The following is a 72,089-nucleotide window of genomic DNA, read 5'->3' on the forward strand; positions in this document are numbered from 1 at the left end:
ATTTGGGATAAAAATGATATACATGAATAAAATATTTGACATATATTCAGTATAATATTATGATGTATTTATACATAAAAAATTTAAACATGTATGATGATTGAATAGAACCGTACAAAACACAATTGCACGAAGTCTGGTAGGGTGTCTAATTGCTATTAAATTTATGAATATTTTTCTTTGATTTGGCCAAATATTATAATAATTGATGGACTCTACTTATATTTAGTAACTAATACTAATTTCAGGAATATGGCATGAAAAAGGGTTAAAAATAGGATTAATGAAGATTCTTAACCCGTTCCATGTGGCCGCACCTAAAACTAGCCTGCGAGTCCGGAGAAGTCTAGATTTATGCACATGATAGTTTTTCGGTTCAAGTTGAAGACCTAAGAAGCATGTATTCAAATTGTATTGGAAAACGACTTAGAGTATCTTTTGTTAATTTAGGAATATTTCTTTCGTAGGAAATTAGAAGTATTAGCAGTAGTAGTCCTAATAGATTAGGAAAGGAGTAACGTGAGGAGTAGGGATTTTTCCTTTCGTAACTTTTAAGAGTCTGCCTATGTTTGGAAAAGAATCAATCTACTAGTCTCAACACCAGACGAGAATCACAGAGCTTTTCCCTTCGTCTTTTCTTTTTCTTTTGTTTGTTCGTTGTCAAACGCTAATGCGACGTTCGTTAATGAAATTGTCTAAGTTATTCTCAACGACGAACAATTAATTTTCCCTTTTTAGTTAAGGGGTAATAAGGGATTTGGTTCAATTACAACTGTGAGATCTAATTATTTTTATCCATTTCTTTTATTCGTTAATATTCATATGTTTTCTGATTTAATTTCTCATTGTTATTTTATTGTTTGAATATCATGAGCATCCGATATTTAATCCAAGTTAACAATCTATTGTCAATTACAATAGTTAAATCCGTAATTATTAAATTATATTAAAATAGTGGTAACTAGCATGATTGGTTTCATGTTAGGGAAACATATGATCCAATTTAAATAAATCTTGGTAACGTGTTTATTGATTAGATTGGGATTTTTCTAGTTTCTAATACAATCAAGAAATTAGAATAGGGTTTTTCTAATTTCTAATTTAATTTCTCATTGCTGTTTTGTTACTTGAATATCATGGGCACCCAATATTTAATCCAACTTAACAATCTATTGCCAATTAAGACAGATAAATCCGTAATTGTTAAATTATCTTAAATTTGTGGTAACCAACGTGATTGGTTTCATGTTAGAGAAACATATGATCTAATTTAAATAAACCTTGATAATGTGTTTATTGATTAAAACAGAATTTTTCTAGTTTCTAATACGATCAAGGAATTAAATTCTACGAGTGTATCTGAAGTTATTTTTTGGTTAGAGAAATAGTTAACAGGTGTACCTTAACTATCAAGACTGACAGGTTGGCAACCTGTGCAATAATAAAACCTGCTCAAATTAAAAGTAATTTCTGTAGATAGCGGTGAGTAGGGTCGAATCCACAGGGACTGGGAGTAATTGTTTCTTTTCAAATTCACAATGACAAGGGGGGTGTTTTTATATCAGGGGTGACAATTTAAGCAATTCAACTAAAAGTAAAATAATAAAAATAAAACAGCCAACTAGAAATTAAATAACAATTTACTAAAATCAAATGAATGATAATTAAGGATCTAGCCAAGAAATAACTTCAGCAATGGTTCACCCAATTGATCATCGATGCACAAGCAATTCCAATTATTTATTAATAAATAGGTTATAACTGCCAAACAAGCGATGACAGTCAACCCCTCCTTACTGTGTCGATGATTAAGGTACGCCCGTTAACCACTACTCTAATTGAGAAATAACCTTAGGTACGCCCGTAAAATTTAATTCCCCAATTGCCTTACATATTAGAGGAGCCCTATTCTAACCAAATAACGCACTACCAGGGTTATTTCATATTAGCCCGCGTATCCCCCTGACACGAATCTAATCGTGCCAGTTGTCACTATTTCAAGGCAATTAAACAATTACGGATTTAATGCCTTAATTGACAATAGATTATCAAGTTAACTAATTATCCGGATCCAAGACAATCAATAAATTAAATAATCATGAACACTGCAATCAAGGGATATGCGAATACCAATAAATAAAAGAAAAAGATAAAATTAAATCAATCTCACAAGTTTAGGCGAACCAAAGCCTCCGTTGCTCCTTGACTAGAGTGGAGAAATTAGTTCATGTTTAATGAGAACAAAACATACGAAACTAAAGCAAAAGCTGCGGCCATCTTCTGTGTTTGGGGGAAAAGCCACGGGAAAATCATTCAATTATACCTAATTGCTCCTGACATCCCAGGAGACAAAAACTACTAAGAAGCCTCCAAGGAAAACATTAAAAACTAAGCTTCAGTAGTGCCCAAAAGAAAAGTCAAAGCTGAAACTACTAAGCAGTCCTGCCATGCGTGAGAAAGAAAAACCAAAGGAACACTAAGCTAATGGAGATAATGATCCCCCGCTACTCAATCCAATTCCTATCTAATGGTCTTCCTTTGTGCGGCGGCTCCCAGGGAAAAGAAGACTTCGGCCAAATGACCAAAAAGGGCTTGCGTCTCTTTGTTCCAAAAATGCCCTTGCAAGCCTTCTATTTGAATTCTTTCCCGATGACTGTCAAATTGGCATTGATTGTGGTGTTTTCGATCTACTCCCTGAAATAACTGCAAATTATGAAAAGTGAGTAGAATCCAATAATAAATCCACATCAGGTCAAGTAATAGGGAAAATTAATAATAAAATAAATGATAAAATCGCACCCTATCAATTTCCCCCACACCTAAATCATACTTGCCCTCAAGTATAGGAAAAGTAAACAGACACCAAAATTTGATGATGATGGCTATTGCTCTATCTACTATATTGCCAAGATACCAAGAAAAATCATATATCAAGCATCAGTGATCAAAATCCGAGAAATATCACCCCGGTTAGTTTCTAAATCACAAACTCCTTGAATTCTAAGTTAACTAATCTAAGAATAAGGAATGGCGCACAACATTTATCAGCAAATGGTCCAACTATTAACCAAAATCTCAACATTAAATTTATAAACCGGCAAGCTGACTTTTATTATACACTAACACAACTTTCAACTTTTTTCACGTTTTTCTATTTTTCTTTTTTTTTCTTTTTTTTTTCAATAGTAACACAAAACTTAGTCTCTGGCCATTGGAGCCTTTTGACGCGAACTCTGACATTTGTCAGATGAAAGAGCCCGGTTACTCAGTTTCTATTGCCACGTGACCACGTACTCATAGCAATTACTACATTTTGACGCGAGAATCGACACTTTTGATGAAAATTTCCGGTTACTCGGTAGTAAAGACTAGCGGAGTACAGTCAACTCTTATTCATAGCTAATAACACAAAAACTCAATATAACACCTCAAAAACAAACAAAGACAGCAGCTACTAGCCTCATTTCTTCAAATATGGAGAACTAAAGTTAATATTGGACCAATTCACATGAAAATATCAACAACCATTCCCTAAGCCTAGAAAGTTAACCTGATAGGTTGTAATTTTATCAGTTATTTTATTATTAATTTCCCCTATTACCTGACCTGATGTGGATTAATTGTTAGATTCTACTCACTTTTGATATTTTACATTTATTTCAGGGAGTAGAACGAAAATATGATTACAAGTGCCAATTTAATAGAAAAGGAGTCCAAGTAACAGAGCTTATCCCAGGGGCATTGTTGACAAAGGAAAAATTTTGGCCCATTTTGGTAATTGCTGAAGATGAGAGGACGGCTGAATTTTTCTTTTCCCTAGGGGGCCGCCACACAGGAGGAGGCATAAGAGTAGTTAGTATTAGATAGGAATTAGCAATAGAGACAACGGAGACCACTTTTTGTTTTTCCTCTTTGACTTTTCTTTTCGGTATTTTTTGTCCTTTAGTAGCTTTGCTCCCTGCGCATGTCAGGGAGAATTGGGAATTAGCTATCACTTCTGGTAGTTTGCTTTTCTTATCGATTGGGACGAATTGAATTTTCTCAACTCTCGGAGACAATGGCCACAACTGTTGTTTCAATGGTGCGTGGGTTTTTGGCATCAAAGATAAGCTAATTCCTTCATTCTAGTTAAGGAACAACGGAGGATTTGATTCGCCTAAAATTATGAGATCGATTTAATTTTTTTTTTTATTTATTTATTGGTATTCGCATATTTCCTGGTTACAGTGCTTATGATTGTTTAGTTAATTGATTATCTAGGATCCGGATAATTAGTTAATTTGATAATCTATTGTCAATTGGGACGTTAAATCCGTAATTGTTTAATTATCTCAAAATAGTGATAACTGGCATGATTGAATTTGTGTCAGGGGAATACGTGGGCTAACCTAAAATAACGCTGGTAGTGTGTTATTTGGTTAGAATAGGGCTCCTCTAATACGTAAAGCAATTGGAGAATTAAATCTTACGGGCATATCTAAGATTATTTCTCAATTAGAGCAGGGATTAACGGGCGTACCTTAATCACCGACATAGTAAGGAAGGGTTGACTGTCATCGCTTGTTTGGCAGTTATAACCTATTTATTAGTAAATAATTGGAATTGTCTTTGTTTCGATAATAATTAGGTGAACAATTGCTGAAGTTATTTCTTGGCTAGATCCTTAATTATCACTCATTCAATTTTTAGTAATTTGTTATTTAATTTTTAGTAGTTTTTTAGATTTTATTTGAATTTCTTTGATTGTCGCCCCTGAGATAAAAACACCCCCCTTGTCACTTGAAAAGAAACAATTACTCCCAATTCCTGTGGATTCGACCCTACTCACCGCTATCTACAGAAATTACTTTTAATTTGAGCAGGTTTTATTATTGCACAGGTTTCGACAACCTGTCAATTTTTGGCGCCGTTACCGGGGACTGGTGCCAGATTAATTTGTTTCTTTTTGAGTTCATCTTGTTTTTATTTTTTTTTTTTTATTTATTTTTCTCTTATTTTTTTTATATAGTTTATGATTTCTAACACTCCGTATTTTGGTGATAGACTGGATTTTGTTTTCAGGGAAGGCAATAAGGCTTTATTTTTTTCTAAGTTTGCATATTCAGAGGCACTAAACTCTTTTAGAGAAAGAATGGCTGCTGCAACCTATGAAATTTGTTATGCCAGGGATCATTCAACCGGTATGTACCCCGAATATCAAGACTACCTGAGTAACTATCTCAAAAAAAAATTTGGAGATTCTTCACCTCGATCTCAAACGTGGTATGACCCTTATTTAAACCGGTATGATCAAGGATGGTCGGATAACTTCAATGTTAATTATGAAAAGGAGCCAATGAGTTTTCAACAGCAAGAGTCAACAATCGTCATTCATGTCAGAATTGCCCTCACAGACCATCAATGACTCTAAGGAAGGTGAGAGTGCAATTATCCTGACAAGTGATATGGAACTACAAGAGTCTCAAGAAGGAGGATCCAAAGATGCAGTTGAAAAGAAAGTTGAAGTGGAAGACATGAGACTCCAACATCAAATTACCCTAGTAAACGAATCCAGTGAGCAATTACTAAATGCGATGACACCCACTCCATCCCTTAACCCATATTCCCCTGACTCTTACTCTATAACTTCTGTTAATGAGATTGATTTTGTTATATCGGAAGTGTTTGAGTCTCATTGCAGAAATGAGTTAAGAGTAGCTATGGTCAAATATCTTGAACTGTTGAATGCTCTTGATGGAGGAGTGGATGAAGAATGGAGATCACTGCTTGATTATTTGGCGCCATCAACTAGTCCATGGAAGACTGTAACTCGTGTGCTCAAGGATCACTCTATTTACGAGGGTTATCAGGACTATATAAAGGATGAATCATTGAAACAAGCCACAAGATTATATCCTCCCTGAGCAAATATGACATGTCTAGCCGAAAACATTAAAGAAAGGCGCTCATTGGGAGGCAACCCAATTATTTCTTTTAATTGTTTGTCTGATGTTGTGTGATATTTTAAATATGTTTTCCTTGAATTTGACTGATTACGGGTTTCAATTTTCATTTTGATGATTTGTAGGTGTCCCTCTATCATGACGCTCCCGCGTCATGATGTATAGAGAGCTCATGATCAGAATCGTCAGAAGGGGTTCCTGCCCTCATGACGTACCCGCGTCATGACGTATAGAGAGCTCACGATCAGAATCCTTAGAAAGGGTTGCGATTCTCAGGACGTGCCCACGCCACGTTCGCAGAAAAGACAAGCGTTCAAAAGAAAAACTCAAGACCGGTTAGTGATCCCTTGTTAGTCTCTAATTTTGAATTTCAAAGTTGAGTTTTGTTACAAAGAAAAAAAAAATCTTTGTTTTTCTTTTTCTTTTTCCTTCTTTTCTTTTCTTTGTTTTTTTTTCTTTCTTTCTTCTTTTTTCTTTCTCTTTTCTTCTTTCTTCTGCTCTGTTTTCCTCTGCGTCGCCCGTCGTCGCACCTTTCTCTCTCTCCCTCGCATTGTTCGCTGCCCATCGCCATTTCGATCGCACACCGTCCACAGCTCACCGCGAGCTACCGCCGCCCGCTGCTGCGCGCCGCCGCTCTGCGCAAGCTCTCATCTTCTTCCCCGTCCGTCGCTTCCTCCACCTCGCCACGGACACCGCTCGCATCTTACTCGCACACCGCCGCAGCTGCTGAAGAACCCACTATCTGCCGCCACCAGCCGCGACGTGCGCCGCGCGCCTCGCTCTTCTCCCCTTCCACCGCCGCCAACCCATTGGTCAGTTTCATGCCGTCGCCTCTGTGTATGCCATCGCCGCTCGCATACCTCCACCACTCCACTGCCACCACCGCTTCCATCTCTCTCACTCCCCTCGCCGCACCTCTCTCCCTCACAACTCTAGCAGCCTCTACCTCGCGTCACGCCACCCCTGCCAACTCACGAAGCCCAGGCTCCGTGCACAATCGTCAGCAACCGTACGTCACTGTCCATGGCCGCCTGCTGCTCGAACGTCGTCCCTAGTTCTCCACACGCGCCATCCACCATCCACGATCCGCCGCCACCACAGGCAGCGGCCATTCCTCTCTCTCGTGTCGCGCCTCTGTTCCCCTTTGTTAGCTACCACCAGCTCCACCTTCTTCAACTATCGATCTGTGGAGGTATTTGTAACTTGTTTCCCAAATCCTCTAAAGTATTTGGTGGTGTTTGGGGTCTTCATTTATTTGGGTAAGACGTTGAGTTGTTTTTCTTTTCCCGAGGAGTCCACCAGTGGTACTGGTTAGAGTAATTGGACCTGGATTTGTTACTTATATTTGGTTGGTTGCCTGCCTGATAGCTACGAGTTTGTAATTGAGATACTGATGTCAAATTTGTGCGCTAATTTGCTGGATTATGCTGGTTTCGGAGGTCATATGCTTATTACTGTGAGCGGTTATGCTTTATGGGAATGTTCGCATCTAGTGGTTTGGTGGATTTTCCTTGAATTGCTTGATTGCAATTGGTAGAGTACATTTGAATTGGTGGGTTGTGGTTTCAATTGCTACTTTGGCTGGGCGCTTGCTGAGATTCATTTGTTTGCTATATTCGTTGCACTATTGATCCTCTGTTTGCTCTCTGTGACGCATTGGAATTTTTCTGGTTGATTGGGTTGACTATTTTAATTGTTTCCTACTTGTGCGTCCACCAGTGGCACTGGTTGTGGTAGCTGGCCTGTTTTGTTCTTGTCAAAATTTGGATCTACTATTGCTAGAATTGTTGATTTTGAGTTGAGATACTCACTGTCCAATTGGAGACTTTGTTAAAATTTTTGGTGGACAGAGTTTTGCATTTGCTGGTTGAATTGAGTTATGATGTCTCAGAACTTGGGCGCGTACTTCCACCATATTGGTTTCCCTCCATCATCCCCACCTACCCCGTAGCCACTTGAGAGGGAAGTTTCGTTGTCCTCTTCACTTTAATTGCTTTAATTCCTCCATTGAGAACAATGTAGGATCTAGGTGTGGGGGGGGACAGCTGTGCTAATTCTCCTACTTTTTAGTTTTTAGATTTTTTTTCTTTATTTTTAGTTTGTTATTTGCCCACCTCTCGTTCATTTTCTTTCTTTCTTTTCAGTGATTAGCTCACATGTGCAGGCCAAGGTTTGATATTGGATTGTTGCCTCTATTTTTACTTTTGCCAAATTTGAGTAATAAAAGTGTATCGAATTAATGTAATTGAGTCTAAGAACACCTCTTTGGTGAATATCAGATTATGTAGCTCTTCTAATTTTTGGTTAACTTTTCTAGGCATTGAAAATGATTGTTGACATTTTCATGTGAATTGGTCCGGTTATTAACTTTAGTTCTCCATGCTTGAAAATGAAACTAGCTGATGCAAATTTTCTTTTGATTTTTGTGTTATTTTGAATTTTTTGTGTTATTTAGTGGTGAATAAGAGTTGACTGTACTCCGCTAGTCTTTACTACCGAGTAACCGGGGATCTTCACCAAAAGTGTCGATTCTCGCGTCAAAAAGTAGTACTTTCTATAAGTACATGGTCGTATAGCGACAAGAGCTGAGTAACCGGACTCTTTCATCTAAAAATGTTGGAGTTCACGTCAAAAGACTCCAATGGCTAGCGACTAAGTCTTTTGTTACTATTGAGAAAAGCAAAAAAAAAAAAGAGAAGAAAAAAAAAAGAGAAAAGTAGGAATATGTAATAAAAAAAAAGTGAAAGTTGTGTTAGTGTATAGTAAAAGTCAGCTTGCCGATTTATGAATTTAATGTTGAGATTTTGGTTAAAAGTTGGACAATTTGCTGATAAATGCTGTGCGTCATTCCTTTTTCTTAGATTAGTTAACCTGAAATTGGAGGAGTTTGTGATTTAGAAGCTAACCGAAGTGATGTTTCTTGGATCTTGATCTCCCATGCTTGATATATATTTTTCTTGGTATCTTGGCAATAAAGTAGATAGAGCAATGCCCATTATCAAATTTTGGTATCCATTTACTGTTCTTATGCTTGAGAACAAGTATGATTTAGGTGTGGGGGAAATTGATAGGTTGTAATTTTATCAGTTATTTAATTATTAATTTTTCTTATTATCTGACCTGATGTGGATTAATTGTTAGATTTTACTCACTTTTGATATTTTACATTTATTTCAGGGAGTAGAACGAAAATATGATTACAAGTGCCAATTTAATAGAAAAGGAGTCCAAGTAACAGAGCTTATCCCAAGGGCATTGTTGGCAAACAAAAATTTTGGCCCATTTTGATAATTGCTGAAGATGAGAGGACGGCTGAATTTTTCTTTTCCCTAGGGAGCCGCCGCACAGGAGGAGGCATGAGAGTAGTTAGTATTAGATAGGAATTAGCAATAGAGACAACGGAGACCACTTTTTGTTTTTTCTCTTTGACTTTTCTTTTCGGTATTTTTTGTCCTTTAGTAGCTTTGCTCCCTGCGCATGTCAGGGAGAATTGGGAATTAGCTATCACTTCTGGTAGTTTGCTTTTCTTATCGATTGGGACGAATTGAATTTTCTCAACTCTCAGAGACAATGGCCACAACTGTTGTTTCAATGGTGCGTGGGTTTTTGGCATCAAAGATAAGCTAATTCCTTCATTCTAGTCAAGGAACAACGGAGGCTTTGATTCGCCTAAAATTGTGAGATCGATTTAATTTTATCTTTTTCTTTTATTTATTGGTATTCGCATATTTTCTGGTTACAGTGCTTATGATTGTTTAGTTAATTGATTGTCTTGGATCCGAATAATTAGTTAATTTGATAATCTATTGTCAATTGGGACGTTAAATCCGTAATTGTTTAATTGTCTCAAAATAGTGATAATTGGCATGATTGGATTTGTGTCAGGGGAATACGCAGGCTAACCTAAAATAACCCTGGTAGTGTGTTATTTGGTTAGAATAGGGCTCCTCTAATACGTAAGGCAATTGGGGAATTAAATCTTACGAGCGTACCTAAGATTATTTCTCAATTAGAGCAGTGATTAACGGGCGTACCTTAATCACCGACACAGTAAGGAGGGGTTGACTGTCATCGCTTGTTTGGCAGTTATAACCTATTTATTAGTGAATAATTGGAATCGCCTTTGTTTCGATGATCAATTAGGTGAACCATTGTTGAAATTATTCCTTGGCTAGATCCTTAATTATCACTCATTCGATTTTTAGTAATTTATTATTTAATTTTTAGTAGTTTTTTAGATTTTATTTGAATTTCTTTGATTGTCACCCCTGAGATAAAAATACCCCCCTTGTCACTTTGAATTTGAAAAGAAACAATTACTCCCAATTCCTGTGGATTCGACCCTGCTCACCGCTATCTACAGAAATTACTTTTAGTTTGAGCAGGTTTTATTATTGCACAGGTTTCGACAACCTGTTATAACAAAAAATCAAAAGAGTCAAGCAATCACGGATATTCACCAAAGAGATATTCTTGGACTCAATCACATTATCTTGATACACTTTTATTATTAAAACTCGGCAATAGTAAAATTTGAGACAACAATCCAACATCAAACATTGACAGTCACATTAGAGTTGATCACTAAAAAGAAAGAAAATAAACGAAATATAGACAAGTAACATACTAAAAATAAAGGAAAAACATCTAAAAACTAAAACTAGAAAAACTAGCACCCCAATTGATCCCCCCCACACCTAAACGATACATTGCCCTCAATGTAGCAAATAAACATCAAAAGTAGGAGAAAAGGCAAAAAAACTCCCCTGAAATCGGGTCAAAGTGGTGGGCGAGGCGGACATGGATGAGCAAGACCCGCATGGTGCATAAACGCTGCCAAATTCTTCACTGGTCTCCGAGGGAAGAAGTGGGAATGGTGGCAGCGTCGGTTGGGTTTTGTCGCGCGAGGTAGTGGTGGTCGTGCGGTTGGTGCTGGCGGCGAGCGCGAGAGAAGAGGGGTGAGGAAAAGGCGGCGTCGACCGCGGGAGAAGTGGGCGGCCATGTGATGGAGCGCCGAGCGCGATGGCAAGGAGTGGAGGAGATGGCGGCGGGCAAAGGGTTTTCGGTCGACAGAGAAGAAAAAACAGGGGAAAGAAAGAAAGAAAAAGAAAAGACAAAAACAAAGACAAAAAAGTTTTTTTTTCTTTTTTTTTCATCATTTTTTTCATTTTTTAGATTTTTTTTGTAAATTCTAATTTTGGAAATCAAAAGTTATAGCTAAATGGAAAGACTTCTTTTTTTTCTTTTATTTAATAAAAAAAATTTTTTTAAAAAATTCATTTTTTTTTTTAAAAAAAATTTCCTTTTTATTGAATTTTATTATTATGAACAAAATTTATTTTCAAAATTTAAAATTAGAGAGTAACAGGAAATGGAAAACTGTTTTCGAGTTTTGAATACTTACCTTTCCCGCGAAGGTGACGTGGCGCGTCAAAAGGGCAAGAACCCTTCTGACCATGAGATCTCCACATAACATGACGCAGGCGCGTCATGAGGGTGGAAACCTTTCTGACCGTGAGCTCTCTGTACGACATGATGCGGGCACGTTAAATCACAGAGACACCTACAAATCATCAAAAATGAGAATTGAAACCAGAAATCAGTCAAACTCAAGGAAAACACCTTTAAACTATCAAACAAAACTGAACAAACAATTAAAAGAAATTGGGTTGCCTCCCAATGAGCGCCTTTCTTTAATGTCTTTGGCTAGACATTGAACACCACTCTTCAATTTGGGTGTAACTCAATTTTCCTTGTAATCGGTGGCCCTCCTCCGAGATCCACATAGCCATTGAGTGCAATCTTCTTCCTTAATTTTTGACATATTTTCACCTTAGAAATTGCTTTCATCCCGTTATACTCGTTCGCAACAACTCTGAATTTATCCCTACAAGCAAACTCAGAAAATTCTTGCACAAATGGATTAATAGCATGAATAGCAAACACAGAGGGAGAGTTAATAGGATATTCCATCGTATCAAAAATATTAAAATGGACCATTTCTCCATCAAATTCCATGGACAAGGTGCCCTTATGAATATCAATTTTTGCCTGGGTTGTGCTTAAAAAGGGTCTACCTAATAGCAAAGGTGAAGGTCGGGAGAATGGTCATCATCCATGTCAAGTACATAAAAGTCAGGCGAGAATACCAATTCATTAACTTTAACCAGCACATCCTCAACCAACCCATCAGGGTATGCATTTGTTCGATCAGCTAATTGGATTATTATTTCAGTTTCTTTTAATGGACCAAGGTTCAGAGAAGCATACATAGATTTAGGCATTACGTTGATCGATGCTCCTAAGTCCAGTAGGGTATTGCTAATTAAAGTGTTACCTATCCTACATGGGACAGTAAACCTACCTGGATCCCCACATTTCGGTGAAAGTTTTCTTTGGAGAACTGCTGACACATTCTCCCCAACAATGATCCTTTCGTTTCCCCTCAACTGCCTTCGGTTGACATATAGGTCCCTCAGAAATTTTGCATACTTCGGCACTTGCTTGGGGATATTGATCTCTACCTTGCAAAGCACCTCCAAGATCTCTTTTTTCTTGTCCTGCTTCTTCAGTTTCTCCAACCTGCAAGGAAATGGAGGGGGATTAGTTTTAACGTCTATGATCGGTCAGAAAGTACCACTTAATTTTTGGTGCTTCTATTCTCTGCCTGAAGTTCTTTCTCAATCTTCTCTTCGTCCTTATCCTTTGGAGTCACGAGTTCGGGCCCCTGAATTTCCTTTCCGCTCATTAAAGTCATTGCACTTACGTTCTTCAGGTTCAGTTCAGGTTGGGATGACAATCTTCCATTTACTTGAGACTTCAGACGGTTGATTGATATTGCCATCTGACTTATCTGATTCTTCATCGCTTGTATCTGACCCATCTGACTTCTTATATTCCGTAGTTCGGAGTCCGTCTTTTGCTGGTGTTGTGCAGTACTAGCCATCAATTATTTCATCATATCTTCCAAAGATGGACTGGCGCTCGGTGGAGGTGGTGGTGATCGAAATTGATACTGCTGCTGGTACTCTTGTTGTCTATTTGACATAAAATTGGACTGCCTATTTCCTCCATAACTGAAGTTGGGATGGTCCCTCCAACCAGGATTGTAGGTGTTCGAATATGGGTCATATTCATTTCTTGGCGCGAGCACGTGACCAGCCATGTTCACTTACTCCACACTTTCTTCTTAGATCATTGGGCACATGTCTGTTGAATGACCTATACCAGTGCAAATCCCACACACCTTGGCCTGAGATGCGTTCCCTACAGCCAGTTGCCTAACAAATGAGGTTAACTCCGTCAACTGCTGTTGAATAGAGGATGTCTCTACCTCATTCACTTTGCGAATCGGAACATCCTCCCTCGTACCAAATTGCTGCGAATTCTCCGCCATTCCTTCAATTAGCTCCCACGCTGCTCGAGGGGTCTTGTTCACCAGTGCCCCTCCACTCGCAACATCATAAAGCGACGGAGTCTTTATTTAAAGCGAAGAGGGGTCTTTATTTCCCTATACTCATAAAGCGACTCCCCTGGATGCTGCTTGATACGGCAAATTTCTTTCCTTAAACTCGCAACTCTGGACGTAGGGAAATATTTATTTAAAAATTTTTTCTTCAACTGGTCCTATGTGGTGATACTACCGGGTGGTAGGTAGTACAACTAGTCTTTTGCTGAATACTTCAGGGAGAAGGGGAATGCCCTCATTTTTATCTGCTCTTCTGTGATTTCTGAGGGTTTCATACTATTGCACACGACATCAAACTCCTGCAAATGCTTATACGGCTCCTCACCTGGTAAACCATGAAAAGAAGGTAAAAAATGAATTAGACCATATTTTAATTCAAATGGAGTGTTATCACTCAAACTCGGGAAAGTGATGCATAAAAGCTGCTGAGTTAAATCAGGAGCAGCCAACTCCCTTAATGTCTGTGCATTAGCCATAGGGATTCTTTCTTGTTCCGAATCACTCGAGTGTCACCAAACGAATCTGTTGGCTCAACTTCTGGCTCAGGTCTCAGAGATGCAGCATTCGAGTGCTCCTCTCTGAGTTGTCTGGTCTCTTTTCTTGTTCTACGCGCAGTCTTCTCTACCTCGGGATCAAAAATTAATTCACCTGTACAAGAAGAACGAGGTATACACTCGAAAAGTACCAGAAAATTAGAACAAAAATGAATTTAAAAAGAGACAAATAACTGACACCAGTCCCCGGCAACGGCGCCAAAAATTGACAGGTTGTCAGCCTGTGCAATAATAAAACATGTTCAAACTAAAAGTAATTTCTGTAGATAGCGGTGAACAGAGTCGAATCCACAGGGATTGGGAGTAATTATTTCTTTTCAAATTCACAGTGACAAGGGGGTGTTTTTATATCAGGGGTGACAATTTAAGCAATTCAACTAAAAGTAAAATAATAAAAATAAAACAACCAACTAGAAATTAAATAACAATTTACTAAAATCAAATGAGTAATAATTAAGGATCTAGCCAAGAAATAACTTCAACAATGGTTCACCCAATTGATCATCGATGCACAAGCAATTCCAATTATTTATTAATAAATATGTTATAACTGCCAAACAAGTGATGACAGTCAACCCCTCCTTACTGTGTCGGTGATTAAGGTACGCCCGTTAACCACTACTCTAATTGAAAAATAACTTTAGGTACGCCCGTAAGATTTAATTCTCCAATTGCCTTACATATTAGAAGAGCCCTATTCTAACCAAATAACGCACTACCAGGGTTATTTCATATTAGCCCGCGTATCCCCCTGACACGAATCTAATCGTGCCAGTTGTCACTATTTCAAGGCAATTAAACAATTACGGATTTAATGCCTTAATTGACAATAGATTATCAAGTTAACTAATTATCCGGATTCAAGACAATCAATTAATTAAATAATCATGAACACTGCAATCAAGGGATATGCGAATACCAATAAATAAAAGAAAAAGATAAAATTAAATCAATCTCACAAATTTAGGCGAACCAAAACCTCCGTTGCTCCTTGACTAGAGTTGAGAAATTAGTTCATGTTTAATGAGAACAAAACATACGAAGCTGAAGCAAAAGCTGCAGCCATCTTCTGTGTTTGGGAGAAAAGCCACGGGAAAATCATTCAATTGTACCTAATCGCTCCTGACATCCCAGGAGACAAAAACTACTAAGAAGCCTCCAAGGAAAACAATAAAAACTAAGCTTCAGTAGTGCCCAAAAGAAAAGTTAAAGCTGAAACTACTAAGCAGTCCTGCCATGCGTGAGAAAGAAAAACCAAAGGAACACTAAGCTAATGGAGATAATGATCCCTCGCTACTCAATCCAATTCCTATCTAATGGTCTTCCTTTGTGCGGCGGCTCCCAGGGAAAAGAAGACTTCGGCCAAATGACCAAAAAGGGCTTGCGTCTCTTTGTTCCAAAAATGCCCCTGCAAGCTTTCTATTTGAATTCTTTCTCGATGTCTGTCAAATTGACATTGATTGTGGTGTTTTCGATCTACTCCCTGAAATAACTGCAAATTATGAAAAGTGAGTAGAATCCAATAATAAATCCACATCAGGTCAAGTAATAGGGAAAATTAATAATAAAATAAATAATAAAATCGCACCCTATCAAAGACGATAAAGAAAAATTAGTTGTCATCGCGTGTTTGTCAACTATAACCTATATATTAACGAATATATGAAATAATTATTGCAATCAATGAGCAACTGTATGAACCACTTTCGAAATTATGTCCTTGACTAGAGCTTGTTTGTTATTAATTTGAAATTAATTTGTTTCAGTTTAATTATTTTTATTTACGGTCATTATTTATTTTAATTACAATTTCTGAAACCCCCCATTTAATTCTTGTTTGGAAGAACATAAATCATCCCGTCTATGAGGAGACAAACCTACTCACCACTACACTCAAATTTAAGTTTTTAGAGTAGAAATTTTAATTTTGGTGGGTTGATACCCATCAAAGTCCGTGTCCAAAATATTGAGAGGAAAAATGAATAATGACTTTTCATCATAAAATGGCAGTGAATACAAAATATTGAAGTGACATTACAATTTCTCCAAAGTGTAGAGCGTCGTTTCTGATTAGGACGAAAATCCATCCACCTCAAAAGTGGAAACATCTTTCAGCTGATCATGATCATGGGGTTGCGGGAGCTTCAAATCGGATGTAGTCGTACATGAATCCTCTAAACTGGTCGGAGTTTCTTGCTTGCGTTAGAAATATTGTGTTTTTCCCTTTGACAAGCAAATTGCTAGGTACACCAATGCTAAAGAGCCAATACAGGCCATGAGTCCCATGTCTGGCCACGGCATTATCCCTCCCAATTAGACCTGCTGTAAAGAGAGGAGCTGCATTTCTGTCGTTGAATCGGACCTAATTATCAACAGCAATCACGCAAAAGAATCAGCACCAATTTTAATTGCCAAACACAATAGAACTCATTTAAGCTTTTGCGGTGTCAAATTAAATTTTGGTAAATGTACAAGCAATACCCTAAAATAGTTTTCAAGGAAACTAAAGAATTATATCAATAAATTAAGTGCACCATAGATTACCAAATTGTATTTAGAAAATCTCATCTAACCCATTATAATTTTTCTTTTTTCGTGTCAATATTTAATCAACCTAACGAAATCTTGATAATTCTCTAATTTGACGATTCTATGAATTTTCATTAACACTACGAGATGTATACGACTTAAATAGGGACAATTTTATCATGTCACCAAAACCATCCTCCTCTATCTCTTTTTCTCCCTCTAAACAGAAACAAATACTGAGAGAGGGAGAGAGCATTGTAGGAGCCTAGAGCTAATAGAAATTTAGTGGGCTAATTGAAACGAGAAAAATTTTAATAGCATGAGTTAGAATTTGAAAAAAAAAATTCCGTGACCCGGGAAAATGAAATTCGGGTGAAAGGCTAATATAATTATTTGATCATGCTCGATTTCAATTGATGCTCAAATTGTGCTTGAAAATTTTGAAGCTTAGGGTTGTTTTCTCCATTTCCATTTTTCCCTTTAAGCTCACACAAAAGCAATTTATTTTCGTTATAGTTTGAGCTTATTGGAAAACTAATCATGCACTGGGAAATGGTAAGGGAAAAGAATGAAGGATAAAAGTCCATACTTGAAGCTCGGCAAAACTTGCGGATGCCAGTGCTAATTGGAGAGTGTAATTTCCAGAGGCAGTCAATTCTTGGAGGTTAAATACAATTTGCCAGGTGGTTCCGATGCAAGTCTGTTTGTCCTTGCACCTAAAATTAATAATTACAGATTAAGTACGATTCTGGGTAATTAGTGGGATGAAATTAGTAAGCAGGCATGATAATTAAGTGGGAGTATACCTTTGAACTTGAGCATAGAACCAATCTTTTGTATGGTTGCTGACTCCGACGGTGTACACCAAATCACTTGTAGGGTACAAGTCATTGTAACGCTTCCACAATCCGTACTGTCTAAATTTGTCATCGTATGTTCCGCTGTTGTGGTGGAGTGGTGGGGGGGGGGCACCAATAGACGAAATATTTACATGCCAAGTTGAAATTTAAAAAAAAATATAAACCTTGTTTAGTAAATATTGCAAATTAATTATAGTAATTATATCTAACCTTTCACCATCGCCGGTCGTAAATACGTGGACCTTTAAAGTTGGTTCCGGCTCGGGAACAAAGAATTCACCGGTTGTGCGGTCTGGCACACCTATCTCCCATAGTGTAGGTCCATTTCTCGGAGGCTTGTAGACCAAATTACCCAAATTAACGTTGGATCCTGTATTAACCATTCACTAACTAATAAGTAATAATTATCATAGGTCAGTATAACGAGTACCAATCTTCACCATTGTACAAGTGTTAAATTTTAAAAAAAATAAGCACATAATAAATGTGAAAGAGGATAATAATTATTATTACGTACATTTACATGATAGGTTAAGTGTGATTTCAGTTGCAGGGGAAGCAAGGATTGTCAAGGGGGCGAAGACTAAAATCTTTGAGTATCCATTATATTAACGAGTATCCATTAAATCTCTAATTGTCATGTGGGGGTACATTAGTTGTTAATTATGTTGGTATTAGAAACTAGGAAGAAATTTACCTGGGGTTATGGTGACATCTTGGCTATGTTTGAAATCCCCAATAAATCCTGGTACCGATGCATACAAGCTATATTTCCCTGGTATGATTCCCTTGATTACGAAGTTCCCTTTAGCATCAGTTTTGGTCCAAAACTGATAGCCCTGAAAATATAACAAGATGAAAAGGTGTGGCTTATGATCAAGAAGAAACATGAAAGGGAGACATGACCTTATACCAATTTTGCCCTCTGATGCTTTAACTAATTTCCGGTTTCTTAATTACTTGCAACCTTTTTTAATTTGGACTATTTATGTCCTAAAATATATCTACAACACACGTCTGCTGTGGCAAGATATGAAATCTAAAAGAAAAATGGAGGTTAGTGAAATTATATATATAATATATATTAGTTATGGTATATAGAAGGTAATTGTTGTGTATATAACCTTGCTTTCTCTTTGCCATGATCCTGCGGCTCCTGGTGCTGCTAATCCTACATAGGCGTCTACGCCTGGGACAGGGGCCTTATTCGTGAACCTAAATTAGTTCATCAAATAGTTAATAAATTGCCAACGAGCGAACTTATGAATCCTACAGAAGAGTAATTAAAATGGGAGGCGTATGATATACTTGTCAAGAACTTGCAATTGACCTCCAACTGTTCCTCTTTGATTGGGTTTAAAGAAATCCTTGGAACTTGGAAATGTGTATGGCCATGCTTCAACTTCTTTTAACATCTATAAATTAATTCGAGGCAAAAAAAAAAGGATAATATTACGGCCAAAATAATTGAATTAAATGTAGAAATAATCAAATTGAATGTGAGCCAAAAAGATCATTACCCGTTGCTTTGCATCTTGCCAAAGTAGGGAAGGATTTTCCTTGGCTTTAACGTCTGAGTTAAGATACACAAAAACCGGCCCGAAAACCTTTTTCCATGTCTCTCCGCTTGTGAATTGCAATGCGAGCTCATCTCCCGCGTAGTGGGTACTTACAAACATCTGCAAATGGCTTTCATTCATTAGAAATACAGAAATTGGAAACACTAATCTACATAATTTCATTAATTACGAGATGAAAACTCAAACACCAGCAGCCTGATACTATAAATACTACAAATGTGGAGCGTGTTAATTTCATTTAAAAGTTTGTCAATTACTCTAAATTAAGATGCGTAGCCTTCCTATCATGTACTCTTTGAAATTTTTTAATAAACAGGTCGGAATGTATGTCTAATTCCCACCATTTCTCTCGAGTGATTTCCTTAAAGAAAAAAAAAACAGAGAAAGAAGAGAGAGAGGTTATTTATCTATTTTTTTTAATTTTGTGCCACAAATGCTACTATATATTTCTCTTTACATATCCTCACTCTTCTATGAACAAAATCTTATACTCTCGATCGTGTAATCATTTTTTTTTCCCATAAGATTACCTATTATCCACAACTGTGAGACTAATACAAGAAATTATAAATAATTCAAACTACAACTGATCCCCACAATTTGTGGGACAAATAGTTACACAAAATGAAGATTATGTTTATTGGTCGGAGAATATGTTTAATTAGAAATTTAGTGATCATTAAAAAAAAAAAAGGCAATAATTGCTTACATTGAGGACGGTGGGACCAACATGGGTTGTAAGATCTTGCTTGAAGGGCCCGCCGTTACGGAACTCGTTACTAGGTGTGATCATCCAAAACCCAATGGTTGGGTCACTGCATACCCACCCGTAAACCCGGTTGTCGAAGTTGTCACCCGCATAGAAGTACTTGTCATCAACCTTTGTTCACGTTCCAGCATTCCGGCATTGCATGTGGCAATAATTCGTAACCAAATTAAATCAGAAAAAATCTCCATTTCCCAAAGCCAATGAAGACATTAAAAGAAATCAACTGGGAAAAACTTAAAATTCATTTTGTGCAAATATGAATAGATTAATGGACTCAAAAATTAAGAAAGAAAAAAAAAATTTTGGATCAGTGGATTTGAGCAAGGAGAAAGATGGTTAAGTAATTACCTCTCCTTTGAATATGGGATCAACTGGTTTTGTTAACAGAACGGCTTCAGGAAAATCAAGCACCTGACCTGTCTGACGGTCCACAGGCTGTGGCATCAATCTTTGCTTGACATCGGATACAGCCATGTAGTGAAACCTATGCATCCGGGTCCAAGTATTAGTACGAGTTTTCAAGTAAGAAATGTGTGTATTGATTCACAACAATATATATATATATATATATATACAATGAGGAAGTCATCTGGATGGTATTCACAGCCAATTCAAAGATGTGATTTCTTGATATATACATGAAGATATAGGAGAGCCAAAATGTTGGTGAAGACGAGATCCTTTATATCTTTCTTCAGAAAAAGATAAATTTACTTCAGAAGTTCAGAAAATAGATTGATATCTTTGTTGTTTTAAAACCCACCAGTATTTGAGTCTAGTTTTAGATACTGTCAAGGATTTGCTGAATGGATCTTTCCTAGTTAACTCCTAATAAATCTGCAAAAATAAATTATTATTACCGACTGATCATTTATTACAAAAGGGTTATAGAACGAATTAGATTGTTAACTGGCCTTCACAGGTGAATAGGAATAGACTAGCTAGAAGATTAAGAAAGTAAATAATGTCACTTTTTTTGACAGACTTTTGCTGGTCTGTGTCAAATAGTTCTCTTGGTTTGGTTATACATTGTGTCAACAGTTTGGCTAATTGGTGTTTACTGCACACTCAATAAGAGGAGTTTTAAGTGTTAGATTTTTAATAATTGTGAGTGTGTATTTATATGGTAATTCAAATGTGATTTACGTGTTGTAACGAGTATGTAACGGGCACCCGTTAAAAGAATCCATGTGTTAATATAACTTCCCTCCATTAGCTAATAATGCCTAAGTACCCAGAACATGACTAAATCAAACACCAATTTCATGTAAAAATTGCTAAAACTGTAAACAAGAAGATGATGATAACAGGAAGTTTCAAGGGGAGTACTTGTCATGCTGAAGCTTAAATACAACTCTTGCTTCTGGGATGTCCAGATCAGGCATTCCAGGTGCATGTTCAAGCACGGCATAGGTGTAAAATCCTGCAGATCCCCGCAGCATAACGAACCTGCTCAACAATTCAAGAAGAATTAAAGATCAAGTTCTATTTGTTTCACTGTTTTCTCTTCTTCTTGACGTTGTATATACGTGCGCTTCCAGAAGTTTATTCCTGAACCAAAACAATGCAAAAAGGAAATCAATCCGTTTATAGATTTACCTTTTGTCTACATTCAAGGGAACGATTTTGCCATTGAGGGAAGCGTCCCATTTTTTGGTAAATGAGATCTCGACCTGATTCTCATTTTCCACTTCCACCTTATAACTCGCTCCTTTCAAGCTGCAAAATCATTCATTCCTTAACCAAATTTTTTCTTAAAAAAACTAATCAAATATGACTATGAAAAAGGTAAACTGTAAACAACACTTACTAGTCCAGTGTCTTACTTTTGGTCCAAACGACATCCCAATACCTGTAATCCGACAATTTCATGACCAAAACCCAGAAGTTTACAATATATGCAAAAAAAAAAAGTTCACGACGATTGTGCTTACCCTCGATCATCGTCTTCGTTTCCAACTTCTAGTAAATTATCCAGCCCGTTATAGCTGATTTTTGTGACCAGGCCGTCCGGAGCTGACAATGTAACGTTGATGATGCCATTTTGCAATACCACCTGATAGATGCGTATATAAGTCAATTAACACCATGCATTGAATGCACAAAAATTAATATTAATGGCCATCTTAGAGAATAGAGAGTGCAATATTGAATCATGAGTACAACCATAAACCTCCTTTTGTCCATTTGAACTTTAATCTTCCTCCGTTTCTTGTATTGCTATTGAGAATAGCTATTTATTGTGGGCTTTACATTTCTCCCAATTAAGATGAACACTTTTGACAAGTCTTAAAATTAAGGATACATGTTTTCAATGCATTGAAGGCTGTGTGTATGTGTGAAAAAAGAAGTGTGTTTTGAGTGCAAATTACTTGATGATCCTCAACCAACAACTTCACCCCCGGAGCTGAAGGCAAATTTGTTCCCATAACTGTCCCCTTTGCGTTCCTGCATTCATGAATTAAAGAAGCAATACGCATCATATTAAAACTGATATACATTGGGTAGTGATGTAGTAGACAAGAATTAATAAGATAATATTCGGTTACAAAACTGCCTGCCAGAAGGAAAGATTGAAAAACTAAAGCACGAGGAGGAAGGAAGTAGAAAACCTCTAAACTCACCCATTAAGGAAGAACAATATGTTGGCAACCACCGTCAGCCACCAGATTTTAGAGCTCCACTGCCTCCCACAGCCCATCCTTTTAGTTTTCTTTGGAGATTTTAGCAAATTCTAGTCACTATGTATAATAATCATTCATGCATATATGATAAAAAGTTGAGGGATATATGATAATCAATTATCATTCATGATGCGAAACTTGCAGTTTCAAGGTATCAACGACATAAAAATGTTGAGGGATAAAAAGTGCATTAAGCACCAAGTTCTATGAGATGATTTAGCTGTATATTTATAGACAGAATCATGAAGAACAACTACTTAATGGAGGAGAATGTATAATTGATCGAGGGGAACCCGAGAAAACCGATACAATTTCCTTAAGATAACATAATATGTTGCCTAGGGCTAGGATTAGGCCTTTTGGGCAATAGTTATGGTTATTACAAGACATATAGAAATAACCAATGTCACAAAAGAATAGGTACAAGTGAGGTTATTAAACAGTAGACTGCTGTTCAAATGCAATTCACGGAGACCATGGTCATCTCTGTTTAGACTTGGTGCAGCGCATATGTAGCTATGAATTTCTTCATCTTCGTCCAGTTTTAGTAAAATCTAAGTCCATTTAAAAGTATGTAAAATGTGCATAAATTCCTTGACTTAGGGGAAATTGAGGATGCGGGGTATTTTCTCTAGGTATGGATCAACATTTCCAAGTGAATAGAAAATTTTTTTTTTGGAGATCTCGTAAGACTTCCTTTGTCTCAATGTGAATGTCTCTTTTCTTTTGATCTCCCAAGTTAATTAACAATCGCTTCACTTAATTAAAACTTGTATTATAAGTTTATAACCACGCCATTTTGAATATTTTCATTAGTCAGAAATCAACATGGCTCTGTACATTCTCCTATTCTGGATTTTTAAAACTCAATCAATCATAAATAGCCAATTTATGTTCTGCTTGCTTCTATTTACGCCTTATTTATGAAAATATCAAATTTCTAAATCTTGTTTTTTAATTTTTAGTTAAGGTATTAAGGTGATGTTGAAAAAAAAATGCATTAAGGTCAATTTGAAACAAAAAATTGCATTAAGATCAATTCGTAAATATCAATTAGTGCACATGATATTTTTCCTTTTCTAGTGACTTCCCAAGAAATTTTTGTTTAAATTCAAATAGAAAACTTTAAGAAATTAACACCATACCACAAGATATTCCATGCCTCATATGCACCACATACGTCATACATTAGTATCAATCATTGATCATCAAACAGTAGTGATGGATTAAATATTGTCTGTTGCCTACTATACAAAGTATGATCTACCATCATTACTCTGGATAATAGATTATTAGTACCAGTGATGCACAAAACATCTAATATTTGTCCAGCTCAATAAGAGTAACACACATGCATATCTTAGGTCTTTCAATCATTGTTCAACTTAATAGATGTAACATTTGCAAGAAAAAATTTGCTTATCGATGCTAACAAAATGAGGGCCAATGTGCACAAATTAGAACGAATGTGGAAATTGTATCCAGTATAACAAGTAGTTTGTCTATGCACGTAACATAAATTATATCCTCACATAAAAGTATTCACACTAGAACTTTATCACAGCTGGGTTTTCTCAAATAAAGTGTTGCCTTTGTCTGAAGCAATACAACCACGCCTTCCTTGGGAGTAAACAAACATCAGAAAAAATGCCTTGAATGGAGGAAAAAAAATAAAGGAAAAAGGTTTGACACCTCAAGTACAATATACCTCTAGTGCCTCTTATCAATTTAAGAGCCAATGAACATTCTTAGCCATTTTAGATCACTTCCTATTGACTAGAAGCTCGAATTCAATTGGAATTGCGTCCCGTGCATCGCTCAGCAAGGGTTAGACTTGATCAATATTTAGTAGCTAAGATTGCAGCACTTTTTAAATAGAATTCCATTCAAACAACCCCCAAAAGTAAGTGTATCAATTGAACTTGTAAAATAACCAGATGAAATATGAATTTTTCTAACAGGCACTCATTGGATACTCGTTAACACACCTAAAATTCACCTAACATATGTATATAACATACTAACAATTATTATTCTCTCGTACATTTGTATACTTTCTCTATTTAATCTTCCTTATCCTCTCTTATATTTATTCACTTTTCATAATTAATGTTATATTTTTAAAAATATAGCACTTAAAATATATCTTAACGAGTGTCCAATAAACACTCCTTAGATCAAATGAATATATTTAACATGGGGATTAAGACACATTGCATGTCATGATTCAAATGTCCACAATGAAGATAAAAGGCTTGACTCAAGTCACAACCAATGACCCAACGCCTTTTGTTCCTGTGATCAAAGTGGAAGCTCAGTGGTCCAACTTGAAAAAGCCCGCAGGGAAACTTTTAGGACTAATGAATACGAGCCTGCTTATCACTAACGGGCCAGAAAGGATACAATAAAGTCAGGCCCAGTAGTTTTGTTACTTTTCTGTGTTAAAATTGTAAAATGTATTATAAAAAAAGCAAATCTTATATACATCAATAGTGCATACACTATCACGGTTAGATGCATAACACATAAGCAAAATTTGGATTTTAATTTTCAATTCAGATGAGTTGTCATGCATCCAATGGTAATAGTATATGCATACACTATCAGCGTATAAAATATAAATCCTTATAAAAATATAATTCTTAAGTACATTGTATTTTTACATTTTATAAGTTCAGAACTTTTAAAAAAAAATTGAAATTTTGAAAGTTCATCTTGACTTATTTTATCTTTCAAAAGTTAGTTGAAAACTTTTTTGTGAAATTTTATATAACATGGGGAAGGTAATATTCTCAGTTCACACAACCATATACGTTGCACGTGCCAAATTCAGCTCGAAATTGGACTCCCCAACCTAATTATACCTGATTGAGAAATTTATAATAACATAGGAAGTGAATCGATTCAATTAGACATTCAAGGGGATAATATGAGAAGGAGACATTTTAGAAGGGGGTTTATTGGAATTAACTCAAAAACATTAACAAATTATTAAATTCTCCCATCAATAATTGTTGAGCAGCAGTTAGACTATACTCAATTACTCATAGAATGGTAGAATTGTCTCCATTTCAAAGTAGATGTCCTATTTCAATTATATATCTTTCCAAATTAGACACAGTGTTGTTCTTAATTAGAAGTAGTATCTGTCTTCATAGTACACTTTTTTTTTTTTCAAGCAGAATCAAATTTGTGAAAATGTACTGTGCTACTTGTCTGAAAACGTTGTTGTTTTTTCCAAAGTTCATAGTTTAATAATATTCCTGGCAGGTCACAAATGAAAATTTGAAAGCAGGCTAGAACAACAATGTCAAACAACACATACCAACAGGGAATAGGGTCCCAGGATTCAGATAACATGTCAATGAGAGGAACAAAACAACCACTCAAGTTTGCTGTAAATGATGCTGATTGCAGAGTGCTGTCCTGCGGTCGTCCAGTAAAAGAGAATCGACTCATCATCTTTGCTAGTTGATAACCAGGCTCTACCTCTGTCCCAGCAGACGAAATAGCTGACCTCTGTTTCTAGAATTTGCTTAAAACATGCTTCAACTTAAATGGAAAGGCACAGAAAACGCCAAGTATGAAATCGAGTGGCCAGGAAATTCAACCAGGTTCCTGCGAAAGCATATTCATGAAGAAAGAAAAGCTCAAGAAGAAACTTTTGTTCGAAAACTTCAATAATCAATCTCGTCGACCTATCTCTTTGTTTCAAACGTTCTCAGCTTAAATTAATTAAGCTAAGTTGTAGTAAAATTTCCATTAAGAAGATGCCAAATCAAACATATGTCGGCGCTTGTTGGTCAAAATTTATACTCCAATAGCCTGCATGATGTTTGTGCCCAATTTAACAAATATACTGCATGTTGAGTGCACGCATACTTGCTTTCGTGGTATATATTAGTGCTAGAGATTGTATGAGTTGCAATAAAATTAAGAGTGAATGGCCCAAAAGGTCACTAAACTATTAAAAATGGCACCCTCTGGTCACTAAACTTTTTTTGTGGCCGAAAAGGTCACTAAACTCGTAAAAACTCTCCAGCGAAGTCATTTTACCGAATTTCAGCGGTTCCTCATCCGGTAACAGGGTCAATATGGAGTGGAGGAATATAGTAAAGGGGCAAAAATGTCAAACAAAATATGATCAACCTTTTTTTCTCTCGCAAGTCGTGCAGATCTAGAAATTAGCCAGTCCTCTTTTCATTTGTTGAAAGACAAATCTTCTCTCATCTATTCAAGGAAAAATCTCCTTCCATTTCATCCTGTCCAATGACTCATTTGATGATATCAGCCGTGGATTTAATCACGCCGTCAATAGCGTGGGTGACCGATTCCAGAGATCCATGAGCAACCGAAGCACCAACCTCGATCGAAGCCGGGAGATCCCTGACGGCTCGACCGGCAACTTCCCGGAAGAGTTGAGATTCTTTCCTCAGACCCGAACCAAACTCCTGCAAATCACGACGGTAAGTCTCGAGCACCGACTCCGATTGGGAGGCTAAGGTCTTGATCAAGCCACCGAAGCTCCATCCACCGACGCTACTAGTAGTAGAACTAGTTTCCGCGACAGGTGATGAATTAGGGTTGGAGTTTGCATTGGGGCTCTTAGCAACGACTCCGCTTTCTTCATTAGAATCCTGAGATGAACTGGGTGGTGGGGAATTGGGTTCTGGTTCCTGGGTTTTCTGGGGATGCGGAGGGTCCGGATCATCTGATAAAATGGATTTGAAGAAATTCATAATAATGTCAGGGAATCATGTAAGAATCTAGTGAGGAGGTTAGGGATTTTTTTTAAAAATTTGTTTGGAAAGAATTGAATTGAGCGAGACAACTTGCACATTCAGATCGGACACAGCAATATTAATGTTTGAGTGAATGGCCCAAAAGGTTGACCATATTTTGTTTGACATTTTGCCCCTTTACTATATTCCTCCACTCCATATTGACCCTGTTACCGGATGAGGAACCGCTGAAATTCGGTAAAATGACTTCGTTGGAGAGTTTTTGCGAGTTTAGTGACCTTTTCGGCCACAAAAAAAGTTTAGTGACCAGAGGGTGCCATTTTTAATAGTTTAGTGATCTTTTGGGCCATTCACTCTAAAATTAATAATCTTAGAAAGCGTTAAATGTCTTTTTCACCCTTTTTATTAGCTAAAGTATACATATTTGACTCTCACACTATGGGGTCGACTCGATAATGCAGAAAATCAATTGAAACTTGTAGCATAAGTAATTTATCATTAACATGCACCGATTTTGTTCTTTGGACATTTTTTTCTTCATCTGTTATCCGCCTTTGTTTGAATTGTCCTTCTTTTCTAAACACATTTACTAATTATCTTTTTATCTCGTATACATTAAATCATTACGGAATATTTTTTTAAAAACAAACAAACTTCGGGAGATAGCAATCTGAACAGGCTCTTACTTTTTGACGCGTGCATACACCATACAGGCATTTTATGTAGCAGAAGAAGCAATAACGCAAGTATAAATGCATGATCCAAAATTGACGAGCACCAGACGAACAGCATTGTCGTATCATATAACCCTCGCACACTTCACTGGGCAGGAGCAAACCATGAGCACTGGTCACATGCATGCTGATGATGATAGGAACCCGCTGTCACAGCAATGGACGGTGGTTAAGGCTCAGCTGATGGGGGTCTCCATGCAATATACTTGCGTTTTATCCCTACCCTCCTCCAATGGCCAAACAGTGCCATCCAAATGATAAATCCTTGAATGTATAATTTTAGACATCGATTTGACAACCCCAAGCACTCTTGTGCGGTTCGAAGCCATTTTTGTGAAATGACTGGAACTTTAGCGGTGAGTATTCTATTATTTGTATTCAAGATCTTTTCTTCTTTTTTTTTTTTTGTGTATAATCTTTTCTGAAATTGTTCGCAAATTTTGGGATTTGATATTTGTCGTAGTTTTACAAGTCTAATGGATAGGATTAAAATTGTCATAAAAGATAAAAAGTACTAGTAGTACTTGCTATATGAATTTCTAATATTCTTTTTTTGTGATGAAGTTTTTGTTAACAATAGACAAACAAAGGTTACTATTTTCAATGGTAGATGTTGGACGGTAAAATGAGAGATATTATAAGTAAGAGGTTCTGATTTTAAAACCTCTCATTTACAATAACAAAAATTGTTACTGGTTAACTCGATGCACGCTCGCAATAGAATTTATATATTGCAATTACTGAAGTTTACTTCTTTTTATTTTCAACATTTGCTAGAAAAATAACTTGGTCTATCTGGTAAGTTTATTAGGGTCTTATATATGTGATGTCTCGCCATGGAAAGCTTCAAATTCAGCTGTTTTGTTTCGCATATTCTTTTGCTTAGGTCGTGAGGGTAACAACCACATAGGATTCTCCATGAGAACATTGTCTGCACATTCCATCAAATCGGTGAACAATTAAAATTTATCACAACCGATTGAAGCATTGATGTTCTTTTTTCAATTAACAACTGGTGCCTTTCTTCTTTTGCATTTGACAGAGCAAACTGTCGTCACTTTCACATCCCATTGATAAGCATCTTCCCTCTAAGCCATTAATGCGTGATTGACACTAAACATCAATTTGATTAGCGACCCTTCTCGTCTTCCACTAATATTATGACACTGTATTATCCTATTTGCCCTAATTATTCCTTTTTATGCCAGTTTCTCCAATATCTTTAAAGTTACCTGATCACCACACTCATCACCCTGTAGATAAAATATCAGTTCAGTTTGATGTACTACATGAGAAGATAGTGTCAATAATGTTAATCTATTCACTGATGGATGGAAACCCTTTATGTAATTCAATTAATTTGTGGCTCTTAATACATCTGTTCGGCATTAATGTATGGTTTCTTCGCATCCATGCAGGCTTAATGAATATTTAAGGACTCGTGATTACAGGATGTTTAAATCAATGATGGGACTATGATTTAAATATAGTTAGGCTTTAGTCAAAGGATTGTTGACGCCTAGCTTTAGCTGCGTCGTCCTTTGAGATCGATGGTGATTGAAAATGCTATTATTGTTTAGTACCAGCTGCTAAGCAATGTGCGATGGCAACATCCTGCGCTTTCATTGGAGCTTTAGGTAATGGCCTGACATGACTCCTTTCAAGTTTTATATATATTTTATTCTTAGTTGGTACGGATGGATGGGTTGTGTAGGCAACGTTATGCAGTGCATAGTCCTTTTACGGCTCCAAAGATAAGGGAGGAGGGGGTGAAAAAGATGTACAGAAAGGAATATATAGTGGAGTATAATGGAGGATTATCACTTGGGAGGAGTAATTTTGGCATGGACGGACCTTTAATACAAGCAAGTTCAGAATGTATTGCACTGGTTTTTAGTGCCAGTTTCAGTCTTAATCCTTGGTATTCATTGCTGCTTTCTTGGTTCTAACAATCTATATACTATACGTTCAACCAGCAAAAAAAAAAAATGCACGAGAGTTGCTTGTAAATGCTGTAAAGGTACAGCCATTTTCAGATTCTACAATTTGTTCTTAGTATAATCTTGAAAACCAACATGATTTACCCTCAATTATACGATTTCCAAAAAAAAAAAGAACAAAAAAATTGAAAGTTGTGGAAGTTCTAAAGGTTGGTGGCTGGAGTGGCTACTCTATTTAGCCCGTTAGAAATTCATTATATTTGCTTCATTAGTTGTGGCAGGAGTCCTGAGAACTTTTTGATGACCCTACTTAATCAATCCCTCGTAGAATTTGAATCTCACACTCTCTGTTAAAGCCAATACTAACCAATACGAGTACAAGTTTTTAGCTAGCAAATTAATGTGATTTTCTATAATCTGATTCGCCTGGGACGCAAAAGCCAAAGCTACAAATTTTTGCATGTGAGCGAACATATTTCTGACACCCAGAAGAGATGGACCCCAAAAGTAAGTACTTAGTTGTATATGTACCACTTATTTGTCCTGATTGTACAGGGTCTTAAAATCTACAATCACTGTTTAAGCAGCTATGATGTGTTTGTCAAAAGGCCGCATAAACTTTTCTTCAGGAAATGGATGGGCATTTCACAGTTGAAAAACAGGATAAGGCACTACGCGCGTCTATTGCAGGTTTGCGGTTTCCAAAGGGCTATAATATAAGCAGACATGCTACTTATTTTTAAGAGTTGACGACTGAAACAAAGAACCCTCTGCCCATCTCTTTTCTTTATGGCCATTTTTGGCCAAAAGGCATTTGCCGATTCGCATCTTTCCTTCGCACTTGTTGGTTACTCGTACAAGTCAGGTGTCCTTCACCCAAGACACATTTTGAACTTTTTCAATGTTCGTTTAATGCAAAGATTCAATTAGGTAGACAAACAGTTACTCAATAATTAAAAAACTTTTAATTCTCTAATCCTACGAGGCACTTTTACACGGAATAATTGACAGTAGGATATATAGTGGACTGTTAATGGGGTTGGGCTAGCCTGAACTCGGTTCGTTCGGCCCGATAAGCATGACCTTTTAGTGAGTCGGTCTAAATTTGAATCTAAAAATTAAACCCGAATTAAATATGAGTCGAGTTTGGGTCTTACTGGTCTAAATTTGAATCCTGTAAATGTTGAATTAGTTTTACAATTCAATAGTTATAGTAATTATATTAAAAAAATTGAAAAGCAAAAAGTGAGATTGGGTTAAATTCGAATAAGGTTCAAAACCCAAATATTTTGTGAGTTAAGTATGATCATCACATTTATTGACCCAAAACTCACTGTCAAAATCCAAAAGTGTTACAAATTAAATGAGTTGAATCTAAACTTATGAAAACCCGACTCATATGATCCGATTGACAGTTTAGGATTAACGGTTTATCCTAAAATGTTTTTCATTAAAAGGGACTAGTGTTCACCATAATCCAAACCGAACCAAACATAAAATGCAACTACTACATTACAGAATAATTGTAGTGTCAGTAACTAAAACCGCAACTTAATTTTATTTCACTACTCATAAGTTTACTACCCCTACAAAATAATTAGGTTAAAGATGTTCATGGGCCTCTATAATTTGATACAAAACCAGCAGAGGAACTTCTAAATAATATTCTACTTATGTCACAAACACATTTTTTAATTATCACTTCATCTTTCTTATCATCGTATTACAAAACATATTATAAGTTCTATATTTCTTATCCAAATACATCCCTGTTTTCATTCCTACCCAAGTTCTATAGTTCTAGCTTTTTTTCTTTTTTTCTTTTTTTGGGTAGCAGAAGGCTTCATTGTTAAGAAAGTGTCCGATCGGAATTTGGGATCCCAAAAAAGAGACAGCAACATCACTGAAACTTGTGGGCCGGAAACTGAATCATCGACCAGAAGTCAGAGGTGCAGCCGGAAAACAATCTGTTCCGAAATTCTAAAACTCAATCGCTAGAAATAGGAGACTAGCACAAGTACTGACTACTGAGTACTACGGAGTACTTTTTTACTAAAAAAAATTTGGGGGTAAATGAAATACACCTATTAGTAAAACAAAGGGGAAAAATACAGATGCGTGACAGAGGGGAACAGAATACAATGTGGTGAGGCGGACAGAAGAATCAGAGCAGGGTGGCATAGGGCCCACCATGACCAAGGAATCGGGGATACGTGGCAGAATCACATGGCGATGGGTCCAATATGTGGGTGGAGGTGCCAGTGCGGCGACGCCTGGCTAGCTCTCTATCCCTCTCCAAATGCTACACAGTTAGCACCAGTGTTTTGAAAACCGGACCGGACCGGCCGGTTCGACCGGTTGAACCGCGAACCGGCCATGGCTCCGGTCCGGTTCAATGTCAGGTTTGACTTTGTCAAGAAACCGGTCAAAAACCGGTCGGACCGCGAAACCGCTGAACCGGATGTGAACCGGTTATTTCCGGTTTTTGAGTTTTCCTTTTTTTTTTTTTTGCAAAATGTAGTTATCAAGATTCGAACTCAAGACCTTTGTAATAGAAGACCAATGTAGTAACCGTTGCACTATCACATCTTATTAGTTTTTTTTGATAACTTATTTATATAAAACAAACACTCATATTTCTTTTGTTCCATTTTTTTTTATAAAATATCATCCTTTCATGACTCTTTCTTTTTAATCTTCAACACACACACACACACACACTCTCTCTCTATCATCTTTTCTTTTGCCACTCATTTTTTTAATCAAACCTCTTTATTTTTTATTTATTGATGTTTTCTTCCATATTTTAATTTTGTTTTTGTCCATTAAATTTAAAAAAGTTAAAAAAGAATTATTTTTCTTTAACCCAATTTATTTAATATCACAACCACTCACTTTTATCTCATTTTTTGTTTCTTATCAAATTTGCATTTCTATTTTCAATTCTCTTGATTTTCTTCGAACTCCAAACTTCCTTTTTTAAATTGTAAATTTAAATTCCAAAATGTAAATTAAAATTTAAGTTCACAATGTCTAAATTTTCATGGACGTGAATTTTGTATAATTTCAAATATTGTGATATTTTTGGATTATATTTAAGATTTTTTTGGTAGATATAATTGAAATTGAGATGAAATTTATTTGTTTTAACTTATAATTTAAAAAATTTATTTTTAAAAATCCAAATTATTCAAAAATAGTAAACTTTTCATCATATAAAGTATTAAATTATCCATTACATGTCTTATTTTGTACACATATATATTTATATAAATTATTTTTTAAAAAATTCATTGAACCGAGGTTGAACCGGTCCGACCGGTTGAACCTCGACCCTTTCACTTCACCGGTTCGATTAACGGTCCGGTTTTTAAAACATTGGTTAGCACCAATGGTCCCTACGTCCACCCCAGTCCCCCACTCAACGCTTTTTTATTTTCTTTTTTTTCCTCAGAGTTTAATATCCTACACTTACACTTGCTCCCCATGCTACGAGGACAAATCCAACCAATCCAATGAATTCGGAGGGAACTAAACTATTTTCAGATTAGACGAGTGCATTGAGGCATTTGCTGGTTTTGAGAAGCAAGAAATTGCTAACGTTTAATGCTAGGATGGGGATTTTGAGCTTTTTGTTTTTGGGTTGTCCTCCGTTCAATCATCTTTACGCAACACAAATGGAGAAAAAAAAAAGAAAGAAATTCATAAGACTGTTTTAGATGAATTGTAAATTTTTGGGTACTTTGAGAATAAATGAGGCAAAAAAAGGCAAATAATATGTCACAGCAGCACAACCAACAACTTTTTTGCTATAGCAACTTCGTTAAAATGATAAAACTACATTGTTGAAGCCCAAATCGCATTTGGACTTAAGAAGAGCATGTTTGGTATTATTGCTCTAAAAATAAAATCATGACTGTAGCATTAATAGCGACCCAACAAGTTTTGTTAGAAAATTAGAGCTCTTATACTAATAATCGACTGGTGAGTTCAACTCAGCTCAAATTGTATAATTGTATACGTTCAAGTTCAATTCGTTCATTTAATTAAATGACCCGAGTTCAAATATCAAATTGAACTCATTTTTCTAAATAAGCTGAGCATGGTTCGACTCGTTAATAATTCATTTAAACTCACATAAACTCATTTGTATATTTGTTCAAGCTACTATTATGAATTTTCCTTAGTAATTATGCAAAAATTTCTTGTTTTGATTGTTTATGATTTTATTTTATTTAAATATTGGGGATCTTCTTATATATGGTGAAAATTTTCTCATTCAATAGGTAAATTAAATTAGTCATATTTTTTGAATCGCAAAATCGTATAAGATATTTAAGCACATTTGAGAATTTTTTGAACTCGACTCATTTGGACTTGGGTTTTTTATGTCATATAAGTCCACCTCAAGTTCTGAATTCAAACTCAAGATAATTTTAAGGAGTCAAATTCAAACACAATTTTTTTTTTTTGGCTTTATTGTATAAATGAGTCGAGTTGAACTCAACTTGATAACTTAATGAGCGGAGCTTGAAAGCCAAAAGCTTGGCTTAATTCGACTCGTTTACAACTCTATAAAAATCGCATTTGAAGTCTTTAATCAACAAGTATCTAATACATTTTGATAACTTGGCTTTTGAAAACAAAAATAATGAAAGAACAATTTCACTATAAAAAAAGGGAAAATTCAATTGTTACTTTTGGGAACCATTCCCTCAAATTGTATCTCTAGATAATGATAGTTGCGTAAAAATCAAATATTTAGAATTAATATAATTTAAGGGTAAAAAATATTTGTTTCACCATCTAATGATCAATTCAACTCGAGGGCATGGCATTTAGAAAGGACTATAAAATAGTATTTAAAAAAAAAAAGTGTCATGATTTCAAAATGCTTAAGGGCACCTATTCCTACATTCCTATTATTACCTATGTTGTCCTCTATTTTCTAACGTGTCCCCCTTTTATTTCTTTAAGCATTTTATTGAAATTTTAAGATGGAGTCTTTGATAGCGAAGCAATTATTAGGAAACTTGGCTTAGTCTCAGAGGCAAGCCATTAGCTTATCACGCCTCCTTCGATACTAAAAAAAGAAAGCACGGGATGGTACGGCCGTCTTCCATTACTAGTTTCTATCTTCCGCTGATGGTGTTCTGTTTGATTTCTAATTTTAGAATTAACGGAATGAGCGAAAGAGGTGGGTGCGTGCATTCCTCGACCTTGACATCACAAGTTGCAACTTTAATAATATGACGTTTTTTGTTGACTAAACTCAATCGGTAATCCAATTAAGATTAGAATTTTTAGCATTCAATCTTTTCTTGTGCATTGAATCTTCTTCTTCTTCTTACAGATTTATGTATCAACAAATTGCGTGGTTCTACTTAAATTGGAAACAGCAAATATTCAACTAACCCATGTCATTAGTCTTACATAAACTGCCTGCTTTTGAAGGAGAACAAGTTTTTAGTAATTCGCAATTCACTAGGTAGGGTAAAAACATATAATTATTTCGCCTCAAAATCATGATTCCGTGCAAAAAACCTATTGCAATTGACTCCCATCTACTTATAAATGTCATCCTATATAAAGTAAACTATATAAATATAGATTTGCAATTCATATAAGCCATTTTTTTTAATAGATCGTACAAACACGAAAAACGATGACAACTAACTGTAGTAGCATATTAAATATATTAGCAAATATTACAATATATATATATATTTGTATATATATGATCAAATAATGATTAACCACTTATGATTCGTGGAATGAAAGTTGAAGTATTTGAATATTTTGTCTAATTAATAAACTAAGAAAACGGTTTTTTGCCTTATATTTTGTTCAGAAGTAAAATGACTAATATAACATCGTTTTCTAAAAGAGGTAAATTCTCATGGTCTACCATTAACATATGTGCTGCTATTTTCGGTCTCTTTCCATCCATCAACTCAATAACCCCTTCTAATTGGTTTAAAATTTCTTTTTCGGAAAATAAAAAGGTCAAAATTTTATATTATTATAAATTTAAAAAAATCAATAATATTATAGCACTTTCAATAAGATTATTTGGAAAAAAATTCAACTGATAATACATTTGTTGTGGTATGTATGCAATATAAAAAAGTGATTGATAAGATTAAAAAAAAAAAATAAAGTATTTATCATGGCCTTTTTTTTTTGTGTTTTTTTAGGGTGGTTGGGCTGGGGAGGCGAGGGCGGGGTTTGTGATAAATAATTGCCTATCCAAACCGATTCAATGAGTCACCTAATTACTCATTCAAGCTGATTTTTATCGGATGAAAGCAACTTTAAAACCTCTCTATCACAACTTTCCTGTAATTCCCTTCAACGGGTGGGCTCCATCCGGAGGTCCAAAAATCGACGTTGACGTCTGAATCTCTCGACCTCGTTAGCATGGGTCCCACCGACCTTACGGCTCAGTTGTCATATTCCGAGCGTGGATTGCACTCTCTAACCCTTTAGGCTTCTCTATGGAGCCGTGTCGTTGACATGCCTGAATGAGCGTGCAAAGGAAAGTTGACCCTCCCGTGCAGTTCGAGTGGGACATAGACCAATAAAAGGTTATTTTGCTGAACAGAAATTTGTAAAAAAATATCAGATTTTCAGAACCTCACTCTACTTTGTAGACTGTTCAGAGCACGCAATCATAGGACTGAATAACTGCAGAGGATTGGGGTAAGACCACTTTGCATTTTGCCACTTCAATTTTGCCCCAGTGCCATTTCGCACCTTGCTCATTTATTTTAACTGTATTCAGCCCCAAATTAGTATGCTAATGAATTGAGGCAGTTCACTAATTTGGCGGCTCAAATATTTTCTCAAGGCTAGATGATAGGCTCGAGTATTTTTTAGCCTGGCAGAGCTTTATGCATCTTTTGAATTTACTGTTGAAAAATATTTTTTGAGAAATTATTAATAGTTTTCTTAGTATCCAAAATAGTTAGATATCAGTATCAACAAATATAGTGTAACAATCCACTAAGGCAAAAAAATGATATTTCAAACTAAAAAAAACATGTATAATCTTGGAATTAAAAACATTAATATAAAGGCTCCATTTGAAATTATTGTGAGTTATAAAGAAGTGCTTATAATACAAGTGTTATTTATAAAAGTATTTTGAGTTACCAAAAACTGAGCTACTTAAGTTATGATAAATTAGTTATCGAACACTTTATAGGTACTTTTAGTGCTTAAAAGCACTTTTTTTTTTTTTTTGTAGACACACTCCAACCCCAATTATAAAGCAAGGTAACATTTCCCGTTTCTATTTTCAAATAGCATCCCTGCTTTATAACTCTTTTTTCTCATGTCACCTTCTTCTTCGAATATGACTTATTTTGTTAAATTGAAGTTTAATAAATTTGTGATCTTTAAAGTTCAATTTAATTGAAAGCTTAAACTTTGAGTGAAGACAAGTTCAATGGACATTTCAACTCAAATGCAGCATTTTAGCCGAATAGATAATTTTAGTCTGGCTAAGATAGTTGCACCATTTACGTTTGGGTAAGTATAAAATATCTCGTGAAAGTGAATAGATGAGAGTTTAATGAGTAATTGAGTTTCAATCAAATCTGGACTTGTATCCAGCACTTAATTTAAAGCATGTTCCTCTAGAGACTTGATTTCAATTTTAAATTTTAAAATGCTCTTTCGCTGTCTTCATCACCTTTTAAATCCTTCTTTGGTTTACTTGTTGGAACTTTAGGAAAAACGGTCAGTTTTGTCTCTAACATCGATTTAGTCATTAACTTTTATTCTTAATTGACCAACTAAATAGAGATATTTTTGGAACGTCACTCATGGGCCCTAATAAATCAAATAAATAGTATAAAAAAATCAAGATTAAACTTTAAAAAAGTTTTTATCTGGTGATTTTTTACACTGCTTAAAAATTTTGTCTAATAATTTTTTACATGATTTACTTATTTTAATATAGTCTTGTGAGTGATATTCCAATAATATCCCTATTTAGTTAGTCAATTAAGAGTCGGATCGATTTTAAATAGTGATGCCACTATTGAGACTCTTAATTGGAGTTGTAAAAACAAGTTCAATTATTAAATTGACCATAAATAAAAGTCAGGGACTAGATAAGTACCTAAAAAAAGTTTTGGAATGAAATTGGCATTTTCCCTTTTAACTTTAAATCATACTTGTAATTTCCATAAGCAATCGGTAACTAAAAAGACGGGGATCCGTGAACTAGTTCTTGTTTTCCTGTTCCCTGGACGTAGGCTTTACCTAATACTACCTGATACCGTCCCCAAATGCCCTGGAGCGTACGTGCAACTCGCTGTAGTCGCTGGTGGTTTGATAAACTGGAAGTCCTGAACGAATCAAGGAGCCCACAAGGGACCCCACAGTTTCATTCTTACCCTTAATAATATATCATAATCGGTTAATGTGTACGGCCACCTGATCTCGAAGTGCATGCATGAGCTCTGGTATAGGCGAGCTGCACCTTATCACCGTGGCATCTTTTCAGCATTGCGGTGCTGCCACGGCTCTTTGATGCCTTTAAGTAGTTGCAGGGCCATTCCCCTAAAAGTAACCTATACAACTTTTGTTATGTCCATTTTAAATACAAACAACGTCACATTATAGTATTTAAAAAAAAAGAATTTATTAAAAAAAACTTATGTTACAATCGCTACTTTGTAATTTGTATGTCCTAGCTGGTTAATTATTATGGATTATTGACAAATAATTTTCCAAATCTGTACGTATTTCAAGACGTTTTTAGATTTTGAATAATAATAATAATCAGCATTAACAACGTAATCAATTTATCGTCACGAAATACTAATTATATATTTTTGATAACTTATTCGTCAAAAATTAGTAGTTTTGATATCGTGAAATTTTTATTTTGCACTTGCGAACATGCCTCTGAAATATTCCTTTTTTAGGTAGACTTTTTAAATAATTGTGTACGCTTGAATTGTATGAATCACTAGAATGATGATTGAAAATTTCAACTTCAAAGTACTCCTTACCTAGTTACGTTTGCAGATATGGAACTCCAATCACTTGATGATATCATTTAATGTTCTTTGTTGTTCTATAATAACGGTTAAGTTGTAGAAATTTGAAGTACTCCACTAGTTTCATAATAAAACTCTGGGAGTAAAATATTTATCATTTAGTTCTTATTTGCATCAGCCAAAACTTACCAAGAGAACTACTACCGTATAACATACCAAAAAATATACTGTCGTGGAAGTTTTGGAATTTTGACAAAACAAATTATGATGCCCACAAAAGTATAAAGTTGCGAAAAAGGTTATTATGCTTACTCTTGTTTTCTAGAAAGCATAAGTAGTATTGGGTAAATTCAGAAAAAATATGTACGTAAGAAAATTTTTTAGATGAAGCTTCATTTATATGCGTATCATACCAGTTTTCACCATTGTACTACGTGACAACAAAGATGGGATTATGTGCATGCATTTATATACGTAGGAATTTCATCAATTAGGGCATCCTCCGGCAGTTTCACATTAATGACTGCGTTTGGATTGGCATAATTTGCAATATATATATATATATATATATAACACAAACATGTTTTTCATTTTTTTTTAATTCTTTAATCACCTTTCTACTTCACATACATCATATTATGAAAAAAAAATACTATCATAATTGTTTAAAACTATCCAAGCTAAAATATTTGATTTTTTATTCAAACTCAACATTCTAAATATTTGTTTTGTCCATGGTGACTTTTTTCTTTTTGTTCATGAGTACTTTTGGATTGCAAATTTTGAAATTTTTATAGTAAAATATACTATAGTAATGTAGTCGAAAAAAGTGTCGAAAGAAAAAAATAACTAGAACCAACTTTCGAAGAAAATAGGTTTCTGTCTAACCCGAAAAGAGATGAAAGCAATATATATATATATATATATTTTTTTTAAAATTAGCTTAAAATAAAGAAATCACAAAAGGAAACACCATTATTGTTTTGGCTGGCTAGCCTTCTCTCTCTCCCTCTCTCTCTCTTCCCCGTGCCTTTCTTTCTCTTCCTTATCTTTCCCTCACCACACCACACCAGAGTTTCACCTTCTGTTCCTCTCTTGAAGCTCGCGCCCTCTTCACGAGCACATCCTCTTATCTCCCCCACCCCCCCTCCCTCTCCCTCTCTTTCTCTCCCACTAATTATTTCCACTAGTACTACTGGTACTGTACTAGTGCTACTATTCCCACCACTATTTTATGGTTATTTTATTCTCAAGATTTCCCTGAGAAAAATTTCCCAAATATTGTAAAGTAGTGATGCGAAAAACCAAGCAAACCACGAGAGACTTCCGAACTCGTCCACTCGATATCATCCAGGTTTCTTGAACCAATTGCTGCTCCTGGTCCAAAAATTAAAGCGAAAAAACCTTCCATTTTATCCCGAGCGCCCAAAATTTCCGATGAAAATGAAAAGGGATCGCAACCGTGACAAAGGGGAGGCTTCATCCTCATCCATGGTCAAAATCCACCTCCCAACGCCCTCCCCACCTCCCCCTTTCTCCACCAAAACTAAGATGTGGGAAGAAGAGCAGCAACAAGCTGCAGATGCGGGGATGGACGAGCTTTTGGCGGTGTTGGGGTACAAGGTTAAGTCCTCAGACATGGCGGAGGTTGCCCAGAAGCTGGAGCAATTGGAGAGGGTCATGGGGACGACTATGGAAGATGGGATTTCCTGTCTCTCTGATACTGTTCATTACAACCCTTCTGATCTTTCCGGATGGGTCCAGAGCATGCTGTCTGAACTCAACAACGTTAATTTGCCCCCTTCTTCTGCAACGAGTATTATCAGCTATGACGAAATTTCACCTGCTATTGGCGGTACTGACGGTGCTACTAATGATAGAGATTTGATTTTTGATGATGATTTGAGAGCTATTCCAGGTGATGCTATTTTCTGTAACAGCAATAACAATAATAATAGTGCTACTAGTAAAGAAAATGCCAAAGAATCGTCGCCTTCTTGCGAGTCCAACAAGAGGATGAAATCCTCCCCCTCAAGTACTGGGTCTGATTTTGGTGGGATATCGGTTTCTTCAATCAATCCTCCATCTTCAGACGCAGCTAGGCCTGTAGTTCTCGTGGACTCTCAAGAAACAGGCATCAGACTTGTCCATACTTTAATGGCTTGTGCTGAAGCTATTCAGCAGGATAATATGAAGGTTGCAGATGCACTCGTCAAACACATAGGAATTCTAGCAGTCTCACAAGTAGGCGCCATGAGAAAAGTTGCTACTTATTTTGCCGAGGCCCTAGCTCGAAGGATTTACAAAATCTACCCACAAGATTCCCTCGAATCATCCTACTCAGATGTCCTTCAGATGCATTTCTACGAGAGCTGCCCTTACCTGAAATTCGCGCATTTTACTGCTAATCAGGCTATTCTTGAAGCATTCAGTGGAGCGAGCAGGGTCCATGTTATTGATTTTAGTCTGAAACAGGGGATGCAATGGCCGGCTCTCATGCAAGCTCTGGCTCTAAGGCCAGGCGGGCCACCGGCTTTTAGGCTAACCGGGATTGGCCCGCCTCAGCCGGATAACTCAGATGCATTGCAGCAAGTGGGGTGGAAGTTGGCGCACTTGGCAAAAACAATCGGGGTGGAGTTCGAATTTCGGGGATTTGTAGCCAATTCTTTAGCTGATCTTGATGCTTCCATGTTGGAAATCAGGCCGTGTGAGGTTGAAGCTGTAGCTGTTAATTCTGTTTTCGAGCTGCATAGGCTGTTGTCTAGGCCTGGGGCAATCGATAAAGTGCTGAATTCGATCAAATCCATGAGGCCAAAAATCGTGGCGGTCGTGGAACAAGAAGCTAATCATAATGGGAATGTTTTCATGGACAGGTTTAATGAGGCGTTGCATTATTATTCAACAATGTTTGACTCGTTGGAGAGCTCCGGGTTGACTCAGCAGTCCAACAGCCAGGACTTGGTGATGTCTGAAGTGTATCTGGGGCGGCAGATTTGCAACGTGGTGGCCTGCGAAGGCGTGGACCGAGTTGAGCGCCACGAGACCTTGACTCAGTGGCGGGGGAGGATGAACTCGGCCGGGTTTGACCCGGTTCACCTGGGATCCAACGCGTTCAAGCAAGCGAGCATGTTGTTGGCCTTGTTTGCCGGTGGGGATGGGTACCGGGTGGAGGAGAACGATGGGTGCTTGATGCTAGGTTGGCACACTCGTCCGCTGATTGCTACCTCTGCGTGGCAACTCAGGGACGGGAGTGAGTCGTCGTGAGTCAACTCGGCGGTTTGGTTTGGTTTGGTTTTTTACTACTGAGTCAACTCGGTGTGGGGTACGACTGAGTCGTGGTCAACTTGTTGAATCGGGCCAACTCAGCAGCTATCCGCTGACTCTCCCACCACGGAGTACGAGTGCGGTATGCTGAGTTGGCGAGGGGGTGGTGGTGTGGGGGCGATGGTGGGAGGGACATTGAGAGAGACTGACCTAAACGAGTCAAGTCCTGTCTTTTACTTTTTTTCACCTCTACAACTACAAGTCAGCCTTTTCTTTTTCTTCTTCTTCTCCTTTTTTTAATTATTAAATGTTTTTTTAAACCCTTTTTCTTTAATGTTGGATTTTATTTTTACCCTGTGTTAATTTTTTTTTCCTTTTTTTTTGTGGGTTCGTGTACTTGGCTAGATATTGCCCCTTTTTTTTTTTTTTTTGCCTCTCCGTCAATGTGATGAGTGGTCAAATGAGACAATGACCCGATGCCACTGTGTATCTATATTTGACGTTAATAAAATGTGAGAGTTACCCCACTTTGGGTTGCATTTTTAATCAGTCAATATTGTGGAAGTAAACACCTCAACGCTGAAGGCATCCTATTTCTTGATCATTCCATTCCTCATAGGTACTACATTATTGTTTTCTACGCAACTCAGAGAAAAACATGATTATATGGATTAGATTTTCTACCAGCCATCCTTGTCAAATTTTACCGAGGACTTGACTGTATATGAAATGCGCTTTAATTCAATCGGATTCATGAATTTGAATCATTCAGACAAAAGATGGTTCTACTACCACACCTTATGGGTACATCTAGCATCGCTTTTAAGATGATGAATGAATCCAAAGGACCAAACACCCAAAGGGTTGGTCACCAGGCAACGTAATAACCGTATGGTTCTGATTGCAAATCAAAGGATTGAACTCTTTCAACAAGGGAGTTGATCATCAGACAACATAACGACCGCATAACAAAAAAATTCTATACTAAACGAGGTTCGTGATAATTAAAAGATGGTGCATCTTCTTGATTTTAGGGATTTCATATTTTGTATCAATCGTTTATGAATAGCATGATTTTAAGTCATTTGTTTGGAGATTTCATATTTGTATCCATCGTTTATAAATGCCGTGATTTTCAATTGCTTTTTGTAAGTAAATTCTAACCTAATATATGCAATTCTTCTGGTTGTTAGTGTAAAACAATTTACTTCATCTTTTTTTTTTTTTTAATCTGTATATTGTGTTGTAGTATGACAATGTTAGTGTTTGGGGGCGCACGCACCAATGCAAGAGATACATATGCATTAGGATACCCTAAATAGAAAAGATCCCAAATCAGAGTAGCCTTAACCTATAACAACATAGAAGTGATAAACTAGTTTCCAAAGAGACAAAGTAGATGATTGCAAAGTTAATACCGTGTAATCAAAGGAAAATTATTTCCCCAACCCCTTCACTCTTCACTGACCACCACAAATAAATACACTAAAAAACCAGACAAGAAAACAGGTGTTCAACAACAATTGTTCTATTCCCCTCCCATCTTTGTTTTGCAGATCTACATGGATTTTGGATGAATAAGTCTGCCGTACCAATACAACATCTTCAAGATAATTGAACTTTCGAGCTGCTTGCAGTATCAAGATTTTGTAGATTAGTGAGTAAAGAAACTCAAGAAACATCTTCCATCTCCCGTTCGCCCTCTCAAGAATGCATCCATATAAAGTTATTGCTACAAGATTCAGAAAAAAAAAAAAAAAAGGCAAATTCAAGAGGCAAGGGGAAATGGGCAGGAGGGAATGTCTCAGGAATGTTGTTATCATGAAATGATGATTCTTCTTGGTTTCTTGACATCTGTATACTGGAAAATAATAGACACGGTCCATCTCCTTTTCAACTCATTTGAATAATGCAATTTGTGTTGCGAATAATTGAATAAAATAATTACCAGGGCTCAAACCCAAAACAAAAGTCTCTCGTTAGTTTTCAAAATTTGGCTTTCTCATCAACTATCTTTTAGACAGAATGTACCGGCCAATGTTTCAATACTATCAACATATTTTTTTTTATTGCATTTGCTAGGAAATGCTAGTTGCAGTTCTATGATAAACCCTGAAAGCAAAAGCAAGGGGGGCCAACAAAAAAAAAAGGGAGAAAATAAATATTAGAGGACAGGTTCCTAATTTTCTATTATCAAAGTCTCGATCAAACTCTGTGATATGTTATATCATGGCTCCAAGTGGCTGATTTTATTGTCAAGTTGCTTCGTCTCGGGCCATGAACACGCCCTGAAATACAAAAAGAAAATGCATAAATATGAATACTGATTTCCAAATTACACCACAACATCTTTCACTCTTTTTTCTTCTGTTTTAGTGATGAATATTCTTCTTGTTGCTGGGAAACTCACAATTGAAACTAAAGTCCGGGTCCTCCTTTCTATGCCGTAAAGATCTGGTTCTTCTTTGGTTAGCGACCAAAAAACTGGGGAGCTTTAGGGCCTACATAAGTCAAGACTGCGGGATAAGGTATCACACAAAACCGCCAAGTATAATTGCATGAGTAGTTTTCAGCCATTCTACATCCAATTCTTGGCGTCGGTAACACGGCGTTTTCACTAGCGAAATTTTTTTCTGAAACTTTTGACCCTCGATTTTTATCTATTCATCTCTTTACCCTCGTTTGGTTATTGAGTTAATTTTATATACACTAAAAGTGTACACACTTTTATAACGGTTGGATGTTTCACGACTATATAAATTTTGAATCTTAATATAAAATTTAAATTAATTATTAATTTTTTAACAATGATAATGTATGCACCGCGCCAGTTTATATAAAATTAACCTTCCGTTCTTGATACTCTTTTTATTTTGGGGGCTGGGGATGGAGGCTAAGGAAAACTCGGGATTAGTAATGATGCTTTATCCACAATCATCCCATTCCGGTCTTTCTGGAGCGAGTGAATTGAGTCCAATCATGCAACTTTAATACAAACATGTTGAAAGCATCCATCAAGCATAGATAACGCATTAATTAACACTCTTTCCTTGCCCAAAGACTCTAAACTTATCCATAATAGAATGATTAATCAATGCTATCCTTTTTCACAGCTACAGCACGATTTTTTTAAGTGCATGATTTGGCATCCACGGCACGAGGAAAGGTGCAGTACTTTATGTGCATGGACTAATTTGATTAGATCTAGTGTAACTTTGGCAATGATGGCTAATTGGCCCTTCTCTAGCCTCTTGGGCACTCCCTTCACAGTATCGCGATTACAAGCGTACAGAAAATTAATTTCATTAATCAATATTATCATTTTTCACGCCTATAGCACATTATTATTATTTTTTTTAACTGCATGGTTTGGCATCCACAGCAGGAGAAAAGGTGCATGGACTAATTTGATTAAATCTGATCTAAATTTGGCAATGATACCTCCTGAGTAAACAAACCCTCACAGTATTGTGATTAGTTGGTCAGGGGTCACCATTTCCGCCAAACTTTATCCACATTATCCACTGAGGAAAACCGATAAAGCCTTTTGCCCAGATGGTTAAGCTGCGTAAAGTTTCTACTTTGAAGTTGATGGCGACTCCCTTCCCCGCTGGACTCGATTGGCATTCGATGACCTTCAACCAAAATTCGATGACCTTTACCGCCAAAAAGAATAAAGAATAAAATGGAAAGCATTAGCTATTCCATTTCCTACCTTTTTTACTTGGAAATTTGTGTTTGATGAACTTGCACAAAGATTCTTCAAGAAACTCTCCCATTTGAGTATAATAATAGTTGATCTGTGTATATATATATATGTATGATACATCTGTAAAATTTTTATTATAACTCTTCAAGTTTTTAATATGTAGCACGCATTTAAACTCGATGGCATGTAACCAACCATGTACAGGAGTTTTATTCATAAAACTATATGAAAAAATCTTCATAGCAAGCTGGCAATTGGTAAGGAGATAAAGAATTCTTCAGATTAGTTTTCTCCTCGCATCATCAATAGTTCAGCAACTTACTAGCTGAACCAAAAAGAAAAACGGAAGCAACCAGCTCTTGGATCTTACAATCAATTTTTTCCAAAAAAAAATAGAAAGGGGGGGATCCTGTACCAATTTTTTGCCAGCCCATATTGAAAACAGAACAGAAACTTCAAGAATTGAGACCCTTAGTGGGATCCCAGGACGCACATTCAACCTTTTGCTCTCCCTTCCCATGTGCATCATGCTACCCAATAGCCAATAATTGCTGAAACATCTACTTAAGAACATGGAAAAGCATTCTTCCCATTTCTTGCATCAACAAATTTTTAAGGGACCTCAAAACAAGAAAAAGAAAAGAAAAAGGACACAAAAAATTGCCCCAGGCAGGTGAGTGCAGGTGTGGGGCGATGGGGAAAGGGCGAGGGCTCCATTTTCAGCATTAGAGCACAGTCATTTTGCTTCTCCGTACAAATCCCACATGTCAGTTACATGTGATATGGGACATTGGGGACCCTATCTCGCATTTGAGCGATGATCGATATTGTTGTACCAGCAAGAGAATTAGATTGATGTGATAAATTTGGCCTTTTAAGAGGACACAAGTAAATTTTGCCATGCCCAACTTTATGTTCCAAGATTTCCATTTTGGACCCACCCTAGATTTTTGCATTTGAGTGCCTAGTGCTTGCAAACCATATTTCCTCCAACTATTGATTGGTACTTTGGTTGTTGGGTAAAGATTATTCCATTTCATAGCTGTAAAACCTTTCAATGTCACTCCAACTCGTAGTATTGATTTTGTCTCTCTAATCGATTATGTAGACTTTAAATGCCACTTTATGAAGGAAAACTTTTACATTTCATTCATCACATTATTCTCAAAGTTTTTAGTTAAGATTGTGGTTCATTTATTGCATTAGACAAGCATCAATCGATGGGTACTACTAAACTAACTTAAATGCTGACAAGATGGAGATTTTGCCAATTGTCCTTGAATTTTTCCTCTGAGGAGGTGACCCTAGCGTAGATGAGGGTGTAGGGTCGATACCTTTCTCTTGAGGTTCGAAAAATTCATCTTTAACCCCATAACAATGTGAAAATCTTTATATATAAAAAAAAATTTTTGTCAAAAGTTTATTGGTTGCGCCCCTCAGATATTTTTAGAAGATCTGAGGCTACATTGGCGTTCTTGCATATCATTGTAAATGTTGTACTTCCTAAGTAAAAATTCTGTTCATAGGCTGTCACGGTTATAAGAGTGCAAAATAGGATCCGATCCGTCCCTCATGTTAGGGAAAATCGTCAATTTAATCCCTAAACTTTTTTTCTCTCGATTTAGTTCCTATACATTATTTATATCCAATTTAATCTCTAAACTTATATTTCGATTCCAATCAAGGAGCTTAGCGGCGGCGCCACCACATAATTTCATCAGCTTCCCAATCGAGCAACCCAGAAGGGGTATTTTAGGGACTCCCATTGTGGAGTCTTAACCAAAATTAAAAAAAGGTGCAATCTTGCCGTTTCTTAGAACCCGAGATTCAATTCTTGACTTCACTTGGATGTTGTGAATTAGAGTTTTCAAATCTAGTCAGCTCAATTCAATTGAATTGAGCTCAATTCAATCCAATTGAGTTTCCATCAGATTCTGAATTGAGCTCAAACCAAATTCAATTGAGTTTTCAAAATCCAATGAGTCTGAATTTGGTCCTTGCTTTTCAAATGCGGCATAATCTCCCGAAAGAATTGGCAATGGAAATTATGTCGCAGAACCGATTGCAAATCTCCCGAAAGACTCAAATCTCCGAATGCAAATCTCCCGAAAGACCCAAAACCCAATTCAATCGAGAAATACCTACCCAAAACCCAAATCTCCCGCAGAACCCAATGCAGTGGAATTATGCGGTGAATTATAAAAGCAAGGACCAATGCGGTAGAACCGAATGCAAAACCCTCAAGTCGATGATGGCCTCAGCTCATCCTTTGGAGTCACTTCTCGTCCTCGTGAGGAGTCCATCTCCGCCGCCAATCCTTCCTTCACCGACGGAGTTGCCACCAAGGACATCCACATCGACCCCTTGACCTCTCTCGCCCTTCGAATCTTTCTTCCTGACTCCTGCCACGATTCCGCTTTCAAGTCCCGATCCATCAAATCAAGGGCTAAGGATATTCGACCATTCGATTATTCTGATCCCAGATCCGATTTGAACCAACTTCTTCTCCGGCGGAACAGCTATGGCTCTGCCAATGGAGTCACTACCACAACGCCGACCGTGACCATCCGAAATCAGAATCATCGGAGAAATAGCTACGGCTGTAGTAGTGACAATGTCAATTTGAAATCGGATAGTGGGGTTTACGGAGGATATAATCCTAGAAACAAAAATTGTCAAAAATTGCCCGTCATATTGCAGTTTCACGGTAGAGGGTTCGTGAGTGGGAGCAATGCTTCAGTGGTGAATGATTTCTTTTGCAGGCGGATTGCCAAGGCGTGTGATGTCATTGTGTTGGCTGTTGGTTACAGGTTAGCCCCTGAGAATCGGTATCCGGCTGCATTCGAGGATGGGTTGAAGGTGCTGCATTGGTTGGCTAAGCAGGCCACCACCCCTCTTCTATGAGAGCTGAGCAAGAAATTTTTGTCCAAGAAATTTTTTTTGTTTTCATTTTGGGTTTTGGGTGGGTATTTCTCATGAGACTTTTGTTTCGGTTAATTTTGGTTAAGGCTCCACAATGGAAGTCCCTAAAATACCCCTTCTGGGTTTCTCAATTGGGCAGCTGATGGAAATTATGCGGTGGCGTCGTTGCTAAGCTCTTTGATTGGAACTGAAATATAAGTTTAGGGATTAAATTGGCTTTAAATAATGTATAGGGACTAAATCGACGAAAAAAAAGTTTAGGGACTAAATTGACGATTTTTCCCTGATATTATTTAAAACTAACGTATAAATTAAGCTAAAGAGAGCCTACTCTATAACTTTTCAATCAATTTTCCAATTTCATTTTATTAGATTCTTGGATTTCATACTTATATATATGTATATATATATATATGAAAATAAAAATTTATAGTATCATATATAATTACATATGTAATATGAAATAAATAATATGATATTTTCTTATGATAGAATAATATAAATTTTCTTGTGGTTAAACGATAATTTTGTTATGTTAGCTTACTTTTTTTTTGACATATGACGTGTTGTTTATATATATATATATATATATATATATATAAAGTAACGATAATTGATTTAGATTTCATGTATAATCAAATATAGGGAAACAGATTCACAAGATTAAAATAGCTTTTCAACTTTATTTCACAAAAAATAAGGATTAGTCAATTCGTTATTGCCATTGTAAAACATCCATAAAAATAAAAATGTTAGTGGGATGGGTGATAGGGGGAGGTTTTGAACAACGAGACAGAGGAACCTTATCCTATTGTCAGTCCTAACCTGCTCTATTGTCATCCCTAACTGTGCATCCTGTCCCCCATCCTAAACTTGCTCCATTGTCATCCCTAACTGTGCATGTGCAAATGTTAGTCAGTCTTCTTCTGGTTCCCAGACTATTATTCTTTTATTTATATATTTGCTCATTTATTTCCTTCTCAGTTTCGACTTTCTTAATTGTCAGTCACTCTGTCTAACAAATTAGCAAGAAAACAGATGCCTCCGTTGGTAAATGGTAAGTGGAAGTGCTATGGTGAAATTTGAAAATGATGGAAAAGCCCTGTCTTTGGGATCCAGATGTGAGCAGTTTAATTACATCCAGGGAGATTGAATCCAAGGGTTGGACTAGCTTTCGGCCTTAGTTCGTCTGGACAACCATGTTACGCTTTGGACCTAGGCAGCAGTTTACCTCCTTTTTGGGCGGCCCTTTTGTTACATAGGTAATGGGCCAATTTCATTTTAGTAGTTCTTCGGGATACTGTCGGAGAAAACCTTTTTTATGGGAGCTGAGGAATTATCTGCTGTTAATGTAACGGGCCAATAGGACTAACGTTGGGTTTTTCATTTCGGTTTACTTGCTAAGATTGTTTAACCGATAGAAAACCGAAAAATAGATAAAGCCAAATGTGAAGTACTTCAGTTCGATATTATAGTAGCTAAAATATGAGAACATTCAAAATTTGATCACCACTAATTGAGAGACGGATTGCACAATTTCCAAATAAATAGTCGAATTGGCAACCCAATCATACTGATAATTATAACCAGTTAGCAAGCAGATCTGTTGAACTTAATTAAGCTGATTGACAAAATTAAGAAATCAATCAGAATTGAAATTTGAAAAGTCCATTTTTGTCAATGAGGCATTGTCCAAGCCATCGATTACCTCAGAATTGTGAAACAATAAAAGTAAGCAAGATTAACCAAGTAGTTATGAAAAATTCTGGTTCGAAAATCAAGCCACCATTTTTACCCGAATTTCATTTTGAACCGGAAAAGAATTCTAGAAGTTTTGAGAAGCATATAAAGCAGGATAAAATAAATCCATGCCACACGTCGCCTCACCATGGACCGCCTAAAATACAACCAGCTGACTTGACAGCTGACACCACTGGAGCGGTTGAGAACCTCGACCCTTTATCGGCGCAATTCAACCGTTCTTCAGCCCCCAATGTCGACGGCGAAGATAACACCGTCAGCCACAGCACTCTCCACTACTCTCAAGCACCTCACCTGCAATCTCAACCTCCAGAACCACGCCCGCGTTCGGACCCTGTTCACCGGCGCTGCATATCCGACTCGGACTCTCAGACGAACAGGCGTCACGGTATCATTGTCGGCGGCAGCTGCAACTGAACCTCTAGAAGTCTGCGTGAAGGCCTCCGTCACCACTCCCAACAAGCTCGGCGATTGTAAGCACTAGTTTCTGAATTCTTTACCCATCGACAGTAGTTTTATTAGGCTGCATAATTTCAACGCCAGAATTTGTTAACATGAAATATATATATATTCATTGTTTGTCACGAATAAGTATAGCACTGTTTGTGACGTGATTACGTGAGATAAAATAGTGATTGGAGCACACATTTAGGGAATAAATATAAAAGTTGTTTCAAATAGATAGTGAGTTATCCTAACGGATGTGAAATTGCAGTATTTGTATAAATTCGTATGCAAATAATACAAGTTTGACTCGCTATTTGAATGTGTCTGTTCACTCTTTAGGCCCCTTTTCCCAGAGGGTTTTGTTGACATTGGAGGAAAAAAATGTGCCGTATGATGTGAAGTTGGTTGATTTCGCTAACAAGCCAGATTGGTAATTGTTCATTTCTTTTTTCAAAAAACATGGTGGTCTGATTAATTAGAGATGGATATTGTGTGATTAATCCTGGGTCTGCTCTGAATTTTGTCCTTTTTTTTTCTTTTTGGTTTTTTATGGATCATAGGTTCTTGCAAATAAGTCCTGAAGGTAAAGTCCCTGTGTTAAAGCTGGAAGATAAGTGGATTCCAGATTCAGACGTTATTACACAGGCACTAGAAGAAAAGTTTCCTGAACCGCCATTGGCAACGCCACCTGAGAAGGCTTCCGCGTATGTTATAAGCTTAGGCTTGATTTTGGACAATGTTTTGGATGCTTGCGTTTCTAGTTTGAAGTGCATTAATTGAATCAAGAGTAGAAAGACCTTGTTGTTAATTTTTGTTATCCTCTTGCAGTGGGTCGAAGATCTTCTCCAAATTTATTGGTTTTTTGAAAAGCAAAGATCCCAGTGATGGAACAGAGAAGGCATTGCTTGATGAGTTATCTGCTTTCAATGATTATCTTAAAGAAAATGTACGCGATTCACTTTGATATAATGCATGTCTTTCTTTATCATCTAGTCACTAGAATATGTTGTTTCCAATTAGCTAGCACAGCACTTCCATTCATATAATTCACTGACAAAGATTTTGAACTTCAAGCTAGTTCTTGGTAATTTAACATCGACCGTGGATGATACATTGTTTCCAGTCGAAATTGCTTGTGTGAGATGCATCTAAAACCAGTTAGTTTCGACTGATCCAGTGGACATTTTGCTCTCAATATGACCTTTTCTTGGTTGGAGCACCTCATTAGTGAATAAATCTGTGGTTTCACTCTGCAACTCTAGCAAGGTGAAATTGCTTTTACGTTTTCTTATATCTGAAACATATGTGCATGAAGGGCCCACTCATCAATGGAACAGAAGTATCTGCTGCAGATTTGTCCCTTGGACCAAAGCTTTACCACTTAGAGATTTCTTTAGGGCATTATAAGAATTGGTCAGTTCCGGACTCTCTTACATATCTGAAGTCATACATGAAGGTATGTTCACATTTTAATGCATATCTTCAAGCAGTGATTTCCAACATCTCACTAATTTTTACATGATACATACAAATTATTCTGTTTAAGGGGTATTGCAACTTAATCGGAATTGTGTTCACATTAGATGGTTGACTGCTGCTCCACAATTTTTAGTGGTTCTGTGCTAAAAACAACCTCCTTGGAAGTTGATGATAAAGATTTAGCATTTACTGCTTCTAGTCTCCGTGCGTCTTTTTTGTTTCGTGACTTTTATCTTTGACGAACTTAAATTTGGTGGTGTTAGTCTCAAAGATTGTTGAATTAGGCTGAACAGTTCAACCGTATTGACGCCAGCAGAGACGCAAGAGAAGGAAAATCACTTTGATCATGGATCAAACGTTTGGTTTTTAGGATAAACCAATAGAAAACAAGGGGGCAGTTTCTCACGTCTTTAGTATTCCTAGAAGAAGAAGTAATACGAAGCAATTATTTCATTAGATGTCAAAAACTCAATTACACGTGCTAAACCTGAATATTTACAGCATGAATATATGAGATAATGGAAGTCGACTGTAAGGGTCTATATTTAACTAGTTCTATCTTGCTTAGATAATGGAAGTCGACCTTGTCCTACAACACCTTGTCCTGCTAAGACAGTGAAAGTCGACCTTAAATCTGGTTAATGTTCAGATTAGATGTACCAAGTTTTTTTTTTTTAACCATGTATTTATTGCCTCTGGCACAGGCTATATTTTCTTTGGAGTCCTTCATCAAAACACGGGCTCAACCAGAGGATGTTATTGAGGGTTGGCGACCAAAAGTTGAGGGCTAAAATAGCCTGGAATCTTCTCCTATCATGATTCAGCAGCTTGCGTAGTTTCCTTCACAAGCAGTATAACAGTATGCAGCATCCTTACATTTCTAGACTCGTGTACGTTTGTTTTAGTTTTCATTCTTCCAGCTCAGCCTAGTTTTCAGATGTACATCTAAGGGGAGAAGAACACATCTGTATGTGGAGATGCTGGATTGCAGAAGGGTGTGTTTGGATTGCAATTTTTCTTTGAAAATTACTACGTTTTTTCGTGGACATATTTTTCAATCATTTTTTTACCTCATATATATAAAACCGCTACAGTAATTTTTTTACAAAAAGTCCAAAAAAATGCAATCCAAACAAAAATTGTTAGTCATAATTTTTCACCCTATTTAGATACACACGTAAAATTAATTGAGTCCGGGGAAGGACATCAGAGTTCAGAGTCGTAAATGTGTTTTGACTCTAAGACGTGAAATTTTCTTCAGGTCGTTGTCACTTTGAGGCCTTAGATTTCTTTTTGGCAATGGTGGGAGTTGGCATGCTGGTCTATGGTGGCGTACTGTCTATGCTAAGATAGAGTGCAAAAATTGATTTTCGCAAATTGCTTTTGTCACTTTGGAAATTTACTGGAGTCTCCGTTGCATACTTGTCGTTGGCTTCAATGGGCCCTCAAAATTTTCTCTGCTAGACTTCTTTGCTGTCTGAATATTCCACGATGATCCTCTCTTGGTCTGTGAAGGCAACTGTGTTGTGCTTTTGAAGTCCAAATTCCATCATTAAAATAATTTGTCAAGACTTTTCTTTATTAAAAATATATATTTGTTTTTGGGGGCTCAAAGTCATGGGTGAATAATTTTGTCATGATTCTCCTGCATATCAGACAAAAAACATAAATGACAATTCAGGAGGAATACTGTGCAAAACATAAATGATAATGAATACTAGTACAAATTTAGGAACTTCTGGGCTATGAATTTTTGCCTTACAAAATGCACATATTTGCTTCAAATGGTTTTTATGATTTAAAATTTTTGGAGGTATTTTTAAATTTTTTTAAATTAACGTCGTAATATTTTAAGAATTAATAATTTTAAAATTTTTAATTAACTTCTTTAAGATTTCCAGCGTGTTTTAAGGCTGTAAATATTAGCCAATGTGAAATGTAATAAGTAGAAAATTACTTGTGTTTATTATTGTGTTGCTACAACTACAAGGGTGAGCCCTGCCTGTTAGTATTGAATAGATTCTTAAGTCTCCTTTTTAGACAAGTTCCATGCGCGTTTAATTTTACTTGGCTATGTTATTTTCCCTATTGCTATCTTTTCAGTTGCATCTATTTTACTTCAGACAAAATCAAAACCATTATGAATGCTGTGCTTTTTGATGGTCAAGCTAAGGATCCTTTGCAACTGTTGCCTTTGGGAATTAATTTACTTTGGAGAATTAAAGAAATTAAGCAAGTGGAGTGGAGTGGAGCTGGTGGAATGTGTCGGCAATGATCTCAGCAAATTAATAAACTAATACGGTCCGGATTTGAGTATATGATTTTTTTTTTCCTGCAACGATAGATGTCTTATAATCTAATCTAGCCTAATATAGGGGAAGAGGTAAAGGAAGATGGTCAACTAAGACCAGTCACATATTGTGGCAAATTTATAGGAGGCAGGGATTGAACCTTGACCTCCAGCATCACCATCACCATATTTGGTGATGACCATTGGACCAAATGGTCAGTGGCCCGGATTTGAGTATCTGATGAAAGCGAACTTTGATGGAGCTGTATTTATTGATCTGGAGGCATCTGGGATTGATGTGATTTGTGAAGGGACCATGGAAGACAAGCTCATGATGGTACGGTGAAAAGGCTTGAAGGTAAATTAAATCCTGCCCCAGAGCTTGAAGGTGAAAATGCCTCAATCATGTTATGGAGGATGATCCACTGATGATAACTCAATTCAGATGGGAAGAATCATTCGTCACTTTTGCAACCTTTGATACAACATCTGTTAGATTAGCTTCTTGGTTTTTTTCTTTTTTAACTTCTGGAGATTTGAGCCAGAGTAAAAAGAAATACGATTGGCCATATTATTTTTTTTTTTCCGTGAATGACAAATTAATACAACTAATGAAGCGCAATTTTTTATCATTATTAACCAGTAGTGCTAAATGTCCTACCAACTCTACTCTACCCCACGACATATGGACCACCAATCCAGGACAAATGTCGTGCAAAATAAAATAATGATGAATAGTAGTAGGTGGGTTTAGATTGGCATTATTTGTAGTGCAAAAAAAAAAAAATTTTATTGCATATTCTTGTCTTTTCAGCAAATGTTCTACTACCAAGTAGTGGGTGAGTTTAGATGAGAACTCTCATTGTCCAAACACAAAAGTGTTTCGTTGAGAAAGCACAACAAAAAAAAAAAAAGAAAAAAAAAGAAAGCACGACAAGTCGATAATGGAATTTAAGAACTGTGCTCCATATCATTATTTGAAACATTGCAGGGTTAAGTGGGTTGAAAGAATGGCAAATAAGAAATCTCCAAATCCCTTCTTCGACAATTCAACCCCTAGAACAAAACCTAATCTGATTCATGCAAGTAATCAACAGATTGAGATGTAAAGTAATTTACAACTGAACCACGAACCAACTGTGAATCAATTCTGCCGATAAGCAATGTAGTTTGCCAGATGATACAACGGCGCAGCCTTGACAGCATCAAAGTGGCTGAGCTCTTCAGTGGCCATAGCCACCAACTCATCGGCAAACTTCTTTGCCCTCTCGAGCCCCATTAGCTTGGGATAAGTAGCTTTGTCAGTAGCCAAATCTTTACCTGCAGTTTTCCCCAATTCCTCCGACGATTTTGTTACATCAAGAATGTCATCCACCACCTGAAACAGCAGTCCGATGCACTTTGCATAGTTCCTCATTCTCTCGATCTCTGCTTCATTTGCTCCTCCCATAATTGCTCCGCAAACTACTGCAGCCTCCAAAAGCTTTGATGTTTTGTGAACATGAATATACTCCAAATGATTCAAATCCACTTGTTCCCCTTCACTGCTCAAGTCCACAATCTGCCCTGCAACGAGCCCTTGAGAACCCACAGATGAAGCTAACTCAGCGATGGCTCTAACCACTCTACTTGCTTGAACGTTGCCAGTTTTTGCTGCTACGTGTTCAAAAGCAAGCGACAAAAGCGCATCACCAGCGAGAACTGCAGTTTCTTCACCATAGACCTTATGATTAGTGGGCTTTCCACGCCGTAAATCGTCGTTATCCATGCAGGGAAGATCGTCATGGATGAGGGACATGGTGTGAATCATTTCAAGAGCGCAGGCCATTGGCATGGCCAACGACTCATCTCCTCCTACTAACTCACACGAGGCGATGCACAACATCGGCCTCACTCTTTTGCCGCCGGCAAGGAGGGAATATCTCATTGCTTCGTGAATCTTGATTGGCTCCTGCAATGGGATAGCATCATCAAGTGCTTTATTCACCGATATAGCCTTTGTATTCATGTATTCGTCAAATCGGAAGTCCGGAAAAGGCGAGTCCAGAGACAAAGGCTTCTTTTCTTGAACTTGCGTGGCTTCAAGAGCAGAAGAGTTTGCAACATGGGATGCAGGATTAATTTTCTTAGGAACAATCATTCTAATGTTTTGGCTACGTGGGATTGTTTGGACAGATATTTTGAAATGATCAAGGTTTTGTTGAAGGAATGAACCTCCATAGCGGCTGGAGATGGTTGCAGAGATTGCCATTCTTGCTAGGCTCAGGGAAATACTGCCAATTTTGCACAATTGATATGCTGTTTGTGCAGAATATTGCACCAACTTATATAGCAAATGCTTCCAATCTCCTCGAGATACTGTTACTTGTCTTGTTGCTTCGAAATCTGAACCCATTCCAAAAAGACGCCTTGGACTTTCATGGGTCTGGTTGTAGTAATTTTGAAAGCAACATGTGTGAAGGTATCCATATATTAATTTAGTAATAAATAAATGGGAAAGTTTTAGAAACCTCTGCTGAGATTTTTAATAATTTCACTAGTCTCCCCTAAAGTTTAGAAATTTATATAAACCCCTCCTAAGGCTGAGGTTAAGGTTTGATAACAAAATTAGTCCAATTAGAAAAAGTAACATTTAAAAGTACCTTAAGGAGAGAGATGAAACTTTTATTTCATAAATATCCCTTGTGTATATATATAAGCTGTATTAGTAAAAGAATAAAAATAATTAATACACGCATTTCACCACTCAAAAAGTTCATATTTAATAAATTAGACAACACAAATAAGTAACAAAACTATACTAATAATCACAAAATTCAACAAAACAAAATAGCCATCTCTTTCGATATGATATTTGTTATGATTCCTATAACAGAAAAACTTTTCGAATTTTGTCTTTCTTTACCATATTTCCTCTATTAGGTGTATCAATTGATGTTATTTTGTAGATACAAGTCATCCTTTATCACTAAAAAAAATTTCAATTAGTTACTAATAGTTAATTAGTGTTCTAATTACTTAATTATTAGATATTACTAAAGGAGAATGGAGGGAAAAGAAATGCAAATTTTGAAAATTTTTTCTGTTCAAAATCACAAGAATCAGAGCACACATCATATCAAAAGAGATGATTAGTCTGTTTTATTCAATCTTGTGATCATTAGTGTTTTTGTTGCTTATTTGTGTTGTTTAATGATTAAATGTGAATTTTTTTAGCGGTGAAATTTGTGTATTAATTATTTTTATTCTTTTACTAATATAACTTATATGCATGCATAAAAGTTTTATCTCTCTCCTTAAATTTTTTTAATTTATTTTTTCTAATTGGACTAATTTTATTATTAAAATCTTAATCTCATAGGAGGTTTGTATAATTTTATAAATTTTAGGAGAAGCCAGTGAAATTATCAGAGAAACCTCTCTTTCTGAAATTATCCCTCAATAAATTGACAGCCATATATTTCTATACCATCAGGATTGCAATCCTTCCCTTCAAACGTTGGAGGGGTCATCATTTGTCTCGTAGTGAAAGTTCAATGGTCTCCACATGCAGAGAGAATCAAGCACATATTCGCCAATTTTTATAAGAGGGAGAGTTTCTTTTTGCCCATCCAATTACGTAATTTTGCAACTAATCTAAGATGACTTGAATAAACTCGTAACGGCCTTCCTCCGCCACTGCAGACAAGCACTGGTAACTACGATTCTGCGTATTGACTTGTCAGAGGGTATTGATTTACATGAGAGAATAACGTAACTGTGGAACAGTCGATAAGAAAAATGGATGAATTCTGATTGTCAAGAGTCGACAGAAAAATTTTATTCAGCGAAACAAATCCATGCAAATATTAATTAATACTTTCCATTTTTTATATTATCGACTTTGTTACAATTCGTATCAAAATGCAATGATATCAGGATCAACAACTTTTTGAGACGGGTGTGGTATTGCAATTAGATTTCAAATCCCATGAAAGATGAGGCAAGTTCTTGCTGATTCCAAAGCCTGGCCAATGGATTCTACTTCACAGACTTCCAAATAACCATTTCTTCTTGGCGTATGTGCGTTTGATAATATTGAAATTTAAAAATTGAAATCTAAATATGAATTCATTAAGTTATTCAATTATCAAGTATTAAATATGATATATTTGAATCTGTACCACATTAATTAATAAGTGAATAGTTTATCACTTTTTTTAAGAATAAGTTTTGTCTAAGAAATTCAATACCACTTAATTAATTTAGATATTTAATTTTTTGTTATCAAACAATTTGAACACGTTAAAATTTGAATTCATTAAATTTAAGTGCTGAATTGAATTATCAAATAAGGCCTTAATAAACTCCTAAAAGCTCATCCTACTTCATTTAAGCCCCATTTGGAATTACAATGACTTATAAAAAAAGCACTTCAGACACAAATACTTTTAAGTTACTAAACGTTGGACTTCTTAAATTACAGGAAATTAATTACTAAACACTTTGAAAGTTGGGGGAGACATGAGTTGAGTGGTACAAAAGGAGGGAGCATAAGTTGAAGATCTTGATGAGAAATTCAGAATTTGAGACATTTCGCTTATATTACAAAAAAAAAATATTTAAAAGTACTTCTAGTATTTAAAAGCTTTTTTCTTTAAACTCCAAATATGGCCTTTTATGCGGCTTGGACAAGCGCATAAATATCCGTTCAAAAATTCTCCCCTGGCTAAATATCACACGACACAAACAAATGGTAAGACAAAATATTATTATTTACGCTGTGAGAAATGTCTTGAACAAAATCACAAGACATTAATCTACTCAAAGTTTGTTGTTAGTAAATGTGCTAAATGTCAATTTCATGATGGGAATTGTACAAGCGAGATCCTGCTGAACGACCTTAGGTCAAACACAATCAACACTCACCTGCAACACAAGAAAAAAGGACGCTAGGACTTTGTCCCCGAGATCACTCCGATGCCTAAATTGGACACCATTTGGATTAAACTAAGGTTGGATGGGCAAGATTGCATACCACACAAATTGACAAATAACCAGTATTTACACTACTGAAACTAGGGGACGACATGCTAGGACTATTAGCATAGTCTGAACTCATAGAATAGAGTATCGTGGCCTCGTCATAAGCAGGCCTCAATCATAGAGTGGCTGATTATCATATTAATCATGTCAAATGTTAATTATCACTTAATAATAAGCCGAGACTCCGTTGATCTCGAATGAGAAAGATATGCCAAGGTAAATTTGGATGCTGGCGGAGGTGCCAACAAGAATCAAATGAAGCAGGTGTTTGTAATATGCCTGGTTTATGATATTAGTACTTGCTAATTAAGCCGCTCAAAATATACTTTCTCTCTTGCATAATGATCACCAAATGGTTTTAGTATTTGATAGTTGACACTAGGGCTGCAATTGATTCGAGCTGCTCGTGAGTAGTTCGAATCAGAATTCGACTCGAGTTTGATCAACACCAAGTTCAAGCCGAGCGTTAATTTATACGAGTCGAACTCGAGCAGTCATTTGTTAAGTTTAATTGCTCGACGAACTGCTTGAAAAACTCGAGTTGATGTGAAATTATAAAAATACCCTTACATCAATTAAAATCAAGCTGATATCTCGAGTTGCTTGCGAGTCAGAAATCGAGCCAAGCTCGCGAGCCAGAAACGAGTAGAGCTTGAATTTTCATTTTCCTAAATCGAGTCAAACTTGAGTTTCATTTTTTTGGCTCGACGAGTTCGAACTCGAACTCGAACTCAAACTCGCACATTAACAAGTCCAACCGACTCGATAAATTCAAAATTCGATTCGATTCGAATCGTTTGCAACCCTAATTAGGGCTATGAGAGAACCTTGACGGAGACAGCGCACGAGAAACTGGGATTCAATGTCCGAAACACGACACTCAATTTCCCTGGAAAAGTCGTAGATTTGAATGTATTAAATATTGAGTCAATAATTAAAACTTCGAATTCAAAATTCGTTGCATTTATATTTCGTCTTTGATAGTATATTTATTTATCAATTAGTCAAAGTTGTCAAGTCTGGACTTACTTCTCATTTGATTCTGTATAGGAATAACCAAGAATGGAAATACTTTTCAATTTGACCAAAAAAAAAGGAAATACTTTTCAATTTGACCAAAAAAAAAGGAAATACTTTTCAATTGATCTATTATATTTTTAGGTAAATTATGAATTTGGCTTAGAAAGCCCATTCTTGCTCATCCTTGAAAACCACATTCCTCAACAAAATCCTAGGAGAAGCTTTTTCCTACTTTATCCTAAATGGTCAAAATAATAAGATCAAGTCTATTTCCTTACATCTCTCTACTCCACTACTAAATTTTAGAGTGATATTTGATTGTAGTTTTTTTTTTTCAATAAAAGAAAACTCTAGTTATGTTTAAAATAATTTTTTTCCTCTCTGTTATCAACTTAGACAATATTTTTCCAGAACTTTTGCGCAAATGTGTAAGAACATTTTTTAACTTAATACAAAAAAATGAAAACAGCATAAAGAGTTTGACTTCATGTGAATTTCTTTGTAATATTATATTGCAAATGCATATAATATTTCAAAACTTAAAAAATTCGTAATGTAGAATTAATTAAATATTATGACTGCATCATTTCAATAAGAATACAATTTATTCTTAAAACAAAAAAAAAATGTTAAAGTTCCTTGTTGGTACACAAATAGCATACCATAGAGAGGTGACACAAAAATAAAAGCCTGTTATCTTTAGCAGTAATACATGTCAGGGTAATTAAGTCAAGTTTATGTAGATTTTATTCCATTTTAACATTCAATATTTGAATTTAAAAAAATGGTCATTTCATTCTGATTTAGTTGCCAGTGTTAGAATCACAAATTTTTTTTGAGTGGAAAGGCACGACTCTTATCCCTCCATCGAGCGGAAGATTAGAGAATTGACGAGTTGGGTTGGCAATCATGGAAAACTTTGGCATACTACAAATCAAGTTATATTTCTTATATTTGAAAGTAAATTTATTCTAACAATTAGTCAAAGTTTGGACCCTTTCGCCTCGTAATAACGTTCAACATCGCTCGCAGCCACATTATGCTTCTCACACAAGAAAAATAGCTGTCGCACTTACTTATTACCACTTCTTATTCAGGAATAGTCTGCAAAAAGACATAATAGTCCTTATAAAAGTTGCCCACTTGAAATTTCATCGAAGATGGAAATCATGAATAAGCTTAGTTCGGTCAAAAGCTACGCGGTTATCAAGTTTGAATAGAAACGTAATATCCGTACCATGTAAGATGAATTTATCGTCTGCTTGGGAAATATAAAAACCCATGAGCAGAAATTATGGATTGTGTATTATGGACAGTGCAGAAAATATATAATATCTGAACCATGTCAGATGCTTGGAGAATATGAAACCCATGTGCCGAGACACCAAAAGTAATTTGTGTATTATTTTCAGAAATCTATTTACTTATATTATTAATTATTTTTTTATTTTATAGTATATATCATACTAAAAAATATTATAATATTTTTTTAAAAAAAAATTCCCAATAATTCACCGTCCAGACCCACACCAGGCTGGATTCCAGTCGAAGAAGTCACGTGATAAGGCCCGTTGGGAAAAGGGAGGATAGCAATAATTTTTGATATTGTGGTTACTTTGAGGCAGCCATCCTCGTCTGTATCGACAGAGGCACGAAGGAGGAAGGAAAGAATCAGCGGGGAGGGGAGTTGGTGCAGCAATTCTCTATTTCAGAATTCCATAGTGGAGGTTAACTTTCGTCCGCAACTAATCGTATACTTAAAACAAAAAAAACACACCCATTGCTAATTATCTACTAATCACTTGTGTCTATTAGGGGTGAGCATAAATGGGTGCGAACTGATTTACTGATCGATTTTGAAATGAAGTTTAACTTGAAACTGGTAAACCGTGATTTGGTGCGAAATTATTATGAACCAAATTCATTGAATTCGAATATGATGTTCAATAGGTAACGAGATTCTGAATTTAAAAACAATCGATTTCAAACTCGCGTGCAGTAAAATGGGATCCGATATATTATATATCATTTTACTACATTCGTTGACCAAATTATACATCATATATGTAAAGATTATGTCCTATTAATAGGCAAAGGCTATATGCCATTAATATGTTATTTGGGTAAAGGCTATTAATAGTGAAAGTTTAAAATAATTAATTTTGTGGGATGCTATTTCTGTAGCAGAGGTAATATAATGATGCTGCTGCTGCTGCATGATTGTTTTAGTATATTGTGGGCAGAACTTAAAGGAATGGTTAGAAAATTCATAAATTACGTTGTTGCAGAGGGTATTGAGGAAAACGACCTGATAGCCGGAGTGCATAATAGTGTGAAACTATCAAGGATATTATGCTAGAATGAAATAATTTTTAAGAAGTAAAAATAAAATGAGAAATCCGTAATGACGGCCCATTGGAGCACATCGATTAGGAAGAAGTCACTTGTGGAGGCCAATTGTGGATTTGTCCACCTCGACAATTCCGCACCTTTGAGGAAGCCCATCCTCAAAGGTGCGGGGTTGTCGAGGTGGACAAATCCACAATTGACCTCCACATCACTCAAACCTATATTTCCTCCCCGCGCCGCTCAGCAAATGACTTGATTGCTTTCAATAGTAAAAAATAATATACAATTCTAATACTTTGACGTGTAAGTCATATGCGTCGTCTTAGTCATCGATGCTTAGACAAAATTAGCATACTATATATGTACTTTTAGCACATGCTTACAAGTCATAAATTCACATATTATACACGTACCCTTAGCATATGCTTGCAAGTTACAAGTTATATATTCAATCATTCAAATGTGAATGACGAATCAGTAGTGTTTAATTATTAATTATTATATATTCTTCAGATACTCAATCATTCAAGTGTGACTGACGTGGCGGTGTCGAATTACTAATACTTATTATCTGGCACTATCTTTACAATGATTATCTAATTCCAACTTGTCAATTTCTCTATACTTTATCTTTCAGCAGTTATTGATGCATATTTATTTGCGGGGTGGGTACACTAGTATTGTCCGTGGGGCAGGCTCTCCCAGCAGCCTGGGGATTAGTCTGGGCAAAATTACCTGGGATACCCTCAGTCGATAAAAAAAAAAAAAAAAAAAAAAAAAAAAAAGTACACTAGTATTTTCTAATCATCCACCCATGGTTGATGTAACAAATTGTAGATTTCAATTGTCCTCGTTAATTAATTCAACCCCTGCTGCCCTTTTACTTATAATAACACATTAACACCTTCACATTCGCACATTCATCTCTCTCTCAATTATCTTTACGTCCTCTCCCCGCTTGTATTGCCCTCCCACGTGTCTTCCCGTCGTCCGTTCGCTAGATGCTTACCATTCAATTCTCTCTCTCAATCATCTTTGTCTCCTTTCACTCTGGTCCCCCGGTTAAAATTGCTCCAAGCGTCGTCGTATTGTCCGTTTGCTTCATCGGCACTGCCTACCAGACAATTTATAGAAACACCTGTACCATTTAGTAGAATTTTTACAGAAAATTATATGGTACTCACTTCACTTCGTCCCGTAAAAATAAGCTCATTTTTTAAAAAAAAAATTAGTAGTAACATATATATATATATATATATATATGCATGTCCTCCTCCGGGTCTTGTTGTTGTGGTCCTGTGGTGGATCACAACTTCTTCAACAAATCCTCACCTCCCAGAAAATGGACATAAAACTTGTTTGTAATTCCAGACATGACAAGCTAGTGGAAAGTAAAACAAATACTGTATATACTACAACACTTTATGACGTGATGTATGTGAGATAAAAAAATAATTAAAACTTGTAAAATAAATTATTTTATCTCAAATCATTTTCATCCGAGCACAACGACAGAACCCCTCACAAATCACGGTAAACCAGACGACTTGTGACGACGACGACTTGGAACGTAAAACCAGGTCATGTTGTTTATTAACGTGGAACAACGAGTGAGAGGTAAGTGTGACAAAGACCTGGAATATTAAACCACCAGATTCTTATTGTGGTGGGACAAGTGACTTTGGTTTAGTAGTACATGCAACCATTTTAGAAATCCATTCCTCACTAGGACCGGTAATGAATGATGACTTCGATGTAAATAACGTCTATTTTCTTTGCTACTTAAAAATCTTTCGTTGCGGATCTTTAAAACTCTATAGCAGCAGCATAGTGGACCAGGGGGGCAGTCTAGCAAGGCAATATGCGGGACTACCGATTTGTGAAAAAAACAAAATACCATCAATCAAATTGTTGTGAAAGTTTTTTCAATTGTAAACAACAACTCAGCCTCTGGACCACTGCATGCCAAGACTGGATCAGCACAAGTGCTGCTCCAAATCGCTGGTAATCGACAATAGGCTGCAATTGCTATTCTACATGTGACAATTCAAAGGGTTGAACAGCAGCCACGCTATAAAGTATAGCCGATATTTCAATGATCTTGTGATTACCATTGAAAGGCCTTTATGAGGAGCATTTCACGTTGCGGGCAACTGATATGTACAGACAAAGCTAGGGTTAATAATATAAGAACGCCAGCACCTCCACATAGACATACCCTCCACTGCTACGTATCCCTCCCTCCTCGCAAATATAAAAAAAAAAAATTGGAAGACTCTCACCAACTACAGGCAAACTTTTAAGGCAAATAAATTAACTTGTAGTCAAGCATCATCTAGGAAAGATCGAGGAGGAATGCATGAAAGATGAAGAACTCAAAGCTTCTTTTTATCTCACGACGGCTCATTGTCTGCATCCAGAAGATAGATAGGGAAGCAAAATTATTACCAATTTAGTTAGAATAAAAAAAATACAAATAATAGGATATTTATTCATCAGAACAATTGTTTGTCAAGAAGCTGAGAGTGGAAAAGTTCCTATCAAGAATGTGCGACTAAATGGCATACGTCTTTATGGAATACGAAAACATTTTAGACAAGAAGCGAATCGACATGCAGGTAACTTAGCTGAATCAATAATGTATGCTTGAGGACATAGATCTAGGGTAAAAACACATACTACTATTTATTACCTGCTCCGAAGAAAGGAGTCCTCTGAGTACCTAAGAGAAGAGGCTACATGAATAGCACTTCCATCCGTATCAGGTAAATAGCCCTGGATATGGCACTGTCAACCAATCTTCATAACCACTTCTGCCCATTGTTTCAGCACAGTGCACCGCTCCATAAACTGTGGCGTACTCTTGGCTGGTGCAAGCAAAGCAAGTTGTTAATCCTCAATGTTGAAAGTTGAAGACCTTTCAACAGGCTTCTACCTGCTCCAAATTTAGCTGCTTGAGATCCAGTTGATTGCTGCATCTTTGAACGATACCAGAAACAGTACTCTGATCATAGGTGGTGTTGCTCTTGAACCTTTACACACACACACAAAAAAAAGCAGTCTAAAATCATCTATACATTCTGGTCATTAATAACCCAAAAAAAGGAAAAATTTAGAATTATTTATCAACTACAGGTTTAGGTGATTTATGTGATAAGAGTTTCTGTCTGTTCTAGTTTTAGCTCTTCATTACCATTTACTGACATCCGGACCCTCTCCAACTATGAACGTAGCTCTTCCAGTTTCTAAAAGAAAGTCTGTGGCGTCCTCCTTTTTCCTAAATCCAGACTTTTGCTAATCAAAATATTCTAATGATGGAATTCCTTTCTATGAAACTTTTTCCGATCTCATCAAAATTGTAAATTACCACAAGAAAGATTAAGTTCAATTCACAGCATTCATACCCCTACAACAAAAATTATCGGTGTCCTTATCATGTGTTCTTGTACTGGAAAGTTAAGATAACTTTTAGTCTCAGAATTCTAGAAGTTTAGCGTTTAAAAATTGTATTCTCAGAAGTCACTAATTGAAAACTGTATGCTAAAATATCCCACCAAAATGCACCAAACCCGAAGGAATGCGTGAAAATCAGAAATAGGACAGCAATCTTGCTTCAGCTGGGTACCCGAAACTTGATACATCTGCAGAGATTCCTTGCTCAGCTTCATGGCAAAAACCATAAGCTCAATATATGTCCAGCTTTTGTCTAACCACAGATCATATGAATATAGCCCAACACAGATCCACCAATTTTGACATTACATCCAGGAATCCCCATTCAACTACGTTGTTTCTCATGTCTTATTCAGCATCTCAAATCTCACTTTACCATACTATGTTTGCTATGGTCATTCCACGGTTCAAAACTTCAAGTTAATAGAATGATGAAAATATAATAATACGCACAGACAAAACCTGACGTGCCCTTTCTTTCAAAGAGAGGAGGACAGGTTATTCACATTTCATTCTATGGTCAAAGGCGAACTAAAAGCTAAGCAGTGGGAATTCTGAAGATTCCCACTGTTAGAAATATTTACTATTATTAGTTAATCATGTTTATTTGTTTTGTTCTACCAAATTAGTGGAATTAGTAGAATTACTGGAGATATTGGAGTAGTTAGTGAAATTAGTAGAGTAACTAGTGAAGTTAGTAGGATAGTTAGTGAAATTATTTTGAATTTTATAAATAGAACAATTTCATATTATGAGTTGAGAATTAGCTTTACAAAGAAATAAACTCTTGTCCTTTGCTTCCCTTATTATTTTTCTCAGTCATTGTAACAGTGACATCAGAGTTTGATTCGTGAGTTAAAACAAAAGTAAGTTGTGAAAATTGTATTGGTAAGTCACGATAGTCACCGACAATTTTGTGTATCCAACAATTCCTCGTTTTGATAGTCACTATGATCATTGAAGTATTCTAATGGAAAACTTCTTGAGGTCCAAGGAGTATTGGTAGATTATCGAATTTGGAGTAATAGAGCTAATAGTTAAAGTAGTATTGTCAGAGGTGCAGAAAACGGAATTAGAAGCATTGAAATTGAAAGATCTTAAAGTCAAGAATTATCTTTATCAAGCTATTGATCAAGCCATCTTGGAGACAATTCTTAGCAAAAATACCTCCAAACAGATTTGGGACTCCATAAAGAAGAAATATCAAGAAAATACGAAGGCAAAACGGGTACAGTTTCAAACTCTTCAACCGAATTTGAGACTTTATGCATGAAGTCAAGCGAGTCGGTCACAAATTATTTCGCAAGAACAATGGCAATCGCTAACAAGATGAGGATCCATGGAGAGAATTTGGAGGACGTCACCATTGTCGAGAAAATCCTTCGATCAATAGCAGCTGAGGATGGTTATCTCGGGTTTCTCCCAACCCGAGGTTACATTACCTCGTCTGTCATGAGACCAAGATGAGGCCCGAAATCCAGGATCCCTAATGACCTCGGATAGACCTCATCTCAGACCCCGTATGACCTCAACCTATGTCCTTTAGGCAGCTCATCTCGGCTGCACGCGGATGATGTCAACCTGCCTGACACCCTATTGAGAGCCACTGCTTTATCTGAAAAGCTGCAGAGACTTTGTCGGGAATGCCCCCATACTTTCTGGGAAAAGGCCTAGGCTGTTACTACAGGAACAGAGCAGCGCCGTAATACACAGGTGGTGGGGCCCGGTGTTTAAACCTCTTGTCCTTCCCTCCAGACTCGCCCTATAAATACCCTTCGCTCTCCCACGCAAGTAAGCACACTGTTACATTGGTATTGATTATTACTCTCCATTTTCTCTCACTAAACTGACGTGATCGTCGGAGTGATCCCAGGGGACAGAGCCCCGCCTTTCACTTCGGACCAACGAACCTGTCTCCAAACTTCACTTCATCCGAGAGGTGACTGTCCTAGGTAATCTCAGCTATCTAGCCAGAAATCACCTCTTCAATTGGCGCCGTCTGTGGGAATCGAGATTACTCTCAAAATGAGACCTACGCGCTCCAGGAGTAGGAAGGTTCCCTCAACCGGAGCTGAGCCAAGCTCAAATGCTCAGTAGAATCATATCTCAGAGGAGCAAGGGTCCTCGAGTGCCCACCCCGCAAACGAAGATGCCATCGCCCGGATGGCCGAGTTTGTAGCAAACAACCTCAACATTTTTGAGGAACTCGAAACGTATTTCAAAAGGCAGGGCAAGGAAAAAGCCAAATCTTCTAAGAGAAGGTCTGCAAAATCCCTCGAGATGCCTTCCGGAGAAGATTTCGACGATGGGCACCTTTCCCGGAGCACCTCAAAACGAGCCTCCTCCAAGGCAACCTCCAAGATTATCTCAATTTTCAGGGTGTTTTCCCGGGGCTTACTGGGAAGATGGACGGAGGATGCACATCGGCGCCCTGAGGGGCTGGCAACCGATTACATGAGGGCTTCACCCTTCACTGACGACATAAATGGGGAGAGGGTTTCCCCCAACTTTAAGCTTCCGGTGCTGCCACCTTACGACGGACGAGGTGATCCCGATGATCACCTCCGAGCCTTCATCTCGGCATTTCGTCTGTATTGCATCCCCGACACCGTAATCTGTCGAGCTTTCCCCATCTTCCTGCAAGGGACTGCCCTAAAATGGTTCTGGAATTTAGAATCTAGGAGTATCTACCGCTTTGTGTCGTCTCGGCCAGTGACGAAGACCTCGGCCTACTTGCTAAACATATAGCAGACCTCGGAGGAGTCCCTGCGCTCGTACGTGCAGAGGTTCCATGAGGAGAACATGCAGATACCCGACCAGAATGAGTAGGTGACCGTAGCTGTCTTCACGAACGGGTTGATAGCGGGCACCTTCAACACGGAGATAAACCGGGAGTACCCACGATCACCTCGGGAACTCTGGGAAAGGGTTGACCGAGGAATCCAGAGTGGGAATTTAAACCGCATGAAGAGAGAAGCCCAAACAGCCCGCGCGGGGCAGGAGCTCCGAAAGAAGAAAGAGTCCGACCGAGGTGATCAGGGCCCCAGCGGCCCTTCAAATTAATTTCGAGATCGCCGCAGTGTATTTGAAAGAATCGCTAAGGGGAGACCGTTGGTCTCTGAGGCGGAGCTCACTCCCCTTAACACTATCAGGTCCCATATTCTAGCCGTCATGGAACAAAATCACCTCGGTCGTACCTCTACACAAATGCTCGGGAGGAGGGAGAAAAGGAACTCCAACCTCTACTATGCCTACTATAGGGACGTCGGGCATGAGACCGAAGATTGTAGTGACTTGAAGAAGGAAATAAAGAACTTGATCAAACAAAAGTACCTGAGGTAGTTCATCCGCAAGGACGGAGGCTTCAACCGGAGCAACTTTCACCGCGACAACCGAGGTGAACCACTTCGAAATGACAGGCGGGAGCAGAAAGGCCAGGGCCGTGGTCCCGGTGACCACAGGGAATTCGGAAGACCCCCCAGAGATGGATCCCGAAATTACAGCCCGAACATAGTCGGGGTCATTAACACGATCGAAGGTGGTCCGACGGGAGGAGATAGTCAGAACTCCCAAAAGAGGACCTAGCGCCAAGCTAGCCTGGACCCTGCCGAGCCTAGCTCAAGACTCTCTGACGTGATCACCTATGGTCCCAACGACCCCGTCCCTGCCGGCGCCAGTAACCACGAAACTCTCGTGATCGAAGTCCTAACCAATAACTACCTTGTCAAAAAAGTCTATGTAGATCCCGGTAGCTCGGTAGATTTCCTATACTGCCGAACCTTTGAGAACCTGAAGCTGAAAAGAGAACAACTCACCCCTGTCAGGACTCCGCTGGTAGGGTTCGGGGGACATGTAGTCCACCCAGAGGGGATAGTCTCCCTGATGGTGACTATTGACCGTCATTCCCGCTGCCGGACTATTCCCGTTAGTTTTGCGGTTGTCAAAGTCGATTTCCCCTACAATATGTTAATAGGACAGCCCACACTCAACGCCCTGAGAGCCGTATACTCCACCTACCACCTGAACTTCAAGTTTCCGACACCAACTGGTGTGACCGAGGTGAGTAGCGATGTGAACGCGGCCAGAAAATGTTACCTCGCCACCATACAAGCTACAGTCGCCACCCGAGCCGAAGCAAAGGCTGAGGGGAAGAGGCCGAATGTCCTCTCCATAAACTGCATTGATCCTCAAAAAGCCGAGGAACCTAACAGGTTTGAACCTGGGGATGAGGTGGAAGAGGTAACCTTGGACGAGGTGAGACCCGACCAAGTGGTACAAGTGGGGACAAGCCTTCCCTCCCTCCTCAAAGAAGAAATGATCAGCCTGATAAAGGAGCACCGAGATGTCTTTGCTTAGACTACAGATGAGATGATCGGAGTACCCCCCGAACTCATGATTCATCGACTTAACGTCGACCCACGGGCCCGTCCTGTGAAGCAAAAACGAAGGCACTTCGGCCCTGAACGCAGTCAAGCAGTTTCCGGAGAAGTGGACAAACTCTTGCCCGCCAAGATGATTCGGGTAGTCCAATACTCCACCTGACTGTCCAACCCAGTCATGGTCAAGAAAGACGCCGGTGGGTGGAGAATGTTTGTGGACTTCATCGATCTCAACAAATCCTGCCTTAAAGACTGTTACCCATTGCCGAGAATAGACATCCTCGTCGATTCGACCATGGGATATGAAATTCTCTACTTCCTAGACGCCTTCAAGGGATACCACCAAGTATGAATGAGTGAGGAGGACCAGGAGAACACTGCGTTTTACACTGACCAAGGCATTTATTGTTACACGACGATGCCCTTCGGATTAAAGAACGCTGGGGCAACCTACCAAAGGCTCGCCAACCGCATCTTTAAAGATCAGATTGGCTGCAATATAGAACTGTGACCGCAATATAGAGGTTTATGTGGATGATATCCTCCTGAAAAGGCAAACTACTTCGATCTGACTACCTGATATGAGGGAAGTGTTCAGCATTCTTCGAAATACCAAGATGATGTTAAATCCGAAAAAGTGCGTATTCGGTGTCATTTCGAAAAAATTCTTGGGATACCTAGTTTCATACCTAAGCATTGAGACTAACCCCGATAAAGTGAAAGCCATTCAAAACATGTCCCCACCTCGAAATGTCCCAGAAATTCAAAGATTAAACGGCCGTCTGGCCGCCCTAAACCGCTTTTTGTCTCAATCTGCCAAGAAGGCTTTACCCTTTTTTAAGGTGTTGAAGAAGGCCGACCACTTTACCAGCATCGAAGAATGCCAACAAGTCTTCGACCAGTTGAAAGAATACTTGCACCACCTTCCCACCCTCGCTTCATCTCGTCCTGAGGAAAGACTGTACACTTACCTGTCCGTGGTGGACGAAGCGGTTAGCTCAGTATTAATCCGAGATGGGAGGACTCAAATACCCGTTTATTAAGTCAGCCACGCATTTCGCGGACCGGAAATACGGTACACCTAGGTGGAGAAACTGGTGCTAAGGTTGGTACATGCAGCTAGGCGGTTAAATTCTTATTTCCTGACCCACCCCATCTCCGTCAGAACAGATCAA

General features: G+C 37.2%; 6 protein-coding genes across 6 annotated transcripts in view; 3 read left to right on the forward strand and 3 right to left on the reverse strand.

Moving 5' to 3' along the window:
• The window catches only part of LOC113776807 (rhamnogalacturonate lyase B-like), an 18,038-nt gene extending 6,562 nt beyond the window's left edge, over window positions 1-11,476 (reverse strand). Inside the window, exons 1-2 of the mRNA XM_027321865.1 lie at window positions 11,347-11,476; window positions 361-389 (exon numbers count right to left, since the gene is read on the reverse strand). Of these exons, the coding sequence (XP_027177666.1) occupies window positions 361-389; window positions 11,347-11,476 (159 nt within the window). The remainder of the gene's footprint in view (window positions 1-360; window positions 390-11,346) is intronic.
• A 4,613-nt stretch (window positions 11,477-16,089) lies between these two features.
• On the reverse strand, window positions 16,090-22,403 carry LOC113776808 (rhamnogalacturonate lyase B-like). The gene is made up of 16 exons (XM_027321866.1): window positions 22,327-22,403; window positions 22,075-22,150; window positions 21,637-21,758; window positions 21,513-21,554; window positions 21,302-21,421; window positions 21,032-21,151; window positions 20,051-20,186; window positions 19,643-19,813; window positions 18,874-19,032; window positions 18,662-18,768; window positions 18,478-18,568; window positions 18,051-18,192; window positions 17,564-17,723; window positions 17,300-17,434; window positions 17,083-17,209; window positions 16,090-16,326 (listed from the first exon to the last, which is right to left on the reverse strand). Exons 1-16 carry the CDS (start codon window positions 22,401-22,403, stop codon window positions 16,090-16,092), a joined length of 2,022 nt encoding a protein of 673 aa, XP_027177667.1.
• Window positions 22,404-39,825: 17,422 nt separating this feature from the next.
• Window positions 39,826-42,626, forward strand: LOC113777665 (DELLA protein GAI-like). The gene has a single exon (XM_027322823.1). The coding sequence runs from the start codon at window positions 40,254-40,256 to the stop codon at window positions 42,078-42,080; it is 1,827 nt and encodes a 608-aa protein (XP_027178624.1). The 5' UTR covers window positions 39,826-40,253; the 3' UTR covers window positions 42,081-42,626.
• A 5,392-nt stretch (window positions 42,627-48,018) lies between these two features.
• LOC113776809 (probable carboxylesterase 16) lies at window positions 48,019-48,693 on the forward strand. The gene has a single exon (XM_027321867.1). The coding sequence runs from the start codon at window positions 48,019-48,021 to the stop codon at window positions 48,691-48,693; it is 675 nt and encodes a 224-aa protein (XP_027177668.1).
• Window positions 48,694-50,599: 1,906 nt separating this feature from the next.
• LOC113777862 (glutathione S-transferase DHAR3, chloroplastic) lies at window positions 50,600-53,446 on the forward strand. Its single transcript, XM_027323081.1, has 6 exons — window positions 50,600-50,945; window positions 51,259-51,349; window positions 51,480-51,623; window positions 51,748-51,865; window positions 52,235-52,375; window positions 53,103-53,446. The coding sequence occupies exons 1-6, from the start codon at window positions 50,705-50,707 to the stop codon at window positions 53,187-53,189; spliced, it is 822 nt and encodes a 273-aa protein (XP_027178882.1). The 5' UTR covers window positions 50,600-50,704; the 3' UTR covers window positions 53,190-53,446.
• A 2,184-nt stretch (window positions 53,447-55,630) lies between these two features.
• Window positions 55,631-56,995, reverse strand: LOC113777410 (geranylgeranyl pyrophosphate synthase 7, chloroplastic-like). Its single transcript, XM_027322466.1, has one exon. It carries the CDS (start codon window positions 56,937-56,939, stop codon window positions 55,833-55,835), a length of 1,107 nt encoding a protein of 368 aa, XP_027178267.1. The 5' UTR covers window positions 56,940-56,995; the 3' UTR covers window positions 55,631-55,832.
• Between the last annotated feature and the right edge of the window lie 15,094 nt (window positions 56,996-72,089).

Source organism: Coffea eugenioides, chromosome 7, assembly GCF_003713205.1.
Source record: "Coffea eugenioides isolate CCC68of chromosome 7, Ceug_1.0, whole genome shotgun sequence".
NCBI classification, from domain to species: domain Eukaryota; kingdom Viridiplantae; phylum Streptophyta; class Magnoliopsida; order Gentianales; family Rubiaceae; genus Coffea; species Coffea eugenioides.

What these genes read in the sequence shown, in the direction of transcription:
- LOC113777410 (XM_027322466.1), bottom strand. Translation starts at nt 56,939, where the DNA reads ATGGCAATCTCTGCAACCATCTCCAGCCGCTATGGAGGTTCATTCCTT.
- LOC113776808 (XM_027321866.1), bottom strand. Translation starts at nt 22,403, where the DNA reads ATGGGCTGTGGGAGGCAGTGGAGCTCTAAAATCTGGTGGCTGACGGTG. An exon ending in CATGGCAAAGAGAAAGCAAG is followed by an intron (nt 18,193 to 18,477) that starts GTTATATACACA and finishes TTATATTTTCAG; the next exon opens with GGCTATCAGTTTTGGACCAA. An exon ending in AGATGTCACCATAACCCCAG is followed by an intron (nt 17,724 to 18,050) that starts GTAAATTTCTTC and finishes TGGTTAATACAG; the next exon opens with GATCCAACGTTAATTTGGGT.
- LOC113776809 (XM_027321867.1), top strand. Translation starts at nt 48,019, where the DNA reads ATGCAAAACCCTCAAGTCGATGATGGCCTCAGCTCATCCTTTGGAGTC.
- LOC113777665 (XM_027322823.1), top strand. Translation starts at nt 40,254, where the DNA reads ATGAAAATGAAAAGGGATCGCAACCGTGACAAAGGGGAGGCTTCATCC.
- LOC113777862 (XM_027323081.1), top strand. Translation starts at nt 50,705, where the DNA reads ATGTCGACGGCGAAGATAACACCGTCAGCCACAGCACTCTCCACTACT. An exon ending in ATGATTATCTTAAAGAAAAT is followed by an intron (nt 51,866 to 52,234) that starts GTACGCGATTCA and finishes ATGTGCATGAAG; the next exon opens with GGCCCACTCATCAATGGAAC. An exon ending in ATCTGAAGTCATACATGAAG is followed by an intron (nt 52,376 to 53,102) that starts GTATGTTCACAT and finishes CCTCTGGCACAG; the next exon opens with GCTATATTTTCTTTGGAGTC.